Raw genomic sequence first — 72,089 nt, forward strand, 5'->3', positions numbered from 1 at the left:
AGCTATGTGTGATAGTCTGAAGATGTTGCCTGCAGACCAAGGTGGGGTGCAGAGAGGAATGGGGTGACCCTGAATTTCTGAGGTCCAGACCTCAACATGTGTTCTTTACCCTTAAACATGGCTACTGCTTACTGTGGTCTCATCAGCCCTGGCCCCACTGCTCAATGTCTGGTGGCCTTGGTCAGACCCAAAGGAGGAGAAGCAGATTTCCTGTTTGCTATGCAACCAGAAAATGACTCAAATTCAGAGGGCAAGTGCTGGGGGTCTTGAATGAGACGAGCCACTTCTCTTCTGGGCTGAGGGTTCTGGCTCCAGACAAAAATGAGGGAATCCCAGTAGAAAGCTGTGCCCTACAGAGTTAGTTGGTATGTGGGGGGAAAGGGTAGATATCATTCCCAGGTTTCTGCTTTTAAAATAGTTGAATAAACTGAGAAAATTGATTCACTTGTGAAAAGTACTTGAAATCATTATGTAAACTGTGATATGATAAAATTCTTTAAGCAACTGCAATTCATTCACCAACAAGATAACAAATCCTATCAAATAGCAGTGACATGTCCTTCACCCTGTCTAACTGCTGGGTTTGGCATTCCTGCACAAAGGTCTTTCCACACAGACCCATCCCTTCCCTCACCAGCACTCTTCCCAATTTCTCTTCCTTCCTATATTAACTTCTTTTCTTCTGAAATTAACAAAGACTTTGTATAAAAAATTCAATCAAGAAAAAAAAATGGAGAGAGGCAAGATGGTGACAGATTAAGTACACCTACATCATCTCTCCTAAGTAAAACAACTGAGTTCAGCAAAATCCTTCCTGACTGAGCTGTTTTGGGAACCCAAAAAGCAGGAGGCTTAAGGGCATCCATCTGCAGAGAGCATAACAAAAAGCGTGATTGTGCAAGGTCAAACCATGAGTTTCTGATGCTTCAGGCAGGAGCTATTGGACAGCTGAGCCCCTCCCTCAGGGCAGGAGCCACAGCATTCCCTGACCCTTGCCAGTCAGTCAGCTAGAAGAGACAAATTCTGAGAGTGGGAGGGTTCTGGTGAAAGGTGGAGAGGGATCCCCTGAGTGTGGGTTCTATGGTCTGGACCCCCCTTTTTTTAGCTTTGAGAAGCATACCACCTGGCCTCTGGAGAAACCAGGAAGAAGGGAGAGGTAAATCTGCTGAGGCAGTCTGATTTACCTAGCCTCCCTGGGATAGGGAAAATTGGTCTGGGAGAAGGTGGAGCCAGGCAATTAACTAGTCCTGTGCAACTCCTCTAAGGGAGGGGGACAGTAGGAAGTGCTTAATAAGCTTCCAAGAGCATATTTAGGGTTCCCAGCAAGGTGTGGGTGCTCTCTTTCAAAGAGACTGAGAGTCATTTCGATGCTGCCAGCTTGTTTCTTGATTGCTGTCATTCCACTTTCTTGATTTTCTCATTTCTATGTGTACTTATTTTGGCAATCAATGCTGTCTCATTTCCCTCCTGCATCTGTCTAACTTCCCCCTTCTGTTGTTGTCCTTACTTTCCAATTACCTTTGTTTAGTCCCCAATTTTCCTGACTTTTTAATTCTAACCGTTCTGTTTTCTATCCTTTATTACCTTTCTATTTTTATCCTTTCTTTTCTCTTTCCCTCTCTCTTCATCACACTGACCTGTTAATTCACACTATATTCTTTTTGATATTCAGTTTCCCATTTCCTTGTAGGTGCACCACTTTTTTATTCCTGTATTTCTACACAGTTACATTAGTTTAATATTCAATCTCTTAGGTCTTATATGATTCTTCTGCTAACATTTACTATCAATATTACTATTAAATCTTTTTTTTAACTTCTTTTGCTTCCCCTGGATGTAAACTTTTTCATTCAAGGGAACTTAGACAACAACAAGGAAATAGAATAAGAAGAACAAAGTGTAAAATAGAAAACTTAATACACCCACAAAAACAGCAACTAAATAAAACCTGAGACTACATGGAGGACATAACCAACTGAAGAAACCCATCAAGATAAAATGATGAGCAGAGAGCCACAAAAAATTACAAAACATACCAATAATCAGGAAGACATGGCCCACACCAATGAAAAAAACTTAAAACCAGAAAGAGAAGCAGAACTTTGAACAACTAAACAAAGATGTCCAAGCTAATATCATGGCTCATTATAATGAAGTGAAAGAAGAGATTAAGGATATTAAGAAAACACTTGCAGAGCCTACTAAAGAAATTGTAAACATATGGAAAAAGATAACAGAATTGTTGGTAATGAATGGCACAATTCAAGAAATAAAAAATAAATTAAAAAAAACACTCTAAGCAAATAACACCAGAATTGAATAGGCAGAGGAAAGAATCATTGAGGTGTAAAACATTAAATCTGAAATCAAAGAAAGAGTAGAATTATTAGATAAGAATTTAGAAGAAATCTAATAGAGACTTAGGGATCTGAATGACAACACAAAATGCACAAATATCCCAGAAGGAGAAGATAAGGCAAAGGGGACAGAAGGTTTTTTGGAGGAAATAATGGCTGAGAAATTCCCAAACTTACTGAGGGAGATGGATGGTACATGCCCAGGAATCACAGCACAACCCAAACAGTATAAATCCCAAAGACATAATACAAAACATATCTGCAAAATTATCTGATGCTCAAGACAAAGAGAAAATATTGAAAGCAGCAAGAGAAAAGAGAACCATCGAACACAAGGGAGGCTCAATAAGATTAAGTGCTGATTTCTCATCTGAAACCATAGATGCAAGAAGACAGTAGTATGACATAGTCAAGATACTAAAAGAAAAAATTTTCCAGCCAAGAATACTCTATTGAGTAGAACTGGCATTCAAAATTGATGGAGAGCTCAAAATATTCACAGATAAACAGAAACTAACAGAGTATGCCAATAATGAATGTGCTCTTCAAGAAATACTAAGGGGAATTCTGTAGCTTGAAAGAAAAAAACTGAAGTCGGAGTTGGAGGACAGTTTAAGACGAACATAAAAGACAAAAAAGAAATAAAAACAACATATGACACACACAACTTCAAAGAAAATATGGCTAATGTAAGTAATTTCTTGTGAGTAATAACACTGAATGTTAATGGATTAAACTCACCTGTCAAGAGACACAGATTGGCAGAATGGATAAGGAAATGTGACCCATCTATATGCTGTCTATATGAAATTCACCATAGACCCAGTGATTCAAGAAGGTTGAAAGTGAATAGCTGAAAAATAATATTACAAGCAACTAATAACCAAAAAAGGCAAAAGTAACTATACTAATACCAGAGAAAACAGACTTTAAAAACAAAACTATTGTGAGAGACAAAAATTGGCACTACATATTAGTAAAAGTGGTAATCTATCAAGAAAGAACAATCATAAATATTTATGCACCTAATCAGAGTGCCTCAAAATACATGAGGCAAACACTGGATAAACTAAATGGAGGAATAGATGACTCCACAATCATTGTGGGAGACTTTAATATACCATTATCCTCACTAGACAGAACATTTGACAGAGAATCAATAAAGAAACAAATATTTGAATAATTTATTAGAGGATCTGAACCTAATAGACATATGCAGAACACTACAACAAAATACAGCATAAATACATTCTTCTCAAGTGCATATGGATCATTCTCCCAGATAGACCACAGGCTAGGCCACAGAGAAAGTCTCAATGAATTCAGAAAGATTGGAATCATACAAAATAATTTCTCTGACCACAGTGGGATGAAACTGAAAGTCAGCAAGGGCTGGAGAACCAGATTAGGCACAAGGATATGGAAGTAAAGCAACACACTCTTAGACAAACAGTGGGCCCAGGAGGAAATCTCAAAAGAAATCAGCAACTACTTTGAAATAAGGGAAAATGATAACACAACATATTAAAACTTATGGGATGCAGCAAAAGCTGTACTGAGAGGGAAATTCCTAGCCATAAATTCATATATCATAAGAGAAAAAATAGCTAAAATCAAACAAATAACTGCACATTTAGAGGAATTGTTGAAAGAATAAATAACTCCAAAGGAAGAAGAAAGAAAGAAATAACAAAGATCAGAGCAGAACTAAATGAAAAAGAAAATAAGAAAGCACTAGAAAAAATAAACAAAACAAAGAGTTAGTTCTTTGAAAAAAACAATAAAATTGACAAACCCTTAGCTTTTTCCTGTGTTTTTTTTTAACACAGAAAAAAGAGCAAAGATGTGAATAGACAAAATAAGAAATGAGAAAGGGGATATTACCACTGAATCTACAGATATAAAAAGAATCATAGGAGAATATTTTGAAAAACTATATACCAACAAGAACACATAAGCAGTTGACATTCACAAAGGAAGAAACTGATGATCTCAACAAACCAATCACAAGTAAAGAGAAAAAACCTGTCATTAAATCCACCCAAATATGGAGAGCCCTGGGTCAGACAGCCTCGCAGGTGACTTCCACCAAACATCTGGAAGGAACTACCTCCAATTCTGCTTAAACTCTTACAAAAAATTGAAATAAAAGAAATATTGTGTAACTCATTCTAGGATGTCAACATTACCATAATACCAAAGGCAAACAAAGACACCACAAGAAAGGAAATTAACAGACCAAACTCTCAAATGAACCTAGATACTAAAATCCTTAACAAAATACTTGCTAATTGTATTCAGCAACACATCAAATGAATTATCCACCATGACAAAGTGGATTTCATCCCTAGTATGCAATGAAATCTAAACATAAGAAAATTAATCAGAGTAATACACCATATAATCAGGTCAAATAAAAATCACATGATCATATCTATAGATGTAGAAAAAAGCATTTGACAAACTACCCACCCTTTCCCAATAAAAATAATGCAAAAGATAAGAATAGAAGGAAACTTTCTGAACAGGATAAAGGATATATATGAAAAACACACATCTAACATCATCTCTGCAGTTTCTAGATGTCAGCAGAACCAGGATATAAGGCCCTAGGTTCCCCACCCCCTGTAAAAGGAGCCCCTGGGCCTTTGGAGCCTGCGGTGAGCCTCAGACTGGAGAAAAGTGCCCAAAGCCAGGAGAATTGATGCTGGGGATGTCGTTCTTCCTGTAGAAGTCAGCCCTCACGTGGTTGGCACAGCCATGGTGGTGGTTCAGTGGCTTGATGGGCTGGTGGATGTGCTTCCCATAGGTGGAAGACATCAGCACCTCAATGGGCCATTCATGCTCCTGTAGGGGATCATTGAGATGCTCCCATTAGCAGGGGTCTGCTGCTGTAGCTGCCTGAATCATGCAAAGGGGCAGAAGGTAGGAGCTTGGGTTCATAGAAGTCAAAATGAGATGTCATTGGTTAAAAAAGCATGAGAGCATAATTCTAACAACTTCACTTTCTAGTGTCACTTAAAAATACATCACACTTCTGGAATGAATGAATTAGTGCTGTATGTTCATGATTATTTTCATTACATGTACCAAAATTCAAGCATAACTGATTGGGATGTTTTCATTTCAGGTGAAGAATCATATCTGGACAGACTGAGTCTAGCACAACTGACACAACTTTACTTATTCTCAGTCATAGAATATCCTTTCTATAAGGTAAAAACAAAAGGTGTATGGCATTATTTCAAGGAGGGCAAACAGGTTTCTTGTGCCCCTTCTGAAAACTAAGTCTTTTCTCTTTTGACCTGTCTCCATAACTTTATTAAAAGGGAAAACTTTCATTTACTTGGAGCTAGGTGCAACAGCTGGCCTTTTCTTTGATAAATTGACCCCATTTCTGTCTTGTCCTTTAGGACCAATTCCTGCTGTGTTAGATTTCTAGATGCTTTCAAGTGTTGAAGGCATACAAATCTTAATATTCCTTGATTCATTTCAAGGGTTTTAAAGGGCTTAGCATGCACAATAGCCATTTGATTAAAAAGTCTGAATCTCTGAACTCTACAAATCCTAATTATTTCTGAGTGTATTTTTTAACCAAGTCAGAAATTTCACTCTTCTCTGGTAGACTTTATTTTAGGTGGTATCTGTGCTATAAAGATTCACTCTCATAAACTTCACAGCACATCTTTTTTGTGTGATTGGAAATAGTCCCAACAGACTTCATCACCTTCTGCTTTGTCCTTCAAACTTGACTCAGGATCATATTCTGGTAAAAGGTAAAGAAGTGGAAAGTCGTTACTCTTTTCTTTTAAAACATTTTTAACAATGTCAAGGCATATAAACACTAAAATTAGTTAACCCCAAACACCTCCCTTCCCTGAAATAACAAATTTGTAACTGTGCCTTCTATGCCCAACATACACAAATATATAAACCAATTTTCTTTTCTCTTTATGTCCAGTATATCATATAATTTACCATTATGTACAGTATACATAGACCTTCCTCAAGGCCAATGTGTGTGGAACAAATACGTTCTTCCTCAAAGTGGTGCAGTATTTTATGGGAATTACTCACCAGTTTCCCAGCTTATGATCTTTCAGGTTCTTTCCAACTTTGGTCTCTATCAGCAGTGCTGTAGTAAACACCCTTGTGTGTCATTCTACTGCAGCCCATGTTCCTTTAAGCTGCAGACTAGAATGTTAAGAGTGGGCCACTGGTGTAATGTCAGTAGTGACTCTGAATGGTAGATGTCACACCTCCCCAGCAGTGAGTGAAGGTGGCTGTGTTTTTTTAGTCCTGTTAGCTTTTGCCACTCAGTTCAGTGGAAAAGGGTGTCTTCTCATGTATTTAAATAGCATTTGAGTGAGCAGTAATGAAGTTGAGCATTTTGTCAAATGTTTTTGGCCATTTGTATTTCCTAGGAATTGCCTTCCTGCTCCCTAATTCATCTTTCTATTGCTTTGTGTTTTTAAGATTTGTGTGACCAAATCTACCTGTCTTTTAATGGTCCCTGACTTTTCCATCATGCATAAGATTATTTCACCAAATATGTGTTAGTGCAATATTTACTAATTTTTCCCCATTGGATCTTTAATCCACCTGTGATTTATTATATAGGTATACCTCAGACATTTGGCTGGTCGAGTTTCAGGCCACCATAATAAAGTGAGTTACATGCATGTTTTGGTTTCCCAGTGCACGTGTACTATAGCCTTTTAAATATGCAAAAGCATTATTTTTATTTTTAAATGTATATACCTCAATTAAAATGTGTCACAGATGAAGAAAGCACACATTGTTGGAAAACTGGAACTGATAGACTTGCTTGACCCAGGATTGCCACAAACCCTCAGTCTATTTAAAAAAACAAACAAACACAATATCTGCAAATTGCAATAAAGCAAAACTCAGTAAAAGGAGATATGCTCATAGTCTGATGTTTGGTAGGAGTTTAACTCTTCTTTACTTGACAGATAACTAATTTTCCAGCACTAGTTGTTCCATTGCAATCCTTTATTTATTGAATTGAGATGTCAGTTTTATCATTTCTTCTTGAATTAAAAATTTTAACTGAGTGTCCTCCTTAACGCAATTCTGAGAGTTTCAGAGACGTTTCTTGAATTTGACAGCATTGTCATGATGTTTATTGTTCTTTTTTCAGTGACTACTTTTAAAACACATTTTAAGAATATGTTGAGCTATTAGACTTTAACTGTAACAAGAATATTTTTCATTGCTGTGTTAAGAAAGATATCAGTCCTAAGTCCTAGAAAAATATCATTCATTAAAGGAATTTTGTATCAAACTTTTATACATAGGTAACTCACTACCTTCACTTTATTCTCTGGTTTTGTATCTTATTTTTCTCTCATGTTTGAATATATGATTTTTAGGATCCCAAACTCCTTCCTAAATATCAAATGAAATCATTTTTTACTCCATACCATTCCCTGGAGACCCCTGTGGATTTTCACTTACATAAATCTCTGGTAATTGAATTGATCGACCTTTTAGGAGCAAGATCCTACTTTGCTTCCAAAATGTTAATAACCTATTGGTATACAGTAGGTAAGTAACAGGGGATTTATTTACAGAACCTTAGTGGTTGTTATCTCTTTGGGAGACAGGTGGAGCTTAGTAGACACAGAATGCAAAATGGAATCTTCCCTGCCCCACATGAGGCTCTAGAGTGTAGATGGTAGAATATAGTATATAGACTGTATTTGAATCCAGCTTGCCACAGAGTAGCAGAATGTCTTTGCACAGTGTACTTACCCTTTTTAACCTTTTTCTGTTTGCTTCCTCATCTGTAAAATGTGATTAAGAAGAATATTGACCTCAAACACTTATTGTAAGAAGGAATAAATGAGGGAATAACACAGTAAGTGCTCATGTCTGTTTAGCCGCTCTTATAGTCTAGGCCTGCACTGTCCTGTATAGTAGCCACTAGTGCAGATGGCTACTTAAATTTACATTAAACATAAGTAAAGTTTATAATTCATTTCCCTAATCATATATCACATTTCAAGTGCTCCAGAGCCTCCCATAGCTGGTGGCTACCACGTTATCACAGATATAAGCACACAAATCCTCCCAGAAATAGCTGCTGAACTATGCTGACTTTGAGTCAAAGTCCTTCCTTTCATCAATTAAAAATCATCTCAAAGAGAACCATCTCTGATAGGCTTCAAATGGTCACATGTTCCACCTCTCCTGCTCTCATGGTCATTTCTACAGAAGGAATGGCATATACCAGAGGACTGGGAAGGGAACTCCAGCCACTCCCCTTGGTCACATGTTGCAGTTGTGGGGTGCCACGGTCATGGGCTGCATTAGCTGTCAGGAGGCACTGGAAGAGAGGGATGTGTTGAGCTGCTTAGTTGTCTAATTTTGCTGAACTTAGAACATTTTCTTCACTGTCTGAATTGAAAGTGTGCTCCCATTTGTAAGGAGAAGGAGGAAGTGTGTGGTTCCTACTGCTCCCCTGTTAATTTGAGGACCTACTCCTTTCTTTTGCCCAGGAAGCCTCCTTAATTTCAGGCTGACAGGCTTGTTCTTGAAGCTGAGTGAGTGAACATCCTCATTTGGTTGTGGTCATTACTTTGCAGCCTTCTGTCCTATTGGTAAATACAGTTTGGAAGAAATCAAAACAGAACAAAGAAGTAAAGGAATATAGTGTTTGTGAGGGTATCACATGAAGAATTTTTTCCTTCTCTCACTAGATATTGAAATTAAATTAGATAAAGAAGGATTTGTATTACCTTTTACAGTTGATGAAGATGTACACAAAAGATAAAGAAATTGTTCTAGTTTTTATATTAAAAGGCCTGTTGAGGTGAATAGGAACGGATCATTTTCTTAAAAAGGTGAGAAAAATAGATGATTCCAGAAATTAAAACTACATTTCAGGATATGTTTTCTGGAAATTCCTTGTAATATTTTATAAACAGCATCGTTAATTAAGCCAAGTACTTTTTCAGTAGACTAAAGAGTAACACATTCATGATTGATGTGAGAGTACTGGCCATTAGGAAAAGCCACATTTTGAGTAAATTTTGGCCATAAAAATATTGTTTTGGATTGTTATAAAAACTAAGTTTATTTCTCTTTGATTTTTTTTTCAGAGGAGCACTATGCATTAATGGCCCCAAAAGAGTTTGTTTTAACAGCAAAAATTTATTAGGAAAAGAGGCTATTAAACAACGGCAACTCCATTTACTTAGTTATCAAGTTGTCCAGGTATGGGTCCATTCCCTCCACCCCCCAAAGTAATCCCTCATTCATTCTTGCTTTTTCCAGGGTCCTAAGTAGTCTGCTAGGACAGGGCTGAGAATCTTATATCTCTAATTGAGGTACCCACTTTGTTAATTAGGCTTTTCAGTGTACTTGATATTTTTTATAAATGTTTGGCTTATGTTTTGAAATACAGATTTTTCTTTTTTTTTTAAGATTTATCTATTTTATTTATTTCTCTCCCCTCCCAACCCCCACCCCGGTTGTCTGTTCTCTGTGTCTATTTGCTGCATCTTCTTTGTCTGCTTCTGTTGTTGTCAGTGGCATGGGAATCTGTGCCTCTTTTGGTTGCGTCATCCTGTTGTGTCAGCTCTCCGTGTGTGCAGCACCATTCCTGGGCAGGCTGCACTTTCTTTTATGCTGGGTTGCTCTCCTTATGGGGTGCACTCCTTGCATGTGGGGCTCCCCTATGCGGGGAACACCCCTGCATGGCACAGCACTCCTTGCGTGCATCAGCACTGTGCATGGGCCAGCTCCACACGGGTCAAGGAGGCCCGGGGTTTGAACCGTGGACTTCCCATGTGGTAGACAGATGCACTAACCACTGGGCCAAGTCTGCTTCCCTTGAAATACAGAATTTTCTGATCTTCAGTTTTCCAAAAGCAGAATATGCCTATATTCTTCATAAGCTATGCTCAACTCTGCTTTTAGAGTTATTAAATTATTGGAATATCTGTTTTAATTTCCCCCTGATGTAAGTGTAAGAATGGACAGGATGACTCACTAAAACCAGTATCTTCATCACTACCTAATGTCTAAGACCTTATTGTTTCCTTTGTAAGTTACTTAATAAGGCATTATGATGATGAGTGACTAGAATGTAGATGAATTTCCCAAGTTCTCTAAGGTATTGGTGCTAGTCTGCTCCCTGGTTTCCTCTCTGGCTTACTCTTGTCCAGTTCATCTTGCACACCCCAGACTAATCTTCTGAAAACCCTCAGCATGCCAGCCTGTGATCAGAAACCTTGTTTCTTTCCTACTCACGGGATACAGTAGAACCTCCTCTGCTCTGACTTTTGGGATCCCCTGAGGCTGCACCTTGTTACCTGTCTTCAAGCTGGCGGTCTCTTCCTTCCCACCTAACACACTCCATTCTCTCTCCCCTTGCTCCTTTGACCAGGTGCCCCCTCTCCCTCCAGACAGCATCTCCTCATGACTAAATTCTGTCCATTCAGCAACACCCCACTCAGGTCTCTTCTTTCCCCACAACCTAAAACCCTGACCTCCTCTGAGGGCTGGAATGTTGATTTTCTTCACACACTCTGCATTGGCTTGTTGCATACTTCTAGTATTGATTGTGTATCCAAGGACAGGAATCATCTTTGATCCTTTAAATATCCCTCTTATTTAAGCAACTAATATTTATTGAGCTCTTATTATGTACTAAGCATTGCTCTGGGCTCTGGGAGTACACAAGTAAGATAGCTGTGACTTTGCCCTCGAGGAGCTTCCATTCTTATGTGTGTGCAAGTATTTGTGGGCAGGTTGTTAGAGACAAACAAGTTCAACACGGTAATTTCAATTGTGAAGGATTATACTAGCCAGTTCCTTTTTTTTTTATTCTTCCCATAACAGATCCATTTTCATGAGGCTGAGATGCTAAAATCAAGGCTTGAATTTGTCAAATCTTTATCAAGAAAATTGTTTTCTCAGAACCCTGGGGTTCAGTGCTGACAAGAAGGAATAGTGACTTCAGAACTCAGATCATGAAAGAAGTTGTGTTTTTATGGGTCTCAGCATAAAAAGAGCCTTATTTATGAATTAGCCATTTTGCAGAATTATGGACTATTTGGTGATCTGAAAAGGATCTGTCTAGATCTTACAGAGACATGGAAGGAGCCTTTATTTTCCCTATACCGTGAATACCAAGTGTCAGTGATTGATTTAAAATTAAAGTTCAATTTAATATTAGTATCATAGATACTTGATTTTATATGTCAAACAGAATCGATCAAGTACAATAAATGAATACAATGAATGACTATTTTTAAATCTGCCATCTTGTAACAGTTATCTGCTAAATGAAAAGAGTATGCTTTTTAGAGACCTTCATTTCCTCCTCCTACAAATATAAGAAATGTTTTTTTCCCATTTCCTGATGTACTTTGTTAGCAGATATAATGTATGGTGAGGAGGAGCAATGGGAAAACAGATGACAGCACTTTGGATTACTATAACATTTATAATTGTAGAATTATACAGAAATAATCCTTTAATAAAATATAGGGAAGTGGATGTGTCTTAAGCAGCTGGACTCGTACCCACACTGTGGTAGATCCCAGGTTCAGTTCCCAGTGCCTCGTAAAGATGATGAGCCAAATAGCAAGCTGACAGGACTAGCTGACTTGGTGAGCTGATGCAACCAGATGACACAGTTAGCTGATGCAACAAGATGATGCAGTAAGAGACACAGTGAAGAAACACAATGAGACATATCAAATGGAGCAGAGGTGGTTTGAGTAATTAGGTGCCTCCCTCCCACATTGGAGGCCCCAGGTTCGGTTCCCAGTGCCTCCTAAAAAGAAGATGAGCAGAGAGCAAGTGCAAACAACCGGGGAGAGGGGTAAATTAAAATAAAATCTTTAAGTATATATATATATTCAGGAGTATTCTCTTTTTAAATATACGATGAAGTAAAGTAAATTTAGGTAGGGTTGTAAGGGGGCAGGTTTGATTGGGGGAAAATCTAAAATGTAAATCATGCGTGAATTACATTGTATTTAGTGAAGTACAGATGCTTCACTCTCCAATTACGGTCAGGTTAAAGCTTGAGGGGAGAGTGAGACAAGGCAGGCAGATGTGGAAAGGGCCGCAGAGTTTGGAGACTGGGTTTCGACCTCTGGCTAGTTCCGGGGCCTTGGACAGGGAAAGGTGCTTCCATTTACTTCTCACCCACTCTGTGCTGAGCTCTATGCTAAGCACTTGAACACAGGCTTGTATGATTTCCAGGGGCCTTGGACTTGGGCAGTGTTTCCTCACCAAAGCTCACAGATTGTCAATGCCTGCCTTGGATACAGAACCACGGGTGAAGATGAGACTTGAACCTGGTCTGAGCAGCGATACAGCAGAGGACTGAGAATCTGTGTTCATGAGTCAGGCACGTGGGGTTGATTTCAACCTCTCTTGCAAATTGTATGACCTTGGGCCTCATTTCCAAATGGCTAATCAGAAAATAAGGATGAAGTGAGTTAATACACATAAAAACATTTAGAAAAAGGCCCACCACAAAGTAATCACAGGACATATTAGCTAGTAACGTCTGCATTTCTACCAGTATTAGGATTCTCTGAAGAAACAGCCAACAGGATATGGGTCCATACGTAAATAGGGAGGGATTTGTTAATAGAATTGGCTCAGTGACCCTGGGGATAGGCAAGTTCAGATTTCCTAGGGCAGGCCATGCATTGGAGACAGCACACGGGATGACTTTCCTTGGGAGAAGCTGGAGAAGGAGAGAAAGGATTTGCCACTGCTGAGGGCCTTGGTGTTGCTTTAAGACCTCCAGCTGCTGGGGTGATGGGACTCCCGTCCTTGCTGAAGGTAGTCGGCCTTGTTTGTGGATGTCATCAGCCATAGCTGCAACTGCCTAATGGTCTAAAGCCACCTACAGAATGCCCTCACACTGGCAGGCCAGGGCTTGCATCATCCAATGACTCGGCACCAACTGGATGGTGATTAACCATCGCATGACCCCATCATGCTCTAACATTTTAGATCTCTTTATCTTTACTTTTTAAGGCTTTTTAAGCTTTAGCATAGGTTATTGAAACTCTATGAGTTCTAGAGCTCTAAGTTCACTTTTAAATTTTATGCTTCTTTGCAGAAAAGGAATGAGACAAATAGAAGCAAATGAAAGATTGACCAGGAGAGAGCTGCAATCGATTCAGATGTGTTCATATACCCAAGTGAATTCCGCTCACCTGGGGGCCAGGCCAAAAGGATTCTCACATCTCTGGGAAACCTGTGAAGTGGTCTCACTTACAGTTCTTAGAGCATTTCATGGCTTTGGGCCTGAGCACTATTCTGGATCATACTATGCCTCAGAAACCCTTCCACAGTCCCTCTTTGCTACCCAGACCAAGCCCAGTGTCACTTCTGCCTTCTCTGAGCTCTCTTGTCCCTCCCTGTCACACCCTATACCCCCCACCCCCCTCACCCTACTCCAACCCCCATAACAATAATCTCTTCCATCATCATGAGACATTCATTGCATTTGGTGAATACAACTCTGAGTACCGCTGCACCTCATGGTCAATCGTCCACACCATAGCCCACACTCTCCCACAGTCCACCCAGTGCGCCATGGGAGGACATACAATACCCAGTAACTGTCCCTGCAGCAACACCCAGGACAACTCCAAATCCCGAGAATGCCCCCACATTTACATTTCTTCCTCCCACTCCCACCACCAGCAGCCAACATGGCCACTTTCTCCACACCAATGCCACATTTTCTTCAATTACTAATCACAATAGTTCATGAATAGAAATATCAGTAAGTCCACTCCAATCCATACTCTATTCCTCCATCCTGTGGACCTTAGAATGGTTGTGTCCATGTGTAAGGAGGTGTAGGAGGAGCACAGACTGGCTTGCTGGGTCATACTTCTAGGGGTGCCATAATTCTAGGGTTCCCTACTGCTAGGTGTGCTGTACTTCTAGGGGTGCCATATTTCTAGGGTGCTCTACTTCTAGGGGTGCCACTGTAAGTGTGTGGTTATTGCTTTTGTTAATTAGCATCAAGGACATGGTACTGAAAAATCTCTGAAACCTCTGCCTGAATCAAGGACATACAGGCAAGAAGCCTCCTGAGAGGGGTGCTCCTTGGTCTGGGCCTGAGACCGCCCCCTCCCGTGCCTGCCTGTCCACCTGCACTCCCTACTGCCTTCCCCTTCTGAAAGCTGCACCGCCCTTGTCCTCCCTTTCTGCCACCCGCACATCAATGGGCTCGGCCTCAGGGCCACCACAGATGCTCTTCCCTCTGCCTGGAATGACCGACTGTTCCCCAGATTCCACAAGTCTTGCCCCTCATTATCATTTATGTTTCAAGCCAGTCTTCCTAGAGCCGCCCTGGTTAAAGTATTCCCAAGGCCTGTTTCGTTCTCCTTTTCCTTTCTACTGATACACAGACATCCCAGGCTTTAGAGTTAAGCGAATTTTCGACAGAAGGAACACACCTCTTGAACCAGTACTTGACTCAAGAAACAGCAGAGCGCTGCGGAACAGCTCAGTTTTGCCAGATACCACTTGAATGGATTCGATTTGTGCCGCTGCACAACAGCACCTGCCAGTACCGTGAGCGGTGCCCGCTCGTGGTGACCGAGGCGCTGAAAACCGACTCGTTGCACGTTGACACGATGCTGCTGCGGACACACTGAGTTAATATACCATGGCAGTGAATTCCACCTGAGTCTTCCGCTACTGTTCCGCGGCTCCTGGAGGGTTTCAGATGCCGCGCTGCCATGGCCTGCTCTTCTTCCGGACAGCCCGCTTGGAACCCTCCGGGAGCGCAAGGGCAAGGGCAAGCAGGCGGAGGCCCCCAGTCCAGCAGACGCGGCTCCTTGCGTCCCAAGTGGGCCCTCCAGGGACCCGCAAGGAGACGGGAGGGCACGGTCCCATCCCCAGCCCAGCTTCGCCCTCCACACTGCGCCCCTGGCCCTGCGCCCCAGCCCTGCGCCCGCCGCCCAGCTTTGTGACGCGAGGCCGCTGTTCCCCGGCAACTGCTGAACGCGGGCGCCTAGCAGCCAGGGGGCGGACTCGGGCGGGGCCCCCGGCCGGGTGCGACCTACATGGCCTGGGCGGAGAAGCTGGAAGCGGGCGGCCTGGCGGATGAGGAGGAGGTCACCGCCGCCACGCTGCGGGACACGCCAGGGCCGCCGCCCATCTCCGCGCAGTCCGCCTTCAGCTACGTCCCGCCTCGGCGCCTGGACCGCAAGGAGCGCAGCTACTTCTCCCGCCAGACCCGGGTGAGGCGGGAGGGGCGGCACCGCGCGGTGGGGGTGAGACGGTGCTGGGGGCAGGGTTCCCCTGCCAGGGAGGGGCTGGGGCAGGGCTGTGCAACCAGGAGCGGGGCTGGACACCCAGCGGCACCGCGTGGAAGGGATCTGGGGGCCAAGCAAGGGCGTGGGGGCGGGACCCCGGCAGGGTGGGCGATGCTTCTGTGGGGGTGGGAGCAGGACATCATAGTGGGAAAGGGCTACCTGGAAGGTCAACTGGGGGGCGAGCAAGGAGGGAGTGCTCACCAGGGAGGAAGACTCGATGGGGCGCCCGGGGGTGGAGAGGACAGGGGCTGCTCCGCAGGGTCGGTGAGATGGGCGCCTGGACCCGAAAGAGCAGAGCTTTTAGTACTGCGAGACACAGAGGCACCCCTCCCCCGGGCTGGAGGGGCCTTGTAGCAATCCTGGGGTGCGCGGACAGTCTAGAAAGGGAGCCCCGAGGCTATCCAGTGTGCAGGATGCGGCCCCCTGAGCAGTATGTGCGGTGGTTCCCGCGGCCGTGAATAAGCAACCAGGCTGATGGACGGTCCTGGGCCACCGGAACCCTCGGGCCGCCTTCCCACCGACAAGGAGAACCAGGAATAGGTCTGCACCGTCTGGCCCGGCCCCTCTGGGAAGGTGTGCGTGGTGGGAAGACTTCGGGGGTCTAAGCAGCCGAAGCCCCCAAGAGAGGGCGGAAGGAAGGAAGAGAAGGGTGTTCAGAGTTGTCCAGGTCACCCATTCCTTTCTTTTCAACATTGTTTCTGTCCGTCCCCAGGGTGTTACTCAGGGCATCTGATTAGATAAAAGCCTTGATTGGGGACCCTCAGCCCGACAGACAGCTGGGCACCTGGGCTGTCCCTCAGGCCTCCTGGAGGGATGGGACTGCCAGAAGAGGGACACCTCACTTTTCTCAGGCTGCTGTCACAAGTGCCATGAACTGGGTGGCTGAAAACACCAGAAACGGCTCTCTCAGCCCGGCAGGCTGAAGCCGCAAGTGCGTGGGCCGTGCTGGTGTGTCAGTCCTGGCCGCTGGGGCGCCTGTCCCTTGGCCAGCAAGCCTTGGGTTTTCAGTGCCTCCTCAGTCACCCTATGGCCTGCTCTGTCTCTATTCCCATGGTGCTCCCGGCCCCCACTTTTGTCTGTGTCCACACCCCCCTCTAAAGACACCAGCCATCCTGGACTAAGGGTCCACCCACTGCAGTCAGCCTCATTCAATTTAAATGATTCTGCTTGCAATAACGCTTTTGCAAAAAGTTCGTGTTCCCAGGTACCCAGGATTAGGACTTCAAGGTATCTTTTTGGGGTACACAGCTCAACCCATAACGTGGAACACAGATTCCATTGGAAAGGAAGTTAATGGTGTATAAAATAATCCTACAAAATGCCTCCTTCCTCTTCTCCTAGCCACCCACAATCAGTGGTGCCCAGGTGAGTCCCCAGTTCAGGTCAACTCTCGCTCGAGTACTGATGGGAGGCCCCTTGAGTCTCATGAGCTTCACTTCACACACAGAAGCGTAGTTTCCGGTTGAAGCAACCATGGCCCTCAGCCTGCCCCCCGGGATGTCTCTTGAATCTGAGGTACCCCTCTGCCTGGCTTCTAGCGTGTGGAAGAACAATATGGAGGAAGGGGACTTCTGGGGCTGTCTGACAAGGTACCTGTCTCTGCTGGCCATTAAAACAGGAGAGGGGTCTATCGGAAGGGTTCCTGACCAGTAAACACACACCTCATCTGTTTTCTTCCTGTGAGCAATAGCTTTTGAACAACTGTAAATAGTTTCACTACTAAGTGGGGTTTACATTTTGAGTCTACGGTACCTATGATACTGCCAGTGAGTTGATGGCCATCATGAGATAATAGTCAAAAAGCCAAGACTCTTGGTGTATGAAGTTGTTCAAATCTTCTTTATCTAGAGAATATAAAATTCATCTGGATTTTCCGAATAACAGACAGTTCACACTACACCGTTTTGTTTGTACCTTTGAGGAGTCCCTTTCCATAAGGTGGACTATAGACTGCTCCTCGATGGGATGTCACTGATGGAAGTTACCGCTGAATACTGCACAGTGGGGCTTGTGGATTCTGAAGCTTAAATGTGGTAGAAATGCAGAGCAGAGCCCCTGCCCCCTGCGGGCCAGGCCCAAGAGGGAGAAGGGCAGAGTGAGCCTGAAGACTCAGTGTCTCCTTCCAGAATTTGGTGGTCTGATAAATGGCCCCGCCTTCCAGGGCTAACTGAACAAGGGCCAGAGAGGGGCCCCGAGGTAAGAAGTGACCAGGGCTCTATCTCTTGGTGGGACATCAGGAATGAGCCATAAGCACACTTTTCTATATGACAGGGTCGGCAAACTAAGGCCTGCAGGCCAAATCTGGCCGCCTGCCTGTTTTGATAAAGTTTTATTAGAACACACCCACACCCATTCATTTCTCTAACGTTCCTGTGCAGGATATTGGGGTTGAGTGATAACGGCAGAGCCCACAGGGCCAGAAGAGTTCCCCCCTGGCCCTCCAGAAAGAAAGTCTCTGACTGCTGCTCGAATGCCTTATTGCCTCCTGGAAAATGGGAAATGTCTTTATTTATTTATTTTTTTGTCTTTACTTTTTTAATATTACATTAAAAAAATATGAGGTCCCCATATATCCCCCCCTCCCCTCACCCCTCTCCTTCCCCCATAGCAAAAATCTCCTCCATCATCATGAGACATTCATTGCATTTGGTGAATACATCTCTGAGCACCGCTGCACCTCATGGTCAATGGTCCCCATTATAGCCCACACTCTCCCACAGTCCACCCAGTGGGCCATGGGAGGACATACAATGTCTGGTAACTGTCTTTAGAACGCATGCATTCAAATGGGATTTTATGTGTTTAAAGCATTTCAGGGCAGTTTTGGTTAGCTGAGGTTACAGGCAAATTCAAGTCCTGGGGCTTTGTGCATGCCAAAAGGAAATTATGCAACTGAAATAAATATTAATTAAAATCTAAAGAAAAGAGCCTTAAAAGCAACAAGAACAGCAAAAGGCATTTCAAAGTCTATTTGAACCAATGTTCACATCATGGTATTGGGATTATGGGCACTGGTATCTGATCAGCTACAGGGCTCCAGGAGCAGTTTCTCTGACCTTGGGATCATTGGTCATAAAGAGGGCAAATTCTGTACTACAGCTGATCAAACTCTGTACTAAAGCTGATCAAATTCTTCCTAAATCAATTTCCTTGGAGCACAGTTAACAGTAGTCAGTGTGTTGGTTAGCAGCCCAGGCTGAGGAGCCCCAAGTGGAAGTATCAGCTCTGTGGTGACTAGCTGTGGAGCCTTCACAAGTCACAGCCTCTCTGTCTCACTTTGCCATTCTAGGACAGATCAAACAGAACTGACCTCATGGACCACTTAAGAGAATGAATGTGCTTAGTGCGCATACAGTGGCTCACAGTAAGCCCTGGGTCGGTGGAGCTCTAATTACTGTTTTGTTTTTATTTTTTTATTTTTTAATTATCTTTTTTCAAAGTTAATACATCACACAAAATGTTACATTAGAAATCATAAGAGGTTCCCATATACCCCACTCCCCACCCCCACCCCTATCAATTTTTTCGTTGTATTTTTTGAAGATACATAGATCACAAAAAATGTTACATTCAAAAAATATAAGAGGTTCCCTTATACCCCCAACCGCCTCACTCCACTCCTCCCACATCAACAACCTCTTTCATTAGTGTGGCACATTCATTGTATTTGGTGAATACATTTTGGAGCACTGCTGCACCCCATAGACTAATTGGCTTTGGCTAGTGATGGTCAGTGCCCTTTTGCTAAGGACTGGGTCCACTGGGCCAAGCCTTTCCTTCCTGATCTGACCACTGTCAGAGAGGCACATGATAGAACCTTCAACCTGGGGGCTTAAATAAGCAGTTCTGGGGCATTGTCAGACTAGCCCTGGCAAACTGAGACAGCAGCTAAAAGTAAAGATAGACTTCCCATACCAAAAGGTGTGTGTGTGTGTGTGTGAGTGTGTTTGTGTGTGTGTTTGTGTATGTGGCAGGGAGGCTCTGCCCAGTCCAGTCTCAGGAACCCAGGTGGAGGGCGGGTCACCAGTCAGGCTGTTGTCCTTTCAGTGTGAAGTCTTTGGAGCTCCTGGCCATGGGTGCTTACATGCTTCTGCCTGAAGAGTCACACATGGCTCCTTGGTCACATGCAAGCACCTAGCAGAGGAGCAGGGACGGTTACTCCTGTGGGTGGCCGGGAGTGCAGTAGAATTGGCTATTGGTGCCATCTAACACAGCTGATCCTGAACAATGCTCTGAGGTTGTGTCTCTGGCTCCACTTCCCACTGTTGGAAAGCCCTTGCTTCTCCTACCAAGTGCCCTTTCTCAGCCAGCAGCTCTACCTGCAGTAGCAAGGTCTCCTCCACTGTCACGTCTGTTTCCTACCCCCAGCACCAACAACCTCAGCAACCCTCCTTCTGTGTCACCCTGCACTTTGTTCACACCTCAGCTATTTTCTGAGGGAAAACTGATGGTAGACAGCAAGGGCCAAACCAGTATCAGGAAACACTGAATTTCAATAATACTCAAAACACAAAGGGCCAAATGGACGTCAAGAGAGAAAAGTAAATGGGGTTCTTTTTGCTTTGTGTTTTAAAAGCAACATCCTCTGTGAAACAAGAAATCCCTTGAGAAATGGTAATAATGAAATACCAATAAACCCAGAAGCTCCGTTTTGTGGTAGCATGTAAATCTGGGTCGGTTTTATTAATGACATTCTGCTTCAATCCATAAAGTAGTGAAAGAAAAAAAGAGGAAAGAAGAAAAATTGGTGAAACAAATCAAGGAAAAGCAGATTTTTGTTTGATTAGTTTTTGGAAATGGATAGTCATGTTACTAACTGAGGCTGGCTGGTGATGAATATTTTTTTCTTTATTTTTCTGTGATAGAAAATTTCATTTTGTTCTGCAAAAGTTCTGAATATGCGAAATCCCCACAAAGAAGAGCTGTCTAAGATTGTGATAGCTTCCACCAGCATTGCTAAGGGAAGTTATTCTGAGCTATGATAGGCTCCTGGTTACTAATCCAGGGCTTGACGGACAGGCATTGCTGCTTACTCATCATTCTTACTTTAAAGAGAGTTTTAGAACTCATTAGGAAAAGAAATGGGCGTTTTTCAATAATGTTGCATATCATACTCTATTATGCTGATTTTCTCCAGTTTAGGGAACAAAATAAAGTGCCATTAGCTCTTACATTCAGTGTAGGGTAATTGCATGTTCTGTTCTTGAGTCCATCCTTCCCCTTTAGGATCTTTCTCTCAGAATAAGAACCCTAGGGGTTAACTCAGCTCAGAAGGGTCAGAGGAAGCACAAGCCCAGCCTTTTCCATGAGGATCTTCTGTTTCCTTGTTCCCCTGCTGTTAGCACTGCCCCCTGCTGGCTGCCCTGCTGCCCTGTCCCCTTTGGCACCAGGCTTTCAGGTGTGAGAGAGGAAGGTGCCTCCCACCTCTCCACCACGTGTCTGAAGACCTGGTCTATGTGTTGGACCCTGTGGCTCTTCTCCAGCCACACATGTGTTCCACTGGTGGGCTGGCCAGGAAGGACTTAAGCCACAGAATGACCAGGAGCCCAGCTTCTTTCTAAGTCCTTAATTTACTAGGCATATGGAGGTGATGTGAGTGATGGGGACCATGTTATATTTTTTTTCTTTCCAGATGGCCTCAAGTGGGCTGGGCAGTAACTCTCAACCTCAGAGGGGAGGGTCTGGATTCCAGAACTTTCCCTGACAGGAGACCAAGTTCCTCCTCTGGAGAATTGACCTTGTATCATCCCAGAAGAGTGGGTGGGGTGCTTGGGCTTCCTTGGGTTCCCGAAGGGCCTTCTGATGTGGGGGTTTACCTACAAAGTTTCCTTCAAGAGGACATAACACTGCCAGCAAGAGGTGACTCTCGGCCAATCAACATCCTACGTTATGTATGTTAAAGATAATGTGATCTCTCCACGGTGTATTACATTTCTTAAAATGTTGGATTTTATTTGATTTAATTCAAATGTCTTTAATTTTTATATAGTATAGCCATTTGATACTGTTTATGAATTCCAAACATAGATATTGGATTATGTTTGTAAACTGGTCTCTTCCTATGGGCATAATAGATTGTATTAACTTCAGAGGTTTCACTTTTACTTTGTTAAATTATGATCAGGGGTTGAAATGGCTCATGTCAGTAGGACATTGAGTCTTCACCCCCTTGGTGGGCAGGGACTCACTAAGAAAAAGACATGGCAAAGGAAGTAGTTGGAGTTTTGATGCTGGATCCCAGGGAAGTAAACACACAGGAGAAGAACACAGAGGAACAGAGATGGCTCTATAGACATGGCAGAGGCCTGGAAAGAGAGAGAACCTGATGGTCTACTGTTGACCTTGTGGCAACACCAGAGCCGGCAAGCCGATAAAGTAACAAGTGCCAGACAGAGAGACAAGCCTTATGCCAGCCTACAGCTGAGACCAGAAGAAGCTGGGACCATGGAGTCTGAAGAAGAAGGCTGAATCCTCACAGAGACCAGCAGCCATCTTGCTCCAACATGTGGCAACAGACTTTGGTGAGGGAAATAACTTACACTTTATGGCCTTGTGACTGTAAGCTTCTACCCAAAATAACCCCCTTTGTCAATGCCAACAGATTTCTGGTACTTTGCATCAGTACCCCTTTTGTTGACTAAGGCATATAGTCAAAGTGTTTGATATTTTCTTTTTGATTTCTCCCCATTGCTTTGATGATTAAAAGGCCCTTAGAGCTGTTTTTTCACTTACCTTTTAAAATCCATCCAGAATTTTCTTTTGTCTGCAATGAAGTGGGAAAATACAAGTTTATTTTTAACCCAAAGAGCTATCCAGTTTTCACAGTACCAAACACTGAAAACTTTATCACTGGCCATGGTTTGGGCTTCTTGTTAACCTAGGTGTGTAGGAGCCATACTGGAGGTGATGCTTTCCACAGAAGTGAAGGCCACAGTGGACCAGGGCACCCTGTGACCATGCCAGAAGTGGACAGGCACAGTGGACCAGGGCACCCTGTGACCATGCCAGAAGTGGACAAGCTTGAAGGCCACAGTGGGAGGAAGCTCAGGTGTGGTGGGCTTGACCTGGCCAGTGGTGGTGTGTGAGCAGGAGCCCTGAGCCCATACTGGGAGGTTTTCTGTCTTCCCCATCCTGTAAAGTGACTTGGAGCACATGCACACCAGATTTTCCAGCAGCTGTGAGACAAGTTCTTTTAGCATGGCACCCCTGGAGTTCTTAAGAACTTTAAGACAATACTAAGGATTGCCTTGCTGGCCTTAGCAGGGTGGCTGTGGACAACAACCAGGCTGACTTATCTTCACACCTTTCTCAGAATGACCAGGTGTCTTGCACAGGATGGAAGGTGTGTGAAGGGTCTGTAGAGACTCAGTTGAAGCTGCTTTCACCCAGTCTGAGTTCCTGGAGTCAATGAGCTTGGGGGTTACTGGGTTTTCCAACATACTCTGCATATGTGCTGCATTCTCTTAACTGTACTTTCTACCTTGTGCCTTGTAGTTGGTAGAAATGCTTCCTTTTGTTACCCACCCAGAGGAAAAAAGCAAGGCAAAAACAAACTTAGGCAACCTGGCATTAGGTTCGAGACCTGATCCTGCCCAAATCCAGCAAGACCACGTGTCTGAGTTCACTGTCGGGAGGATATAAGCAGCCAAAGTGATATACATGGCTAACCAGGGGAGGATTAAAGAACAGCTAGCAAGTGCATTTCTTCATCTTTTTTTGATAATGAGGCAGACATACTTTCCCTTTAAGGACAAGCTGGGATGAACAAATGGAGATATTAAAAGATGATAGCTTAAGTCTTTCATGCTAATGTGCTGGAGGTGCAGTTAACGTTGGGGTTTAAGATATATTTAGGGGATTTGAATCTCTGGACCGACAATGTGATAGCCAGGTCCTGAGCCTCAACAGACTCCAGCACCTACAATCTGATTTATTGGACTTACCACACTCAGCTAAGATGGAGTTGAAGAAGGACAATCACCACACCATGGAGCCTAGAGTGATTACAACTGAAAGTGGGAGGATTGCATCCAGCATCCATGTGGAATCTGAGCCTCCTCTTGACATAGAGGTGCAATGGACACAACCATCCAATGTCCACATAGAAGAGGTGGCATTGGATTGGGAAAAGTGGACATGGTGGACGATGGGTATGGGGAAGGGCAGGAGGAGATGAGAGGTGGAGGCATCTTTGGGACATGGAGCTGCCCTGGATGGTGCCTCACAGGTAATCACCGGACATTGTAAATCCTCATAGCGCCCACTGGATGGAATGGAGGAGAGTGGGGGCCATGATGTGGACCGTTGTCTATGAGGTGCAGAGGTGCACAAAGATGTACTTACCAAATCCAATGGATGTGTCATGATGATGGGAACGAGTGTTGTTGGGGGTGTAGAGGGGGGGTGGGGGGGTGGGGATGAATGGGACCTCACATATATATTTTTAATGTAATATTATTACAAAGTCAATAAAAAAAAAAAGATGGTAGCTGATGGGTGGGGCAAGATGGCACCTGAGTGAATGCACTTCATAATTGTTCCTGCAGAAGGCCGGCTGAGTACAGTTGGAATCTTGCTGCAGTGGGCTGTTTCGGGGACTTGCAAGGCAGGAAGTGTTTGGACATTGATTTGGAGAGACGGGAACAGAAGTCGTGCTTGCTAAGGGTAGAATTGTGGGTTTCTAACACTGAGGTCAGAAGTTGTGGAGAGGTGGGACTCTTCCCCCTAGGGCATTCCCTGAACTGTTAGTAGTGTGGCAACATTCCCAAGCCCTGTGTTCCCCAGAAGAATGGTCCCCAGGTCCATGACTGCTAAGCCACCGCAGCCCACTTTCCACAGACCCACAGGCCCCAAGCGGACAATATCCCAGACTTCCCACTCCCAAATCCAGCGCTCTGCCAAATCCAGTGCTCCCTGCGGTAAGGAAATACACTAGCCGTTCAGTTTTGGAGTGACTCTGTGAGTTGGAGGGTTTTGGTGGGAGGTGCAGAGGGGCCAAATGAGATGGGGGTTCAATTTTCAGGTCCTGACACCCCCCCTCTTTTTTTTTTTTTTTTTTTGAGCTAAGGAGTATTCCAGCTGGCTTGGGGAAAACTGGGGAAGAAAGGAAAGGCAAATCTGACGAGAAAGCCCAATTTACCTAAAAGTGCTGGGATCGGAAACTTGGTCTGGGAGAAGGTGGAGTCAGAAAATCAACTAGGCAGCAGACTTGGCCCAGTTGTTATAGTGTCTGCCTACTACAAAGGAGGTCTCCGGTTCAAACCCCCGGGCCTCATTGACCTGTGTGGAGCTGGCCCATGCGCAGTGCTGATGCACGCAAAGAGTACCCTGCTAAGCAGGAGGGTCCCCCACATAGGGGAGCCCCATGTGCAAGGAGTGTGCCCTGTAAGGAGAGCCACCCAGCATGAAAGAAAGTGCAGTCTGCCCAGGATTGATGCCGCACATACGGAGAGCTGACACAACAAGATGATGCAACAAAAAGAAACACAGATTCCCGTGCCCCTGACAACAGAAGCGAACAAAGAAGACACAGGAAATAGACACAGAAAACTGGGGGGGAGGGAGGGGAGAGAAATAAATAAATAAATGTTTAAAAAAAATTCAACTAGCCCTCCTGTAGTACAATTAAGGGAGATGGACTGTAAAATGTGTTTTGAGGGGACCGGGAGAGAGTGAGGTTTCAGCAGTGAGCCCCTGATACTAATGACTATGCTTGTGAGCTGATAAGCCTAAAATAAGAACAAGGCCTAGAGCTACATTGTGCCTGGGAATTTCCTCCTGTCAGCCTTCATGTTACTCAAATGTGGCCAGTCTCAAAGCCAAACTCAGCATGTAAATGCAATGCCTTCCCCCCAGCGTAGGACATGACACCCGGGGATGAGCCTCCCTAGCACCGAGGGACCACTATCAACTGCCAACTGATGATGCAACTGGAAAATGACCTTATATGGAAGGTTCAATGCGGATCAGCAGAATATCCCTGTCTACATAAAATAACATGACTTTAAAATGCTCTTTGACCTAAAGTAAGGGGGAAATGGAAAGGAGAAATGAGTTTATATGGCTACGAGTTTCTAAAAAAGAGTCTGGAGGCTGGCAGAAGGATTGCCCTCATGCACAACTGAGCAGAGTCAGAGAGACAGATAAAGCAGATACAACCCCCAGATATTAGTTCCTTTGAGGGCTAAAGAGACCCATGGGAGTTATGGTCATGGCCGATGGGCTTAACTACCAGGTCAGATGGCCCCTCTTTGGACATGGTGTTTATGTGTGATGAATCTGGACTCAGATTGGATCTTCCTTCATAAGACTTTCATGCTAATGTGCTGGAGGTGCAGTTAATGTTGGGGTTTAAGATATATTCAGGGGATTTGAATCTCTGGACTAACAATGTGATAGCCAGGTCCTGAGCCTCAACAGACTCAAGCACCTACAATCTGATTTATTGGACTTACCACACTCAGCGAAGATGGAGTTGAAGAAGGACAACCACCACACCATGGAGCCTAGAGTGATTACAACTGAAAGTGGGAGGATTGCATCCAGCATCCATGTAGAATCTGAGCCTCCTCTTGACATAGAGGTGCAATGGACACAACCAATCCAATTTCCACATAGAAGAGGTGGCATTGGATTGGGAAAAGTGGACATGGTGGCTGATGGGTATGGGGAAAGGCAGGAAGAGATGAGAGGTGGAGGAGTCTTTGGGAAAAGGAGTTGCCCTGGATGGTGCTTCAGAGGCAATCACCAGACATTGTAAATCCTCACAGGGCCCACTGGATGGAATGGAGGAGAGTATGGGCCATGATGTGGACCATTGACTATGAGGAGCAGAGGTGCCCAAAGATGTACTTACCAAATCCAATGGATGTGTCATGATGATGGGAACGAGTGTTGCTGGGGGGGGGAGAGGTGGGGTGGGGGGGTGGGGTTGAATGGGACCTCACATATATATTTTTAATGTAATATTATTACAGAGTCAATAAAAAAATCAAAAAAAAATGTGTTTTGAAAACTTCCATTAGCATATTTGGTGTTCCTGGTGATGTGTGGGCACGCTCTCTTTGGAAATTAAGAGACATTGTTTTCTCTGGTGATTTGGTTCACCAAGGACCCACTTGATTTTCGTACTGGACACCTCACACAGCTTTCCTGCTGCCCTGGGAGAGAGAGAAGGGAAAAAGGGAGAAAGGGGGAAGGTCAGACTCCTAAGCATTTTATTTAAATGCAAAGAGGATTCCTTGCTTGAAATGTTGGTCTTTTTTATTGGCTTATTTTTTTGTTTTTCCTTCCTCTTTATAACCCCACAGCCCTTTCCTCCTCCCCCTCCTCCTTCTCCTCCTACTCCTCTTCTTCTTCTTCATCCCCCTTTTCTTGCTTGAATTTCCACCCCCACTTTTCCCCCTTTTTTCCCTTTCTCTTCTTTTTTATATTTTTTATATTAGGTGTGGCAGGGAGTGATTCACATTTCCTGTGTTTCCTCATCCTCTATTTCCTCTTTTCTGTGTGTACTGATTTTGGCTACCAATACTTACCCCTTTCCTCTACATCTTTCTATCCTCCATCATTTACTGTTTCTCTTACATTCCACTACTCTTAATTTAGCCCCCAATTTTTATTTCTAATACCTTTGTACTGTTTTCTGTCTTTTATTCACTCTCTATATTATTTTCCTTTCCTTTCTCTTCACACTTTCCTGACCACACTGGTCTTTTAATTAATACTATATTCCTCACCATATTCAGGTTACTGTCTCATTATAGATACTCCATTTTTCTTACTGTTATAACTCTACACAGCTTACATGAGTCTAATACCCATTCTTCTAGATCTCACATGGTTCTTCTGCTAATATTTACTAACAATACTCCTATTATACTTTTTTCTTTTCTTACTCTTTTTGCTTTCACTTACCCTAATATTTTCCTTCAAGTGAACTTAGCCAACAGGACAGAAATAGAATAAGAAGAACAAAATGGCAAAGAGAAGACTTAACACACATGAAAAGCAGCAACTAATTAAACCCTGACACTAGACAAAGAAGCTAACCAACCCACCAAGATAAAATGATGACCAGACAGCAACAAAAAACTACAAACCAAACCAATAATCAGGAAAACATGACCCAATCCAATGAACAAACTAAAAAGTAGGAAGAAGAGCAGAACATCAAACAAGTAATTAAAGCTCTCAAAACATTTAATAGGGGCCAATTTAATGAGGTGAAGGAAGAGATAAGACTATGAAGAAAACACTTGGAGAGCATACAGAAGAAATTGCAATCATGCAAAAAAAAAAAAGATAATGGATATGATGGGGAGTAACAGCACAATCCAAGAAATCAAAAATACACTCTCAGCAAATAACAGCAGATTTGAAGAGGGAGAGGAAAGAACTAGTGATGTACTGTCTTCCACTATGGAAGATAGTACATCCTAAATCAAACAGACAGTAGAATTCATAGATAAAAAGAGAGAAAAAATTTAACAGGGACTTTGGGACCTGAATGACAAAGCAAAATGTGAAAACATATGCATTATAGGCATCCCAGAGTAAGAAGAGAAGGGAAAGGGAACAGAAGGGGTGTTGGAGGAAATAATGGGTGAAAACCTCCCAAACCTATTGAGGGAGATGAATGTCCACATCCAGGAAGCACAATGCACCCTAAATAGCATAAATCCCAACAGGCCTACCCAAAGACATATACTTGTCAAATTATCCAATGCTCAAGACAAAGAGAAAATACTAAAAGCAGCAGGAGAAAAGAGAAACATCACATACAAAGGAGGCTTCATAAAACTAAGTGCTGATTTCTCATCTCAAACCAAGGAGGCAAGAAGGCAGTGGTATGATATAGTCAAAGTACTAAAAGAAATAATTTCCAAAAAAGAATACTCTGTCCACCTAAACTGACATTCAATATGATAGAGAGTTCAAATATTCACAGACAAACAGAAATTAATAGATTATACCAACAAGAATACTGCCCTTCAAGAAATACTAAAGGAAGTTCTATAGGGGGAAAGATAAAAAACAGGAGAGACAGAGTTGGAGGAGAGTGTAAGAACAATAAAAAGACAAAAAAAAGTAAAAAACCAAACAAAATATAACAAACACAAATCCAAAGAAAATATGGCTAACATAAATAATTCCTTGAAAGTGATAACACAGAATGTCAATGGATTAAACTCACCTGTCAAGGGACTCAGACTGGAAGATTGGATAAGAAAGTATGATCCATCTATATGTTGTCTACATGAAAAACATCTTAGACCTAGGGATTCAAGGAGGTTGAAAGTGAATAGCTGGAAATCATCTTACAGGCAAATAATAACCAAAAATGGGCAGGAGTAACTATGTTAATATCAGACAAAATAGACTTTAAATGCAAAATAATTGTGAGAGACAAATATGGACACTACATATTAGTGAAAGGGATAATCATTCAAAAAGGAAAGAACAGGTATAAACATTTATGCTCCTGGGTAGCAGACTTGACTCAGTGATTAGGGCATCTGTCTACCACATGGGAGGTCCACGGTTCAAACCCTGGACCTGCTTGGGGCCTCCTTGACCCATGTGGAGCTGTCCCATGCACAGTGCTGATGCGCACACGGATTGTTGTGCCATGCAGGGGTGTCCCCGTGTAGGGGAGCCCCAAGCGTAAGGAGTGCACCCTGTAAGGAGAGCTGCTCAGTGTGAAAGAAAGTGCAGCCTACTCAGGAATGGCACTGCACACACAGAGAGCTGACACAGCAAGATGATGCAACAAAAAGAAACACAGATTCCAATGCCACTGACAACAGAAGCAGACAAAGAAGATGCAGCAAAAAGACAGAGAACAGACAACTAGTGTGTGGGGGAGGGGAGAGAAATAAATAAATACATCTTTAACAACAAAAACAAAAACAAACAAAAACATTACACTCCTAACAAGGGTGCCTACAAATATGTAAGACAAACACTGGAGAATCTAAGGGAAGGAATTGATGCCTCTACAGTTATAGTGGGGGACTTTAATACACCACTATATCCTTTGGACAGAACATTTCAAAAGAAAATGAATAAAGAAGAAAAGACTTTGAACAATATATTAGAGGAACTGGACCTAATAGACATATACAGAACATTATATCCAAATAAAGCAGGATAAACATTCTTCTCAAGTGCACATGTATCATTCTCCAAGATAGACAACAGGATAGGTTGCTGAGAAAGTCTCAGTGAATTCAGAAAGTTTGAAATCATACAAAATAATTTCTCTGACTACAATGGAATGAAGCTGGAAATCTGCAAAGGTCAGAGACCTGGATTTGGCAACAAGATATGAAAGTTAAATAACACACTCTTAGAAAAACAGTGGGTCAAGGAGGAACTCTCAAAAGAAATCAATAACTACCTTGAAACAAATGAAAATGATAATGCACATATCAAAACTTATGGGATGCAGCAAAAGTGGTACTGAGAGGGCAATTTATAGCCATAAATTCACACGTGATAAAAGAAGAGTTAAAATTGAAAAACTAACTTCACAGTTGGAGGATTTAGTAAAAAAAAAAAACAATGACAAACTAAACACAAAGGAAAAGGAAAGAAATAACAAAGATCAGAGCAGAACTAAATGAAAAAATAAGAAAGCACTTGAAAAAATAAACAAAATCAAGAGTCAGTTCTTTGACAAGATCTATAAAATTGACAAACCCTTAGCTAGACTAACAAGAAAAAAAAAAGATGCAAATACAGAAAATAAGAAATGAGAAAGGGGATATCACCACTGACCCCACAGAAAAAATGACTATCATAAGAAGATACTTTGAAAAACTATATTCCAACAAAAATGAAAATTCATAGAAAATGGACAAATTCCTGGAAACACATAAGCAACCTATATTAATGAAAGAGGAAACTGACAATCTCAATAAATCAACCACAAGTAAAGATATAAAATCAGTCATTAAACACCTCCCAACTAATAAGAGTTCTGGGCCAGATGGCTTCAGAGGTGAATTCTACCAAACTTTCCATAAAGAACTAATGCCAATCTTGCTGAAACTCTTCCAAAAAATTGAAACAGAAGAACATTGCTTAACTTATACTATGATGCCAATATTGCCCTAATATCAAAGCTGAACAAAGACACCACAGGAAAGGAAAATTACAGACCAATCTATCTAATGAACATAGATGTGGAAATCTTCAACAAAATACTTACTAATCATATTCAGCAGCACATTAAACGAATTATACACCATGACCAGGAGGAATTCATTCCTCGTATGCAAGGATGGTTCAACATAAGAAAATACACTAATGTAAACACCACATAAACAGATTGAGGGAAAAAAATCACATGATCATATCAGCAGATGCAGAAAAAGCATTTGACAAAATACAGCACTATTTCTTAATAAAAACTCTGCAAAAGATTGGAGTAGATGGAAACTTTCTGAACATGATAAAAGATATATATGGAAAACCCCCAGTTAACATCATTTACAATTTTGAAAACTGAAAATCTTTCCCTCTAAGATCAAGAACAAGACAACGATGTCCATTATTACCCCTTCTATTTAATATTGTGTTAGAAGTACTTGCCTGAGCATTGAGGCAAGAACCAGACATAAAAGGCATTCAAATTTGAAAAGAAGAAGTCAAAATTCCACTATTTGCAGATGATATGACCCTATACATAGAAAACCCTGAGAAATCTACAACAAAGCTTCTAGAATTTATAAATGAGTTCAGTAATGTCACAGGTTATGAGATCAATGCACAAAAATCAGTAGCATGTCTGTACAACACTAATGAAAAACCTGAGGAGGAAATCAAGAAAAAATACCATTTGCAATAGTAAATTAAAAAATCAAATACCTAGAAATAAATTTAACTAAAGATGTACAAAATTTATACACAGAAAACTACACAAAACTGTTCAAGGAAATCAAAGAAGACTTAAATAAATGGAAGAATACTCCCTGTTCATGGATAAGAAGGCTAAATATTATTAAGATGTCTATCCTACCAAAACTGATCTACACATTCAATGTAATCCCAATGAAAATCAACACAACATTCTTTAGTGAAATAGAAAAACTCACTAAGAAATTTATTTGGAAAGGAAAGAGGCCCCGAATAGCCAAAGACATATTGAAAAAGATAAAACAAAATTGGAGGAATTACACTACCTGACCTCAAAACATAGTACAGTAGTGAAAACAGCATGGTACTGGCACAAGGAGAGACACACTGACCAATGGAACCAATTTGAAAATTCTGATATAGCTCCTCATAGATACAGTCATATGATATTTACAAGACCACCAAACCCACTGAAAGAGGATTACCAACTCACACCTTATAAAAAAATCAACTCAAGATGGATCAAAGACCTGAATATAAGAGCCAAGACCATAAGACCATAAGGACCTTAGAATGCAATGTAGGGAAACACCTACAGGACCTTGTAATAGGAAATGGCTTCATGTACTTCACACCAGAAGCACGAGTAGAAGAACAAATAGATACATGAGACTTCTTCAAAATTAAAGCCTTTTGCACCTCAGAGGACTTTGTCAAGAAAATGAAAAGAGAGCCTACCCCATGGGTAAAAAATATTTGGTAACCATATATCTGATAGGAGACCAATATCCTTCAAATATAAAGAATTCCTATATCTCAAAAATAAAAAGACAACCCACCCATTTTAAAAAGTGGCAAGACTTAAATAGAAACTTCTCCAAATAAGAAATGCAAATGACTAAAAAGCACATGAAAAATGCTCAAAATCACTAGATATTAGGGAAATGCAAATCAAAACTACAATGAGATACCATCTTCTCCCACAAGACTGGCAGCTATCAAAAACACAGAAGATTACAAGTACTGGAGAGGATGTGGAGGAATGCTAGTGGAAATGCAGAAGGATACAGCCATTCTGGAGAACAGTTTGGTGGTTTGTCAAAAAAAAAACTAGCTATGGATTTGCCATATGGCCCAGCGATTCCACTGGTGGGTATTTACCCATTAGAACTGAAAACAAGGATACAAACTGATATATGCACACCAATGTTCATAGCAGCATTATTTACTATTGCCAAAAGTTGGAATCAATGCAAATGCCCATCAATAGATGAATGGATAAATAAAATGTGGCATATACATACAATGGACTACTACTCAGCTATAAGATGGAATACAGTACAAACACATGTGATAACATGGATGAATCTTGAGAACCTTACGTTGAGTGAAGCAACCCAGGCATTGAAGCACAAATATTACATGATAAGTTGTCTCAGAGAGCTACAGACTGGTTGATAGGCTTAAAGAAAGTTTGGAAGAGAGCTAACACCTACATGGGTGAAATCTATGATAAGCTGTATGTAAGTATTTGTAGAGGGAAGGGATAAAATGGGGGCATAGGGATGACTTGGGTGGAGCTTTGATGGCTTGAGGGGGGCTAGGGATGGGAGGAAGTGTCAGATGGCCCTAGAAATTGGGGGGAGGGTAGGGAAATATTTGGACATAGTAGATTGTCAGGTATGTGGTTGAAACTGTAATGTTGAGAAAACTTTTTAGAAAATATAATAAGGAAGTTTACCTGTTTAAGATGCTTAAGCAGGGACATCTTACACAGGTCAGGCTTCCAGGGAGTGTGTGAATGCTCATTTTGTCATAGTGGGTTATATCACTCGGTGGAGATCCATACAATTAGTGTGAAGTTATACCCACATCCTGAGGACTGATGTTCTCAAACAGGGAAATGTGTCTCTCAAGAATACTGGTGGCTCTAAATGGGTTAGGACAGTCGAGTATGTCAAGCCATCAACACTGTTGCAAGTATCTCTGAATATGGTCCTTCAAGTAATGAAGACTGATTGTCACAGTGGGTGCTCTGGGGAGGGAGAGAGGGGTATTGAATAGATGGAATCAGGGTAACTGTAGGGTAATGGAAGTGTTCCAAAAGATCATGCAATGATGGATATAGGACATGTTAAATTACACCAAAATTGTATAAAAGTCTATAGGTTAAAATGTAAACTATAATGTAAAACATAAGATAACTAAAAATTTAGAAAAGTGTATAGTCTAAAATATAGATCATAATGTAAGCCAACATGGAACCTTGGTTGAAATTTATGTTTCAATATCTGTACATCAAGTGCAGCAAACACAATATGAACATATAAAAATATCATTGCTAGGGAAGGGACAAAATGTTTGATATTGGATATGTGGGAATACCCTATATTATATATGTGAATTACTGTGATCTAAACATTTTGTGAAGACAAAACAAATAATTAGAAAAAAAGAAAGGATGTAGACACTGAGGAAGAAATGAAATTGCCTTGCCACTGTACATACGGGGCAACACCTATTGCATTAGTGAAAGACAAAACATCAAAAATGAAGCATTTTCATTTTTTGATACCCCAATTTATTTTTACTTTAGTTTTTCTAAATTACTATGTCTTCTATATCTAACCTTTAAATCCATCACTATCTTCCACTTTATTATTTGTGGAACTTGGCAATATATTAGGCTTCATTTTTTAAGAAGTTTTTTTTTTGTGTGTGTTGAACAAAATTTTAATATTCTAAATTTAATCAACATCCAGCAGGTTATTTTGACTATATATTGTACATTGGAAGGAAGAATCAATTATTTTCAAAATCACATTTAGATTTCAAAGAGTAAGTATTAAAATAGTCTCAGTGTGAACAGAGAGGTTCAACTCTGGCAGGGGAGGAACACTGTGTGGGATGTTATTGATGGGAGCCACATGGCTGGGAGGGAGTTCTCCAGGCATGTATATAGGGTACATAAAAATGTTTGGATATTTTCATAGTGGTTACAATTAAAAACTTCAAATAAGGGAATGTTGAGTTCCTAAACTAGGGAGCTCTATCACATTCCCCAATGGAACAGCATCAATCCCCAAATGCAATGACAAAGACTAATAAGGATGGTCCAACAATGAGCCCTTTATACTGATGACTATGCTTATGAGCCTGTGTGCCTAAAATATGAACTAGGCCTAGAGGTGCAGTTTGCCTGAGTTACCTCCTGAGATCCTCCATGTTGGTCAAATGTGGCCACTCTCTAAGCCAAACTCAGCATGAAAATGCATTACTTTCCCCCAGCATGGGACATGACTCCCAGGGATGAGCTTCTCTGGTGCTGAGGGATTATTACCAAGCACCAGCTGATGATGTAACTAGAAGAAGACTTTGAAAAAAAGGGTCAACTCAGACCAGCAGAATATCTCAAACTTCACGTAATAACGTAATAACAGTTGTTAAATACTGTTTTTTGATTGAATAAAAGGGGGAAATGAAAAGGAGAAATGAGTTTATATGGCTATGAGTTTCCAAAAAAGAGTCAGGGGGTCATCAGAAGGGTCGTGCTTATGCATGCATCAGCAGGGTCCCAGAGACAGCCAAAGTAGATAGAAGCCCAGGTACTAGTTCTCCTGAAGGCTGCAGAGACCCACGGGTTCTGTGGTCATGGCAGCTGGCTCTGGAGTTCAGCGCCATATCAGTGGGCCCTACTTTGGAGTTTGTATTCCTGAGTATGATGGAATTTTACTCAGATGTGACCTTTCTGCACATCCCTCATTCATTTTTAATTTTAGTCATTCAACAACCATTTAGTCATCAAACACATCATGGAAGTTACTAAATAATATTTTGTGAATAAAGAGATAAGTAAAATATTCTTCCACATCTTATAGAGATTATGTCCAAGCAAAAATAGTAGTGACTACATGAAATACCCTGAGATGGCACTGACATCCTGGTGAAGTGGATCTAAAAGTTTATGCTCATTCTGCGGAGACAAGTGAAGGCTTCACAAGGGAGATGACTGCACTGACACTGAAAGTAGAGATTGGGGTAACTTCAAGAGGAGAAAGGTGTAGAAGCACACCAAGAAGAAACAAGAGGGAAACAATCCAATCAAGATAACCATATGGTGTGGTGAGGTTTTAAAATTAGTTCTTGCTATCTGATGAACAATGAAGGGGTAGGATGTGAAAAGGGCATAAGCAGCCTGACCAGTTTGGCAGTAGCCATAGTATAGAGAGCCTGGTGTTTTGTGCAAACATGGATATTTATGTTTTAAATTATTGAGAGTCAGGGCAGGTTTATAGAAGTTGATGGTCGTGAAATTACTTGCCATGATGAAAGCTTACTCTCAGTCAACATGACGATCGCTGTTGCCAAAACCCTACAGAGAGGATGAGGGATGGAAATAGCACAATTGTAGTGGGAAGTGAATCTGTGTGGGCTTGGACTACAAAGAAAAATATTCATTTTTATCCTAAGCACAATGCCAGGCATTTTGTATTCATTATTTCATTTAATTCAATTATTCCATGAAATTGTTTTTCACTATTCTGATTTAATGGAAGAATAATGTGAGGCAGCAATGCTATATTCTTATCCAAGGTATGTAAATGTAATTGTCATGGATTGAACCTTGGAGTTCAAAGTTTCTAGAATTTTACACTTAACTAATAATTTATTTATTAATAAAATTAATATTTTAAAACTGTGTTAGATTTACAGAAAAGGTGCAAGGATAGTAGAGAGGATTTTCAAGAACTTCTCACATACTTTTCCAATATCTTAACACCTCCAAGCCAGAATAGCAAATTATATTTATTTTCAAAAATTCTTAAGCCATTCAGGCAGTGACTACGTCTCAGATTTTCTCCTCATGTTTTATGACTTGTATACTTTTGAGGAGTGTAGGTCGGGTATTTTGTAAAGTGCCCCTCACTCTGAATTTGCCTGATATTCTTCTCATGTTTAGACAGGGTTAATGGGATTTTGGAGGAAGATCCCAGGATAATGTGTTATTTTCATTGCATCATATCTAGGGTGCATCCTATCAACATGACTTATCACTCTTGATGTTGACCTTGATCAACAGTGTTTGGAGCTTTCCTAGCTTCCCCAATACTCATCAATTCTCTGCATTTCCATATATGGCTTTTGGAATGAAATTAATACATGAAGCCCACATTCAGGAGTGTGATGTTTGTGCCACTGCCTTGAGAGAAAAATATCTCCATATATTATGGAATTCATCTTCACAATAAATATGTATCTTTTAAAAATCAATTATTTATATTAGGATTGCCTCATGACATTTATTTCTTACTTTGTGTTGTGATACAGTACTACTTTATTTTGTTTTTCAGTTTATTCCAGTTTTGATCTTTGGAACCCTTTTGGCTATGTCCTGTGTCTATTTGAAATTATCCCCAACATTACCAGTTTTATTTTAACACATACTAACTTTTTGGTACTAAGAGATACTCCAGACTCTTTTTGTATATTTTTTGACCTAGTCCTGCAGGCAGCTATTTCTCCAAGAAAATTCTTATTGCAAAAAATGCTTTTAATATCTAAAGTCTGGACGATATATGTGCCTTGCTACTGGGCTATCTCCATGGATATTACAAAAACACACATGTGTGTACACAATCCTATGTATATATACATATCTGCAAATATTTCTACAAGCAACCCTGTGTAACTATATTTACCTCCACACGAATTCACACTGATGTGTCTGTCTCTAAATCATTAACAGAACAATCTAACATCCTCCCCTTGCTTATCTGAGTCCTTCCACACCATGTTGGGAAGCATATTTCCCATATTCCATTCATTTACTTCATTGCTTAATTCCAGTGTACATGTATAAAAGTAAAATTTGTTAACCCATACCCTGATGGGACACAATATCAAATAGAGTAGCATACCTGTGTACAGTGCCCATTGATTTCATATTACAGAAACTGTTCATATCCAATATTACTAATCCAGCATCTTTTCCTCCCATACCCCTCAGATAGGGCATTTGATGCATTTACAATACAGTTAGATTATTTTTGAACTTGGATGTTGTCAAGTTCAATGGGTTTTGAAAAATGCATAATGTCATATGCCTGCAATCCCAGTATAATAGAGAATAATTTCACTGTTCTGAAAATTTCTGAGCTTCACCTACTCAATGTACCTCCCTCTGCCTAAGGCCTGGGCAAACAGTGATCACTCTAATATCTCGCTGTTTTGTCTTATCCTATTAGACTGGTTTCTTTTTTAAAAAATATTTTTTAAAAATTATTTTATAGGTACTTAGATTACATAAATGTTACATAAAAAGTGTAGGAATTTCCATATGCCCTGCTCCTCGTAGCTCCCACATTCTCCCACAAAAACAACATCTTTCATTAGGGACATACATTCATTGCAATTGATAAACACATTTCAGGATATTGCTACTGAGCATTGATTATAGTTTATATTGTAGTTGACACTCTCTCCTACATAATTTTGTAGGTTATGGGAAGACATATAATGGCCTTTATCTTTCATTGCAAAGCCATTCAGAACAACTCCAAGTCCCCAAAATGCCCCCGTGTTACAACTGTTTTTCCCTCTCCTTGCCCTCAGATCCTCCAGCGGTCACTGCCTCCACACCAATGTTATAATTTCTTCCATTGCTAGAATTACAATAAGTAACAATAAGTATAGACAATAAGGCTATAGAAGAATACCAGTAAGTCCACTCTAGTCCATAGTTCTTTCCCATTCTTAAGGAATCTGGGATGGTGATGCCCAATCCACCTCTAATTGAGAGGGGAGTTTGATCCCATATATGGATGGGATGCTCTTGCTGGCAGTTGTAGGCTTTCTTATTTCCTTGGTATAGTGGTTGCCCATCCTCACCTCTTTGTTAATTACCCTGGGTAGGTCCAATGAACTGGAGAGTAGGTGTTGCAACTCCACTGAGGCTCAGGGCACAGCTGGCACATGGGCAGTCCAAAGACTTAAGTTTCTTGGGTGTACATCTACTAACATCATGACCAAGTACAAGTTCAAATAGAAGGGACAGATGAGCTATGTGTAGGGAAGTCATAACTGAGTCCCAACTCTGTCACAATGGGGAGCACAAACCCCAAGGTAGGCCCACTGGGAAGGCACCAAATTCCTGACCTATCTATCATGACCATAGGACCTAGGTGTCTCCAGAGCTCTCAGGAGACTATTTGGGGTAGTATCTATTTTGGCAGTCTATGAGTTCCTGCTGAGATGTGCATAAGTGCTACCTCTGAAATGACCTCCCAATTCACTTTGAAGTCTCTCGGCCTTCTGAACTCATTTGTTTTTACATCCCCCCCCCCTTTTCTTTTACATCTTTTTCCAGTTACCCTGCTATTTGATTGGTGATGGTAATCCCTCAATGTACAGAAGGCTCATCCCTAGGAGTCATGTCCTACTCTGGGGGGAAGACAACGCATTTGTATGCTGAATTTGTCTTAGAAAGAGGCTACATTTGAGCAACAAGGAGGATCTCAGAAGGTAACTTTTAGGCACCCCAAACACAAGGCTATGTTTCAATTTCAAGAGCAAAGGCTCATAAGCATAGTCATCAATATCAAGGGTCCATCAATGGGCCATTTTTCTTCACTAGTCATTGCCCCTGTACTTGGGGGATTGCTGCTGTTCCATTAGAGAATGTAGCAGAGCTCTCCAGGATTAGAATTCAATATTCTCTCAGTTATTGTGTGTCTCTCCACCCACTGTGGCAATGCCACATGAATATGTGAAAACATTTATATACCTTACGTGTATTTCCAGGAGAAATTCCTCCCATGTATCCCTCATTACTGACACTCCACACTAATGATTCTCCCCTTCTCCAATTGTAACTCTTCTGTGATCCAAAGCTTCTTCAAAAATGAAGCCAATAAAATAGCCAAATACAATTATTAGGAAAATCAAATAATAATGATAGGTTAAATATTAAAAATAAAATACAAAAAAAATTAAAATAAAATTTAAAATTTGGGATATTACAAAATAATGAAAACTATTATTTTCTTAAAAACTTTTTTCTTTCATCAGTTTAATATATATTGTACTGTGTGTATACTGACATTTCCTTCCATTTACTCCATTTTGTTTATTCCATTAAACAAAAGTATAAAATTTTGTTTTCAAAGAAGTTTTAGGTCACAGAAAAGTCACACACAGCATATAGGGGACCCGATATACCCAACATCCTCCCCCCTTTTCCCCTTCCCATGTTAATACCGTTTTACATGTGGATGGTACATTTGTTTCAACTGTTATACAAGCAGTAAATCATAGCTACTAACCACGGTCAATGGTTTATATTATGGTTTACATTTTACAGCACATTAATTTATAAATTATTTAATAGATTATTTATTTATTTTTAAAAATTACATTCAAAAAATATGAAGTCCCATTCAACCCCACCACCCCCACCCCCCACTCCCCCCACAGCAACACTCTCTCCCATCATCGTGACTCATCCATTGCACCTGGTAAGTACATCTCTGAGTATCACTGCACCCCTAGTCAGTGGTCCACATCATAGCCCACACTCTCCCACGTTCCATCCAGTGGGCCCTGGGGGGATCTACAATGTCCCGTAATTGTCCATGAAGCACCACCCAGGACTTTTCCTCGTCCCGAAAACGCCTCCACATCTCATCTCTTCCTCCCATTCCCCAAACCCAGCAGCCACCATGGCTACCCTTCCCACACCCATTCCACATTTTTTCTGTGGACATTGGATTGGTTGTGTCCATTGCACATCTATGTCAAGTGGGGGCTTAAATTCCAGATGGAGACTGGATGCACTCCTCCTGCTTTCAGTTGTAGACACTCTAGGCTCCATGGTGTGGTCATTTATAAATTTTGATGACATTTAACATGACCAGTGTCCATCATTGTAAGATCATGTAGAACACTTCCATTGCCCAATAAATAACCCTCTTTCATATACTCTGTGTGCTCCCTCTGCCTCACCTTGGGGCCAATATTGATCATCTGGTTTCACTACTTGGATAAGATTCTAGTTACTTGCAACACTGAAGTTCTGACATTCTGGTTTGTCCTCCCCTCTTAGGAATCACCTATGCCCTCAAATGACTCCTGTCCAATTGTTTGAGAAGATATAGGTTCTCCCCAGGATGGGAGTTCAACAGCTTCCACTCATTATGTGGGTTTCCACACACCGACACAAAACATTATGACAAAATGATCACGCACACTCTCCCTAGAAGCCTGCCCCAGGTGCACCCTGTGCTGAATGCTCCCCATCCAACACCATAAACCAGTAACCCTCCCTTGTCATATTGCCATAGGAGTGTTCTCAAGTTTTTACATTCAACCACATACCTGACAATACCCAGTGTTCACATGGTCCATTGCCCAACCCTCCCCCAGTTCCATGAGCCGTCCAACGTACCCTCACTACCCCACCCCTGTCAAACCAGCAATGCCTAACCCAATAGTATCACCAATGTTTTGTCATAGTCCTTCACTACCCAATGACACACTTTCACCTTATCATAGATTTGGTCCATATGGGCATTGGCTCACAAACTTCTCCCTTTATATTTCCTCTAAATATCTCTTACAGACAATAGCTCTCTGAGTCTGCTTGATTTCCTTAATTTATATCAAAAGTCATGTAATATTTGTCCTTCAATGTCTGACTTGCCTCATTCAACATAAGGACCTCAAGGTTCATCCATGTTATTCCATGAGCTAGTTCCGTATTCTTTCTTTTTACTTATTAAATTGTATGTTTCTTAAAGATACATAGATCACAAAATAAAGTTGTATTAAAAATGTAAAAGGTTCTTCCATTTCCGACACACCACCCTCCCACTCCTCCCACATCAAAAACCTTGTTTATCATTGTGGCATATTATTTGCATTTGGTGACTACATTTTGGAGCGTTGCCAGACCGCATGGATTATAATTTACATTGTAGTTTACACTCTCCCCAGTACATTCAGTGGGTTATGGCAGGATATATAATGTCCAGCATCTGTCCCTGCAATATCATTTAGGACAACTCCAAGTAGCAAAAATGTCCCACATCTCAACTCTTCCTTCTCCCTTCCCTCAGCAACTACCATAGCCACTTTCTCCAGATCAATGTTACAGCTGCTTCCCTTACTATTCAAAATAATTTTACAGAAGAATACCAATAAGTTCACACTATTCCATAATTTATTCCTCCATCCTGTAGACCCTGGTTTGGTGATGTCCATTCCACCTCTATATTGAGAGGGGACTTATATCCAACATGGTTGGTGGATATGATTCTCTTACTTAAAGTTGTAGGCAATCTCAGTTCCCTGGTGTGGTGGTTAGCCATTTTCACTTTCCTGTTAGCTGGCCTGTGCAAGTTCAGCAAACCAGAGAATAGGAGTTCAAATCTGCTGAGGCTTAGAGCCCAGCTGCCACATGGCCAGTCCATAGCTTCAAATCTTCTTAGGATACACCAACCCCAGTGACAAACTACAAGTTCAATAAAAGTGACAAAAGAGGCATGTGTAGAAAGGTCACATCTGAGTCCAATTCCATCACACTCAGGAGCACAATTTCCATAGTAAGGCCCACTCCAGAGCCATCTGCCATGACCGTAGAATCTGTGTAGCACCAATACCTGGAGGTGTATCTACTTTGTCTTTCTCTTCTCCCCATTTTTAAAAGGGTTGTTTGTCTTTTGTTTTTAGATATGTTTTCTTTATATATGCTGTATGTTAGGCTCCTATCAGATATATAATTACCAAATATTTTCTTCCATCACACCTTTGAGGTGTAAAAGTTTTAATTTTGAGGAGTTCCCATTTATCTATTTTTTTCTTTCACTGCTTGGGATTTGGATGTGAAGTTCAAGCCAAACTCAGAATGTAAATGCATTACCTTCCCCCCATCATGGGACACAACTCCCAGGGATGAACCTCCCTAGTGCTGAGGAATTACTACCAAGCACCAGCTGGTGATGTAACTAGAAAAAGACTTTGAATAAAAGGGTCAACTCAGAAGAGCAGACTACCTCAGCCTACATGTAATATTAGGCATTAAAAACTGCTTTATGATCTTGAATAAAAGGGGGAAATGAAAAGAACAAATGAGTTTATATGGCTATGAGTCTCTAAAAGAGAGTCAGGAGGTCATCAGAGAGGTTGTGCTTACACACACCTCAGCAAGGTCCCAGAGACAGCCAAAGTAGATACAACCTCAGGTACTGGTTCTCCTGAGGGCTATAGAGACCCACAGGTTCTATGGTCATGGCAGATGGCTCTGGAGTTCAGTGCCATGTCAGTGGGCCCTACTCTGGAGTTTGTGTTCCTGAGTATGATGGAGTTGGATTCACATATGACCTTTCTACACATGCTTCTTCTGTCACTTTTACTGGACCTGTGGTTAGCGCTGGGGTTGGTGTATATTCAGGAGACCTGAATCTCTGGACTGTCCAAGTGATAGTCAGGCCCTAAGCCTCAGCAGACTTGCAACTTATACTGTCTGGTTTATTGGACTTACCCTCGCCACCTAACAGAGAGGTGAAGAAGGTCAACCACCACACCACAGAGCCAAGAGTGCCTACACCTGCAAGCAGGAAAATTGCATCCTTCATCCATGTGGAACCTAAGCTCCTGCAATATAGAGGTGGAGTGGACATAAACATCCCAGGGTCCACAGGCTGGAGGATTAGAATATGGATTAGAGTAAACTTACTGATATATTCAACTATGGAACTATTGTGATTAGTAATGGAAGAATTTGTAGCATTGATGTGGAGAAAGTGGCCACAGTACCTGCTGACGTTAGGGAGAGGGAAGAAGAGATATGATGTGGGGGCATTTTCAGGACTTGGAGTTGTCCTCGGTGGTACTGCAAGGAAAGACACTGTGCAATGTATGTCCTGCCATGGCTCACTAGGTGGACTGGGAGAGAGTGTAAACTACAATGTAAACCACTATCCATGTGGTGAAGCAGTGCTCCAAATTATATTCACCAAATGCAATGAATATCCCACAATGATGAAAGAAGTTGTTGATGTGGGAGGAGTGGGGTGAGGGGGGTGGGGGGTATATGGAGGCCTCATATTTTTTTAATGTAACATTAAAAACAATAAAAAGATGAAAAAATATTACCTATTACAAGGTCCTGTAAATGCTCCACTAGATTATCTTTCAAGGTCTTTATGCTGTTTGCTCTTACATTTAGATCTTTGATCAATCCTGAGTTGATTTTTGTATATGGTGTGAGATGGTGTTTCTCTCACATTCTTTTGGATATGGATTCCAGTTTTCCAAGCACAATTTGTTGGAGATGGCATTCTCTCCCAGTTGAATGTGTTTGGTGGCCTTTTTGAATATCTGATTCTATATCAGAACTCTCAATTTGGCTCAATTTGTTGGTATGTTTATCCTTGTGTCAATACCATGAAGTTTTGACCACTGTAGCTTTATAGAATGTTTTAAAGTCAAAAAGTGTGATTCCTCCAATTTCATTTTTCTTTTTCAATATATCTTTTGCTATTTGGGGACACTTGCCCTTGCATTTAAATTTCATATTTAGTTTTTCCAATTCAATAAAAAGGATGTGTTGATTTCTATTGAGATTGTTTTAAATGTGTAGATCATTTTCAGTAGGATGGACATCTTAATGAAGTTTGGTCTTCCCATCCATGAAAATGGAATATTCTTCATTTTTTAAAAAGTCTTCTTTGATTTACTTTAACAGGGCTGTGTAGTTTTCTGTGTAGAAATCCTTTACATTTTCAATAAGTTTATTCCTAGGTATTGGATTCTTTTATTTGATCTTGTACATTGGATTTTTGTCATGATTTCCTTCACAGATTGCTCATTACTAGTGTACAGAAATGCTACTGACTTTAGTGCATTAATATTATAACCTATGACATTACTGAAATAATTTATAAGTTCTACAAGTTTTGGTGTAGATTTCTCAGGGCCTTTCATACATTGGATCATGATATCTGCAAATAGTGAAATTTTGACTTCTTCCTTTCAATTTGGATGCATTTTATATCTTTTTCTTGCCTAAGTGCTTGAGTAAGTACTTCTAACACAATGTTAAATAGAAGCAGTGGCAGTGGAGATCCTTGTCTTGTTCTTGATCTTAGTGGGAAAGGTTTTAGGATTTCACCATTGTACATGTTGTTAGCTGTGGCTTTTTCATATATACTCTTGTTCAAAAATTTTCCTCCTATTACTATCTCTTTTGCAGGATTTTTATCAGGAAAAGGGTGATGTATTTTGGTGAATGCTTTTCTGCATCTGTAGATATGATCATGTGATTTTTTATTTCAATCTGTTTATGTGGTGTTTTACATTGATTGATTTTCTTTTGTTGGATAATCCTTATATACCTGGGATGAAACTCACTTGGTTATGGTATATAATTCATTTGATGTGTTTTTGAATATGATTAGCAAGTATTTTTTGAGGATTTTAGCATCTAAGGACATTGCAGAAATTGGTCTGTATTTTTCCTTTCTTGTGGTGTCTTTGTTTGGCTTTGTTTTTAGGGTAATGTTGGCATCATAGAATGAGCTAGGCAACGGTCCTTCTACTTCTGTTTTTTTTGGAAGAGTTTAAGCAGGATTGGTGTTAGTTCTCTGTGGAATGTTTGGTAGAATTCACCTGTGAAGCTGTCTGATCCTGCACTCTTCTTATTTGGGAGGTTCTGATTCCATATTTACTTGTGATTGGTCTGTTGAGTTCATCAAATTCTTTTGTCAATGTAAGCTGCTTGTGTGTTTCTAAGAAATATTTCATTTCCTTTAAATTATCCTTCTTGTTGGCATATAATTTCTCAAAGTATCCTCTTCTGGTACTCTATTTCTATGGAGTTAATGGTGATATCCCCTTCTTCATTTATTATTTTGTGTATTTACATCTTATCTCCTTTTTTCTTTGCTGGTATAGCTAAGAGTTTTTCAATTTTAATGATCTTCTCAAAGAGCCAGGTTTTAGTTTTCTAATAATTTTGTATTAAATCCCCCCACTATACTTGTATAAGCATTTATTTCTCCACTTAATTTTCCCAGTGTTTGCCTCATGTATTTTGAGCCTCGTGCTTAGGTGCATAAAAGTTTATTTTCGTTCTTTCTTCTTGAAAGTTTACCCCTTTTACTAATATGTGGAACCATCTTTGGCTTTTAAAATCATTTTGTGAGACGAGAACCTCTGCTCTTGTGTCCTGGACAGTTCTCTCATGTATGTCTGATGGGAAGAAAAGAGGCAGAAGAAGCTATAGGAAAAAGAAATCGGCTCGGTGGTGGAAAGTCAGAGGCAAAACTACCACCACTAGGGGTCACTGTTGGATAAGAATTGTTCCTCCCTCACACTTGCTGGAGGGCAGGGGGCTGAATTCAAAGGCAGGGGGAGAGGGACGGGGCAAGATGGTGGTTGAGTGAGTGCACCTGAGTGTCTCTCCTGCATAGAAGCAACTGGGAGCATTGGAAATTCTTTGGGACCAGGCTGTTTCAGGATTTTGCAGGGCAGGAGGTGTCTGGACATTGATTTGGTGGGAAGGCAATAGAGAAAATTCATGTATAAGATAAAATTGAGTTTCTCTTACACAGTGGTGGGGGCTGTGTGTGGGACGTTCCCTGCTGGGGTGGGTGGAGCTGCAGGAAGCCTTCGCAGACTGATTTGGGGAGACAGATGGGAGTTTTGTGTGAGGTGGGGAAATTTTTTATTTCTGACATGAATGATAGTGCTTCCGGCTAGAGCCCCACCCCCAAGGCTGGCTGCCAATCTGTAGCAGCCTTAAATCACTCACAAAAAAAAGACATCACCAGGAGGTTGGTTCAGGGGCCTGCAGGGTGGGAGATGTCTGGAAGCCGATTAGGGGAATCTTTTGCAAGGCATGGGAATTTCGGGTTAGGACACTGATATCTGCGCTTCCGGCTGGAGCCACGCCGGCTGGGCCTGGCTCTTGATCTGCAGCGTCATTAAATTGGCTGCAGTGTAGAGGGACCCAGAGGTGGCTGTTTCGGGTGATTGCAGGGTGGGAGCTGTCCTGAAGTCGAATTAGTGATACAGCCACAGAGGAGACACTACTGAGAGGGTGAATTGTGGGGTTCTGAAGCATAGGTCAGAGTTTGTGGATGTGATCTCCCCCATACGTCTGGCACTGAGCTGTGGGGATCCCTGAAGGCTGTGTTGCACTGCGGTGCTCCTAGGCTCCCTGTTAACCAGATTTGAGGTTGCCAGGGCTGTGTCCCCTAAACCCTGGTGACCTACACCCCAAGAATCACACCTCTTGAGTCTGCAATATCACAGACTTTCCATCCCTGAATCCACCATACCCTGAGGTCCATCTGATGTCATTGAATGTCCTAGCCCTCAACATTTGTGTTTTTTCTTTTTTGTTTTTTTGTTTTGTTTTGTTTTGTTTTATTTTTTTTATTTTTTATTGTAGTGATTGCTAACATTGTATTATCTCCTAATCTTTTCTCCCATTGTATCCCACAAGGTCTTTTTTTTTTCTTCTTTCTCTCTTGTCACTCATTTTCTTCTTATTTTATTTTACTTATACAATAGGTGCTGGAGGGAACACCACACATTTGCTAGGTTTCCTCATCCTCCACTGCCTCATTTCTGTGTGAATTGATTTTGGCTACCTACACTATCCCCTTTCCCCCACATCTTGATATCCTCCATCATCTATTGTTTCTCCTATATTCCACCTCCCTTTCTTTGATCCCCAAAATTGTCTAACTGTCAATTACTAATACCTTTGTTTTGTTTTCTGTCTTTTATCCACTCTTGAAACTATTGCCTTTCTTTTCTCTTTCCCTCTCTAACGAAAACACTAGCTTTTTAATTCACACCATATTCCTCCCATATTCAGTCAACTACCTCATTATAGGTACTCTACCTACTGCTATAACTCTACACAACATACATGAACCTAATATCCATTCTCCCAGAACTCATATTGTTGCTCTGGTAACATTTATTACCAATACTACTTTATGCATTTTCCTTTCTTACACAATTGCCTTTCCCTGGCCCTAATACTTTCCTCCAAAGTGAACTCATCCAGCAACAAGAAATTAGAATGAGAAGAACAAAGTGACAAAGAGAAGATATAACACTTACACAAAAACAACAGCTAATTAATCCCCAAGACTAGTCAAAGAAGCTAAGAAACTGATTAACCCATCAAGATAAAATGATGACCAGACAGCAACAAAAAACTACAAAACGAACCAGTAATCAGGAAAACATGGCTGAATCCAATGAACGAACTAAAAATCAGGAAGGGGAGCAGAACTTCGCACAAGTAATTAAAGATCTCAGAACATATATCACAGACAAATTTAATGATGTAAAGGAAGAGGTTAACAATATGAAGTCAACATTTGGAGGGGAAATTGCAGACATATGCAAAAAGATAACAGATATGATGGGAATGAACACCACGGTTCAAGAAATCAAAAATACACCTGCAGCAAATAGCAGCAGATTAGAAGAGGCAGAGCAGAGAATTAGTGATGTGGAAGACAGTACACCGGAAATCAAAGAGATAGAAAAATTGATTGATAAAAAGATAGAAAATATCCAGCTAGGACTTAGAGACATGAATGACAATGCAAAATGCACAAACATACGTATTATAGGCATCCCAGAAGGAGAAGAGAAGAGAAAGGAGTCAGAAGGAGTGTTGCAGGAAATAATGGCCGAAAACTTCCCAAATCTACTGAAAGAGACAGATGTACATATCCAAGAAGCACAGTGAACCCCAAACATCAAAAACCCCAACAGGCCTACCCCAAGACACATACTTGTCAAATTATCCAACGCTCAAGACAAAGAGAAAATTCTAAAAGCAGCAAGAGAAAAGAAAACTGTCACATACAAGGGAAGCTCCAAAAAATTAAGTGCTGATTTCTCATCTGAAACCATGGAGGCAAGGCAGTGGTATGATATAGTCAAAGTACTAAAGCAAAAAAATTTCTGACCAAGAATACTCTATCCAGATAAACCAGCATTCAAAAATAATGGAGATTTCAAAATAATCACAGATAAACAGAAATTGAAAGAGTATGCCAACAAGAAACTTCCCCCTCAAGAAATTCTAAAGGGAGTTCTGCAGGAAGAAAGGACAAAACAGGACAGGCAGAGGTGAAGGAGAGTGTAAGAGCAACAGAAAAGACAAAAAGAGAAGAAGAAAAAAAACAAACAAAATATGACAAATAGAAGTCCAATCAAAATATGGCTAACATAAATAATATCTTGAAAGTAATAACACTGAATGTCAATGGATTAAAATCACCTATGAGAAGATTCAGACTGGAACATTGGATAAGAAAATATGACCCATCTATATGTTGTCTACAAGAGACACATCTTAGAGCCAGAGATTCATGGAGGCTGAAAATGAATGGTTGGAAAACAATCTTACAAGCAAACAATAACCAAAAAAAGGCAGGAGTAGCTATATTAATAGCAGACAAAGTAGACTTTAAATGCAAAACAATTGTGAGAGACAAAGAAGGATACTACATATTAGTGAAAGGGACAATCTGTCAAGAAGAATGAACAATCATAACTACTTATGCTCCTAACAAGAGCTCCTCTAAATACGTGAGGCAAATGCTGGAAAAACTAAGTGAAAGAATAGACACATCTACAATTATAGTGGGGGATTTTAATACACCACTATCAACTCTGGACAGAACTTCTCAAAAGAGAATCACCAAAGAAATGAAATATTTGAACAGTATATTAGAGGAGCTTGTCTAATAGACATATACAGATCATTACACCAAACACAGCAGGATATACATTTTTCTCAAGTGCACATGGATCATTCTCCAAGATAGACCTATGCTAGGCCACAAAGAAAGGCTTAATGAATTCAGAAAGATCGAAATCATACAAAATAATATCTCTGACCACAGTGTAGTGAAGCTGGAAATCTGCAAGGGCCAGAGGCCCAGATTTCACACCAAAATAATGAAATTAAACAGAACACTCTTAGAAAAACAGAGGGTCAAAGAAGAAATCTCAAAAGAAATCAATGACTACCTTGAAACAAATGATTATGATAACACAACATACCAAAATTTATGAGATGCAGCAAAAACAGTACTGGCAGTGAAATTTATAGCCATAAATTCATACATCAAAAAAGAAGAAAGAGCAAAAATTGAAGAACTAACTGCATATTTGGAGGAATTAGAAAAAAAACAACAAAGTAATCCCACAGGAAGAAGAAGGAAGGAAATAACAAAGATAAGAGCAGAACTAAATGAAATAGAAAATAAGAAAGCACTTGAAAAGATAAACAAGACCAAGAGCTGTTTTTTTGAGAACATGAATAAAATTGACAAACCTTTAGCAAGACTAACAAAGAAAAAAGAGAGAAGATGCAAATACACAAAATAAGAAACGAGAAAGGAGATATCACCACTGACCCAACAGAAATAAAGACTATCATAAAAGGATACTTTGAAAAGCTATATTCCAACAAAAATGACAATTCAGAGGAAATGGACAAATTCCTAGAAACACATAAGCAGCCTATATTGATGAAAGAAGAAATTGATGATCTCAACAAACCAATCACAAGTAAAGAGATAGAATCAGTCATTAAAAACTTTGCAGCTAAGAAGAGCCCAGGGTCAAACAGCTTCACAGGTGAATTCTACAAAACATTCCGGAAAAAATTAACACTAATCCTGGTGAAGCTCTTCCAAAAAAATCGAAACAGAAGGAACATTACCTAACTCCTTCTTTCTTGCCAACATTACCCTAGGACGAAAGCCAAACAAAGACACCACAAGAAAGGAAAATTACAGACCAATTTTTCTAATGAACTTAGACACAAAAATACTTAACAAAATACTTGCTAATCATATTCAACAACACATTAAATGAATTATACACCACAACCAAGTGGGATTCATTCCAGGTATGCAAGCATGGTTCAACATAAGAAAATCAATCAATGTAATACACCATATAAACAGACTGAAGGAAAAAAATCACATGATTATATCTATAGATACAGAAAAAGTGTTTGACAAAATGGAGCACGCTTTCTTGATAAAAACACTCCAAAAGATTGGAATACAAGGAAATTTTTTGACCATGATAAAGAGTATATATGAAAAACTTACAGTCAACATTATTTACAATGGAGAAATCCTAAAATCCTTCCCTCTAAACTCAGGAACAAGAAAAGGATGCCCACTGTCTCCCCTTCTATTAAACATTGTCTTAGAAGTACTTGATCGAGCACTGAGGCAAGAATTCAAAGGAATTCAAATTAGATATAAAAGGAATTCAAATTAGAAAGGAAGAAGTCAAAATTTCATTATTTGCAGATGACATGATCCTATACATAGAAAACCCTGAGAGGTCTACAACAAAGCTTCTAGAACTCATATATGAGTTTAGTAAAGTCACAGGTTACAAGACCAATGCGCAAAAATCAGTAGCATTTCTGTACACCAATAATGAGCAAGATCAGGAGGAAATCAAGAAACAAATACCATTCACTATAGTAAATTTAAAAATCAAGTATTTAGGAATAAATTTAACTAAAGAGGTAAAAAACTTATACACTGAGAACTACAGAAGACTGTTCAAGGAAATCAAAGAAGACCTAAATAAATGGAAGAATATTCCCTGCTCATGGATAGGAAGACTAAATATTATTAAGATGTCTATCCTACCAAAGCTGATCTACACATTCAATGCAATCCCAATAAAAATCAACACAGCCTTCTTTAAGGAACTAGAAAAACTAACTATGAAATTTATTTGGAAAGGAAAGCGGCCCCGAATAGCCAAAGACATATTGAAAAAGAAAAACAAAATTGGAGTAATCACACTACCTGACTTCAAAACATACTACAAAGCTACAGAAGTGAAAACAGCATGGAATGGGCATAAGGAGAGACACACAGACCAATGAAATTGAATTGAAAGTTCTGATATAGAACTTCATATATATAGCCATATAATATTCGATAAAGACACCAAACCCTCTCAACTGGGAGAGAATGGCCTATTCAACAAATGGTGCCTGGAGAACTGGATAGCCATATGTAGAAGAATGAAAGCGGATTACCATCTCACACCTTATACAAAGATCAACTCAAGAGGGATCAAAGACCTAAATATAAGAGCCAAAAACATAAAGACCTTGGAAAGCAGTGTTGGGAAACATCTACAAGACCTTGTAATAGGAAATGGGTTCATGAACATCACACCAAAAGCACGAGTAGCAAAAGAACAAATAGTTAAATGGGACTTCCTCAAAATTAAAGCCTTCTGCACCTCAAAGGAGTTTGTCAAGGAAGTAAAAAGGGAACCCACACAATGGGAGAAAATATTTGGCAACCATATATCTGATAAGAGATGAATAACTTGCATATATAAAGAACTCCTATATCTTGAAAATAAAAAGATAAACAACCCATTTAAAATATGGGAGAAAGGTTTAAACAGACACTTCTCCAAAGAAGAAATACAAATGGCTAAAAAGGACACGAAAAAATGCTCCAAATCTTTAGCTATCAGGGAAATGCAAATCAAAACTACAATGAGGTACCATCTTACTCCCTTAAGATTGGCAGCTATGAAAATAACAGATGAGTACAAATGCTGGAGAGGATGTGAAGAAATGGGAACACTCATCCACTGCTGGTGGGAATGCAGAAGGATCCAACAATTCTGGAGGACAGTTTGGTGGTTTCTCAAAAAATTAACCATAGATTTGCCATTTGACCCAGCAATACCACTGCGGGTATATACCCAGCAGAACTGAAAACAAGGACACAAACCGATATATGCCCACGAATGTTCATAGCAGCATTGTTCACTATTGCCAAAAGTTGAAATCAACCCAAATGTCCATTAACAGATGAGGGGATCAATAAAATGTGGTATATATATACAATGGAATACCACTCGGCTTTAAGAACAAATGCACTACAAACACACGTGATAACATGGATGAATCTTGAGAACCTTATATTGAGTGAAGCAACCCAGGCATTGAAGGACAAATACTACATAACCTCAATGATATGAAATAAGCAAGCTGTCTCAGAGAGCTAGAGACTGGAAGATAGGCTTACAGGAAATTAGGGGGTAGAGGAAGGATGTAAGCTGACGTCTGCAGGGGTGGAATCTATGATGATCTGGCGGTAAGTATGAGCACAAAGAAGAGATAAAATGGGGTCAAGGGGTTGCCTTTGGGTGGGGCTTTGCGGGTTTGAGGGGGCCTGGTGATGGGTGGAAGGGTAATATTGTGAAAAAAATTGGGGGAGGGAGGGGCAACATATGAACATATGAGAGTGTCAGGTGTTAGTTGAGAGTAAAATGCAGAGAAAACCGTATCAAAATATAATTAGGAGGGTTACCTGTTTAGGATGCTCGGAGGGAACGGTCTGATGCAGGACAGACTCCTGGGGAATGTCTGAATGCTCATTTTGCCAGGGTGGGTTGTACCATTGGGTAGAGACCCAACTAGTGACAGTGGGGGTGGACCCACATCCTGGGGAGGACTAATGCCATCAAACAGAGGGAACTGTATCAATCGAGAGAAAGGATGGCTCCCAGGGCATTAGGTCAGTTGAGCAAGTCAGGCCCTGAACACTGTTGCAAGTATATTTGGGCGTGGGTCCTTGGGAAATGGAGATTGGCTGTCGCTGTGGGACCCAAGGGGAGGGGAAAATGGATGTTGAATGGATGGAGCCATGTAAATGTGGGGGCAAGAGAGGAGTTTCGCGAGAGTACACAAGGATGAATATAAAACATGTAATATTACACCAAAAACATATAGGGGACGACAGACTAATAATGTAAACCATAATGTAAAACATAGGATAACTAAAAAATTTAGAAAACTGTATAGCCTAAAGTATGGACCACAATGTAAGCACAGATGTAACCTTGTTTGAAAGCTATTGTCTCAGATTCTGTACATCAGTTTCAGTAAATATGATATGAATAAGTTGAAAGATTATGGCTGTGGAAGGGAAAAGGTTTTATGGTGGATGTGTGGGAGTACTATAAATTGTATATATGAATTACTGTGATCTGGGGCTCCTCTGAAAAGAAGTTGTATAATTAGGAAAAAAGAAATGAAAAAGATAGGATGTAGAATTTTTCCAAATCAATATGCATTCTATATCTAACCTTTAAACTCATCGCTATATTCCATTTTACTAGTAAGGGAACCTGACATTATATTGGGCTTTACTCTTCAGGAAGTTTTGGATCACAGAGTGGTTCAACAATGGCAGTGGAGGAATACTGGTATGGGATGTTATTGACAGGCGATATATGATTGACAGGGAGTTATACAAGGCATACATCCAGAAGGTATGGAAATGTTTGGATATACTCATAGTGGAAAAAGTTAAATACAACCGCTGGGGGGGTACTGAGTTACTGGCCAGTGGGGCTCTGCCATTGTCTGGAGGGGAGCAGCGGTAGTCCCCCAGGTGCAACGGTAAGGATCAGGAAGGAATGAGGGTCCAACAGTGTGCCCCTGATACTAATGACTATGCTTGTGAGCCTATACACCTGAAATAAGAACAAGGCCTAGAGCAGCACTGTGCCTAGGAGTTCCCTCCTGACAGCCTCAGTGTTACTCAAATGTGGCCAGTCTCGAAGCCAAACTCAGCATGTAAATGCAATGCTTTCCCACCAGCGTGGGACATGACATCCGGGGATGAGCCTTCCTGGCACCGAGGGGTCACTTCCAAGTACCAGCTGATGATGTAACTAGAAAATGACCTTGAATTAAAGGTTCAATGCGGACCAGCAGTATATCCCTATCTACATATAATAACAGGAGTTAAAAATGCTGTTTAACCTAAATTAAGGCGGAAATGGAAAGGACAAATGAGTTTATATGGCTATGAGTCTCTAAAAAAGAGTCTGGAGGTTGTCAGAAGGATTGCCCATATGCACACCTGAGCAGAGTCTTAGAGACAGATAAAGTAAATACACCCCCAGGTATTGGTCCTTTTGAGGGCTAAAGAGACCCACAGTTTCTATGGTCATGGCAGATGGGGTTCACTGCCATGTCAGATGGCCCTTCTTTGGAACTAGTGCTTCTGCGTGATGAAGCTGGACTCAGATGGTATCTCTTTTCACAAGCCTTTCATGCTACTTTACTGGAATTGTAGTTGGTGCTGGGGCTTAAGATATATCTTGGGGGTTTGAATTTCTGGACTGACAATATGATAGGCAGGCCCTGCCCTCAACAGACTTCAGCTCCTACACTCTGATTTATTGGACTTACTCCACTCAGCTAACATGGAGTTGAAGAATGTCAACCACCACAACATGGAACCTAGAGTGCCTACAACTGAAAGCAGGAGGATTGCATCCAATATCCATGTGGAATCTAAACCCCCTCTTGACATAGATGTAGAATGGACACAACCAAGCCAAGGTCAACAGGAAGGAGGAATACAGTAAGGATCAGAGTGGACTTAATGATATTCTATTCATGAGCTATTGTGGTTAATAATCGAGAAAATGTGGCATTGATGAGGAAAAAGTGGCCATGGTGGCTGCTGGGTGCAGGGAAGGGGAGGAAGAGAAGATATGTTGAGGCATTCTCAGGACTTGGAGTTGTCCTGGGTGGTGCCCCAGGGACAATTGCCGGATGTTGTTTGTCCTCCCATGGCCCACCCGATGGAAGGTGGGAAAGTGTGGGCTATGGTGTGGAATACGGGACATGGGGTACAGCGATGCCTGGAGATGTACTCGCCAGATGCAATGGATGTGACATGATGATGGGGGAGAGTGTTACTGTGGGGGGAGTGGTGGGGTGGTGCTGGTGGGGGTGAATGGGGACCTCATATTTTTTTAATGTAATATCTTTTAAAAAAATGAATAAATTGAGTAGAATTTGAAAAAAAAAGCAACTGCTTTAAAATCATCAAAAGTTGATGATCATCAGTACGATTGATGAGCAGGTCTGTTTTATGACCAACTCTGGGAGCTCACCAAGCCCCTCACAGACTTAGTGATGGGGGCTGACTCATATCCTCCAAGACAAATTCAAATCCTGGTCCCTAGTGCTGTGGGTGGGAGTTATTTGGAAGAATCTCAAAGATCCTTTTAAGATGAAACCAAATTGAGCCAGGAGGGCCTTCATCCTACAGGACCGGAGACCTCACAAGGAGGGGATCTACACAGATGTACCCCTCTGCAGAAGTGGAGACCACAGGATTCAGATGGCCATGTGATGAGCAGAGGCTGAGCCAACATCAGGATGCCCCCCTGCAGGACTGTGTAGTTGCTAATCCCTTGATCTGATGTCTAGCCTCCAAACCCTGAGACACTGAATTCCTGCTGCCCGTGGTATGTGTCAAAGTTTACCAGTCAGACTCAGACACAGACAAGGTTAGCATTCCCCACTGTAAAGATGAGGGAATGTAGGCTCAGAGAGATGATATGACTTACACTAGACCTCAGAGCTAGAAAATGGAGGAGCCAGAATTCTACCCAACGCTGGTGAATGCCAAGCCCCATGCTTTCCTCATGACCTCAGCTGCTTCTCACTTACAGAGTGACAACAGAAAATGCTGGCCACCAGGGCCATCCATCCTTCCTAGGGATTTTGGTCCTCGAGTGAACAAAATTCCATTATTTGCATTTCAGACCACTGGGGAGAAATTGCACTGCAGTATATCTAGAGTTCAGTTGTGCTAAAATGTAACTTTCCTGATATTTCCTCTTGAAGAAAGTAAATTGCAAGCATTGTTTTAGGTACACTAGAGATAATATCAGGCAGTAGTGGCTTCTGTGGCTATTAGGAAAATATCTGCACACCCCTCTCAGAATACAAATGCAGAAAGCCCATGAACACAAATCCCAGTCACTTAAGGTGGGGGGGATATTTTTAATGTTGTGAAGGTGCCTGCAGTGAATGAGCCACCAGCATCACTTAATCTGAAATAGCCTCATGTATAAATCCATCTGCTGGATGTGCCTACATTCTAAAGGTGTCTGCCAGGTTCTTGACCAGGGCCCCTTAGGGAAGCTGCTTGTCGTTCATTGTCCCCACCATAAGGCCAAATGGGGGAATCTCTGCAATTTTGAGATGTCAGCACAATGAGGATTTAAGGCCCCAGGTGTCCCTCCTCCCCCGTGAAAGGAGATCCTGGGCCTTTGGGGCCTGAGGTGACCCTCAGGCTGGAAAAAAGTACCTAAAGCCGGGAGCCTTGATGCTGGGGATGTTGTTCTTCCTTAGAAGTCAGCCCTCACTGGTTGGCGCTGCCATGGTGGTGGTTCAGTGGCTTGATGGGCTGGTGGATGTGCTTCCTATAGGTGGAAGCCATCAGCACCTCAACGGGCCATTCATGCTCCTGTGGGGGATCATCAAGATGCTCCCATTAGCAGGGGTCTGCTGCTATAACTGCCTGAATCCCAACAAGGGGCAGAAGTTAGGAGCTTGGGTTTGTAGAAGTCAAAATGAGATGTCACTGGTTAAGCAAGCATGAGGGCATAGTTCTAACAAGTTCATTTTCTAGTGTCACTTAAAAATCCATCACAATTCTGGAATGAATGAATTAGTGCTGGATGTTCATGATTTTTTTCATTACATGTAGGAAAATTGAAACGTAACTGATTGGGATGCTTTTCATTTCAGGTGAAGAATCATGTCTGGACAGACTGAGTCTAGCACAACTGACACAACTGTACTTATCCTCAGTCCTAGAATATCCTTTCTATAAGGTAAAAACAAAAAGTGTATGGCATTATTTCACTGAGGGCAAACAGTTTTCTTGTGCTCCTTCTGAAAACTAAGTCGCTTCTCTTTTGACCTTTCTCCATAACTTTATTAAAAGGGAAAACTTTCATTTACTTGGAGCTATGTGCAATAGCTGGCCTTTTCTTTGGTAAATTGACCCCATTTCTGTCTTGTCCTATAAGACCAGTTCCTGCTGTATGAGATTTCTAGATGGTTTCAAGTGTTGAAGGTGTATGAGTCTTAGTATTCCTTGATTCAATTCAAGGGTTTTAAAGGGTTTAGCACACACAATAGCCATTTGATTAAAAAGTCTGAATCTCTGAACTCTATAAATCCTAATTATTTCTGAGTGCATTTTTAAACCAAGTCAGATATTTCACTCTTCTCTGGGAGACTTTAGTTTAGGTGGTATCTGAGCTATGAAGATTCACTCTCATAAATTTCACAGCACACCTTTTTTGTGTGATTGGAAATAGTCTCAACAGACTTCAACACCTTTTGCTTTGTCCTTCAAACTTGACTCAGGATCATATTCTGGTAAAAGCTAAATACATGAAAAGTCATTACTCTTTTCTTTTAAAAATTTTTTAACAATGCCAAGGCCTATAAAGATAAACACTAAAATTAGTTAACCCCAACCACCTCAATTCCCTGAAATAACAAATTTGTAACTGTGCTTTCTATGCCAAACATACACAAATATGGAAACCAATTTTCTTTTCTCTTTGTTATGTCCAGTGTATCACACAATTTACCATTATGTCCAGTTTACGTAGACCTTCCTCAAGACCAATGTGTGTGGATCAAATATGTTCTTTTTCAAGTGGTGTATTTTATGGGACTTACTCACCAGTTCCCCAGCTTATAATCTTTCAGGTTCTTTCCATCTTTGGTCTCTATCCACAATGCTGTAGTAAACATCCTTGCATGTCATTCTACTGGGGCCCATGTTCCTTCAAGCGGCAGACTAGAATGTTAACAGTGGGACTACTAGTGTAATGTCAGTAGATAGTGATTCTGAATGGTAGATGTCATACCTCCCCAGCAGAGAGTGAAGGTGGCTTTGTCACCCCCACCTCCACTGTACAGTTTTTTTGTCCTGTTAGCTTTTGCCACTCAATTCAGTGGAAAGGGGTGTCTTGTCATGTATTTAAATTGCATTTGAGTGAGCAATAATGAAGTTGAGCATTTTGTCAAATGTTTATTGGCCATTTCTATTTTCTAGGAATTGCCTTCCTGCTCCCTAACTCATCTTTCTATTGCGTTGTGTTTTTAAGATTTGTGTGACCAAATCTACATGTCATTTAATGGTTCCTGACTTTCCCATCATGTACAAGATTACTTCACTAAATATGTGTTAGTGCAATTATTTTACTAATTTTTCCCCATTGGATCTTTAATCCACCTGGGATTTATTATATAGTTATACCTCAGAGATTTGGCAGGTTCAGTTCCAGACCACCAAAATAAAGTGAGTTACATGCATGTTTTGGTTTCCCAGTGCACATATACTATAGTCTTTTAAGTATGCTATAACATTATTTTGTATTTTTAAATACATATACTTCAATTAAAATGTGACACAGATGAAGCGAGCACATGTTGTTGGAAAACGGGCAAAATAAAATGTGACACTGATGAAGCAAGCACACGTTATTGGAAAACTGGCACTGATAGACTTGCTTGACACAGGATTGCCACAAACCCTCAGTCTATTTTAAAAAACAAACAAACACAATATCTGCAAAGTGCAATAAAGCAAAACTCAGTAAAAGGAGATATGCCCATAGTCTGATGTTTGGTAGGAGTTTACCTGTTCTTTTCTAGACAGATAACCAATTTTCCATCACTATTTGTTCCATTGCAATCCTTTATTTATTGAATTGAGATGTCAGTTTTATCATTTCTTCTTGGATTAAAAAATTTAACTGAGTGTCCTTCAGGTCCTTAAAGCAATTCTGAGATTTTCAGAGATGTTTCTTGAACTTGACAGCATTGTCATTATGTTTATTGTTCTTTTTCCAGTGACTACTTTTAAAACACATTTTAAAGATATTTTGAGCTATTAGACTTGAACTATAACAAGGATATTTTTCATTGCTGTGTTAAGAAAGGTATCAGTCCTAAGTCCTAGAAAAGCATCATTTATTAAAGGAATTTTGTATCAAACTTTTATACATAGGTAACTCACTACCTACACTTTATTCTCTGGTTTTCTATCTTGTTTATCTCTCTCATGTTTGTATATATAATTTTTAGGGTCCCAAACTTCTTCCTAAATATCAAGTGAAATCATTTCTTATTCCATACCATTCCCTGGAGACCCCTGTGGATTTTCACTTTCATAAATCTTTAGTGATTGGATTGGTTGACCTTTTAGGAACAAGATCCTACTTTGCTTCCAAAATGTAACACCCTATTGGTATACAAAAGGTAAGTATCAGGGGGTTTGTTTACAGAACCTTAGTGGTTGTTATCTCTTTGGGAGACAGATGGAGCTTAGTAGCCACAGAATACAAAATGGAATCTTCCCTGCTCCACATGAGGTTCTAGAGTGTAGATGGTAGAATATAGTATATAGATTGTATTTGAATCCAGCTTGCCACAGATCAGCAGAATGTCTTTGCACAGTGTATTTACCCTTCTTAACCTTTTTCTCTTTACTTCCTCATCTGTAAAATGTGAGTAAGAAGAATATTGACCTCAAACACATATGGCAAGAGGGTATAAATGAGGGAATAACACAAGAAGTGCTCATGTCTGTTTAGCTGTTCCTATAGTTTAGGCCTGTGCTGTTCAGTATAGTAGCCACTAGTGCAGATGGCTACTTAAATTTAAATTAAACATAAGTAAAATTTAAAATTCATTTCCCTAGTCATAAATCACATTTCAAGTGCTCCAAGGCCTCCCATTGCTGGTGGCTACCACGTTAGCACAGATGTAAGCACATGAATCATCCCGGAAATAGCTACTGGACTATGGTGACTTCAAGTCCAAATCCTTCCTTTCGTCAATTAAAAAGTCATCTCAAAGAGGACCATCTCTGATAGGCTTCATGTCACATGTTCCACCTCTGCTGCTCTCATGGTCCTTTCTACAGAAGGAATGGCATATACCAGAGGGCTTGGAAGGGAACTCCAGCCACTCCCCTTGGCCACATGTTGCAGTCGTGGGGTGCCGCGGTCATGGGCTGCCTTAGCTGTCAGGAGACATGGAAGAGATGGATGTGTTGAGCTGCTTAGGTATCTAACTTTGCTGAGCTTAGATTTTCTTCACTGTCTGAATTGAGAGTGTGCCACCATTTGTAAGAAGAAGGAGAAAGTGTGTGGTTCCTACTGCTCCCCTGTTAATTTGAGGACCTACTCCTTGCTTTAGCCCAGGAAGCCTCCTTAATTTCAGGCTGACAGGCTTGTTCTTGAAGCTGAGTGAGTGAACATCCTCATTTGGTTGTGGTCATTTCTTTGCAGCCTTCTGTCGTATTGGTAAATACAGTTTGGAAGAAATCAAAACAGAACAAAGAAGTAAAGGAAGATAGTGTTTGTGAGGGTATCACATGAAGAATTTTTTCCTTCTCTCACTAGATATTGAAATTAAATTAGATAAAGAAGGATTTGTATTACCTTTTACAGTTGATGAAGATGTACACAAAAGGTAAAGAAACTGTTGTGGTTTTTATGTTACAAGGCCTGTTGAAGTGAATAGGCAAGGATTATTTTCTTAAAAGGGTGAGAAAAATAGATGATTTCAGAAATTAAAACTACTTTTCAGGATATATTTTCTTTTTAAATTCCTTATAATATTTTATAAATAGCATCATTAATAAAGCCAAGTACTTTTTCAGTAGACTAAAGAGTAACAGATTTGTGATTGATGTGAAAGTATTGGCCATTAGGAAACGCCAAATCTTGAGTAAACTTTGGCCAAAAAATATTAAAAATGTTTTGGATTGTTATAAAAAATATGTTTATTTTTCTATTTTTTTTCAGAGTAGCACTACTCATTAATGGCCACAAAAGATTTTAACAGCAAACATTTACTAGGAAAAGAGGCTATTAAACAATGGCACTTCCAGTTACTTGATTATCAAGTTGTCCAGGTATGGTTCCATTTCCCCCACCCCCAAAGTAATCCCTAATTCAAACTTGCTTTTTCCAGGGTCCTAAGTAGTCTGCTAGCCCAGTGAACTAAGAATCTCATATCTCTAATTTAATACCCACTTTGTTAATTAGGCTTTTCTGGGTACTGGATATTTTTTATAAATCTTTGGCTTCTGTTTTGAAATATGGAATTATCTTACCTTCAGTTTTCCAAAAGCAGAACATGCCTATATTCTTCATAAGCTATGCTCAACTCTGTTTTTAGAGTTATTAAATTATTGGAATATCTGTTTTAATTTCCCCCTGGTATAAGGGAAAGAATGGACAAGATGACTCACTAAAACCAATATCTTCATCACTCCCTAATGCCTAAGACTTTATTGTTTCCTTTGTAAGTTACTTAATAAGGCATTATGATGATGAGTGACTAGAATGTAGATGAGTTTCCCAAGTTCTCTAAGGTATTGGTGCTAGTCTGCTCCCCGGTTTCCTCTCTAGCTTACTCTTGTCCAGTTCATCTTGCACAGCCCAGACTAATCTTCTGAAAACCCTCAGCATGCCAGCCTGTGATCAAAAATCTTGTCTCTTTCCTACTCACAGGATACAGTAGAACCTCCTCTGCTGACTTTTGTGACCCCTGCAGGCTGCACCTTGCAGGACGAGCTGACTTGGTGAGCAGATGCAACAAGGTGACACAGTGAGCTGATGCAACCAGATGGTGCAGTGAGTGATGTAACTAAGAGACACAGTGAAGAAACACAATGAGACATATCAAATGAAGCAGAGGTGGTTTGAGTAATTAAGTGCCTCCCTCCCACATGGGAGGCTCCAGGTTCTGTTCCCAGTGCCTCCTAAAAAGAAGATGAGCAGACAGCAAGTGCAAACAACTGGGGGCGGGGGTCAATTAAAATAAAATCTTAAATATATATGTATTCAGGAGCTTTTCTTTTAAATGTACAATGAAGTAAAGTAAATTTAGGGAGGGTTGTGAGGGGGCAGGTTTGATTGTGGGGGAAATCTTCTAAAATGTAAATCATGAGTGAATTACATTGTATTTAGTGAAGTACAGATGCCCATTACGCTCAGGTTAAAGCTTAAGGGGAGAGTGAGACAAGGTAGGCAGGTGTGGAAAGGGCTGCAGAGTTAGGAGACTGGGTTTCTACCTCCGGCTATTTCTGGGACCTTGAACACGGGAAGTAACTGCCATTTACTTTTCACCTGCTCTGTGCCGAGCTCCATGCTAAGCAGTTGAACACAGGCCTGTATGACTTCCAGGGGCCTTGGACTTGGGCAGTGTTCCCTCTCCAAAGCTCAGAGATGGTCAATGTGTGCCTTGGGTACAGAACCACGGGTGAAGATGAGACTTGAACCTGGTCTGAGCAGCGATGCAGCAGAGGACTGAGAATCTGTGTTCAGGAGTCAGGCACGTGGGGTTGATTTCAACCTCTCTTGCAAATTGTATAACCTTGGGCCTCATTTCCAAATGGCTAATCAGAAAATAAGGATGAAATGACTTAATACACATAAAAACATTTAGCAAAAGGCCCACCACAAAGTAATCACAGGACATATTAGCTAGTAATGTCTGCATTTCCACCAGTATTAGGGTTCTCTGAAGAAACAGCCAATAGGATATGGGGCCATATGTAAATAGGAAGGGATTTGTTAGTAGAATTGGCTTAGTGACCCTGGGGATAGGCAAGTTCAGATTTCCTAGGGCAGGCCATGCATTGGAAACAGCACAGGAGATGACTTCCTCGGGAGAAGTTGGAGAAGTAGAGAAAGGAGTTGTGAATGCTGAGAGACTTGGTTTTGCTTTAAGACCTCCAGCTGCTGGGGTGATGGGACTCCCCTCCTTGCTGAAGGCAGTCACCCTTGTTTGTGGATGTAACCAGCCTTAGATGCAACCAACTGCCTAATAATCTAAAGTTACCGACAGAATGTCCTCACAGTGGCAGGCCAGGGCTTGCATCATCCAATGACTCGGCACCAACTGGATGGTGATTAACCATCACATGTAACTTTTTAGATCTCTTTATCTTTACTTTTTAAAGTTTTTTTAATCTTTAGCATAGGTTATTGAAACTATGAGTTCTAGAGCTCTAAGTTCCCTTTAAAATTTTATGCTTCTTTGCAGAGAAGGAATGAGACATATAGAATCAAATTAATGATTGACCGGGAGAGAGATGCAATCGATTCGGATGTGTTCATATGCCCAAGTGAATTGCCACTCACCTGGGGGCCAGGCTGAAAGGACTCTCACATCTTGGAAACATGTGAAGTGGTCTCATTTACAGTTCTTAGTGGTACTTACTTACAGTTCATGCAGTTCATGGCTTTGGGCCTGAGCCCTGTTCTGGATCATTCTATGCCTCAGAAACCCTTCCACAGTCCCTCTTTGCTACCGAGACCAAGCCCAGTGTCACTTCTGTCTTCTGTGAGCTCTCTTGTCCTTCTCTGCCCCACCTTGCAGCCCTCCCCCACCAACCCACAACTCTAGTCCATCCTCCTTGTTTCTCAGCTCACCCTTGGTATGAAAGTAAACCCTGAGTTTAGAGTGTAAAGAGGGGAGACCTGACTACATTGCCATGCACATTGGTAATGTGGTTGTGAATACTGTGAAGAAAACGTGCAGCCTAGAACATTCCTCCACCCTCTCCACTCAGGTCCTCATCCATCATGGCCTTTTCCTGCATTGCTCTTTCAGTTCCCTCCTCCATGGAGCCCTTGCCTCATCTGGCCTCCCCCTGCCCACTTCACACATCTATCATATAAGGGATTCCCACTTGCAGGTGTTGTGCTAAGTGCTCCAGGGTAAAGGAGAAAAGACCCCCTGTGCTTGCCTTAGCAGTTGTGTGGGACAAAGAGATAAGTGAGCCCACATTCCAGTGATGTGCAGCCAGCATTCTGCAAACCTCTGCGGGAGTGCAGGAGACTTCAGGCCAACCCAGGGAGTGAGAGGCGGCCCTTGGGTGGGTTCCTGAGTTGCAGGCTGCCGTGGATGGGGAGCATCTGAGACATGGCGTCGGCTGCAGCACACTGTGCAAAGCATGAAGCAAAGTCAGGCCACGGGGCTGGCGCTCCCTCTGCAACTGCTTAAAATGTTTCATCCTGCAAGAATGCATGTGCTTGTTATGAAAAATTTAAGCTACTGAGTACATGACTGCTGCTTTCACTAACCATCCCACTACAAGAGGAGGGATTTGACAAGTTGTTAGATTTCAAAGTCCAGTCCTTACGACCCGAATCCTCATGTATATCTAATTCTAATATTTCTACAGACCCAAGCAAATGGCCGATAATGCTGCGGCCATCTGACTTCCTCATATACTCTGCCCACCAACTCTGTAGTGGTGTTAGACAAAGCAGGTGACATCTAGTAGCAAGTGAAACCAAGATTCAAACCATTTTAGTATTCACTGCGTAGCACTGGTCTCTGATGATGACCCTGAAGAATTTGAGGTGACATTCACATAAATGGTTAGAGATTAGCAAAACATTTCCCAGTGTCCCTGTTGGAAGTATTGGAGCCATGCATTTGAAGATAATTTTGAACACAGCATCTTCTTGCCATTAGTCTTCAAAATTAAAGCAGAGAAAGGAAAATGATTAAAAAGAGCTGTACTTGTGAGCATCACCTCTTAAGCAATGGAGGTATTCTCCGGTCAGTAGGGGGCAGCAAAACTTAGTAGATTTACTGGCCACCCTTGAAACTCTGGATGGTCCCTGGATCCTGTAATTGCCTGGGCAGAGCAGTAGCTGCAGAACGGTACAGTGACAGTTCCGGCTGAGCAAAAGGGGAGCAGTTTCTCTTGCACTGCTTACCTTCCTCCCAGTGAAGAAGCACTTTGCCTGAGCCAGGCCTGGAAGCAGAGGGATGGTGCTGCTGGGAGAGGTGCCTGTGGAGTGTGTGGTCCTAAAGTTGCTGCCTTCCAAGCCTTCGTAGGCTGGTGCATAGGGAACTTGGGGAATGCTTGTCAGATGGAAGGAAGACTAGGGAGGAGCAGAAAACAGTGTAGTTGAGATAGTCCTGGGGAAGAAGAGCAGTCAGTTCCCTCCAAAAATACTCCACACCACAAGGGCTTGGGCCACAAATCCAGAAGGGATTTTGGCTCATTGGTGAACTGAGCACCTCTGGAGGCTGAAATATCCCCAAAATTTCAAACAAGTGTAGTCTAAATATTGTAGCATAGTCAATGAAACATGCCATGGAATTGCTTAGGGCAGCACCTGGCAAACAATGAAGGGAATGCTTAGTCAATGGCAGGTGCTATCATCGCTTCTCATAGAGGTGCTAGGGTGCTTTCTTTTCCAGTCAAATTTTATTGACACAGCTTTTGGTGAGGGTACATGTAAGGAAGGGTAGGAGAAGCAGAGACTGGCTTGCTGGGTCATACTTCTAGGGGTGCCATAATTCTAGGGTTCCCTTCTGCTAGTGTGCTGTACTTCTAGGGGTACCATACTTCTAGGGTCCTCTACTTCTAGGGGTGCCACTGTGAATGTGTGGTTACTCTTTTTGTTAATTAGCATCAAGGACATGGTACTGAAAAATCTCTAAAACCTCTGCCTGAATCAAGGATCTGCACGCAAGAAGCCCCTTGAGAGGGGTGCTCGTTGGTCCCGGCCTGAGAGCTACCCCTCCCCTGCCTGCCTGTCCACCTGCACTCCCTGCTGCCTACCCCTTCTCCTCCCTTTCTGCCGCTCGGCCAAACCAGCATTTGACTCAAGAAACAGGACTTTGGCTTTGGCCCAGTGGTTAGGGCGTCCGTCTACCATATGGGAGGTCCGCGGTTCAAACCCCGGGCCTCCTTGACCCGTGTGGAGCTGGCCATGCGCAGCGCTGATGCGCGCAAGGAGTGCCCTGCCACGCAAGGGTGTCCCCCGCGTCGGGGAGCCCCACGCGCAAGGAGTGCACCCGTGAGGAAAGCCGCCCAGCGTGAAAAGAAAGAGCAGACTGCCCAGGAATGGCGCCGCCCACACTTCCCTAGCCTCTGACGACAACAGAAGCGTACAAAGAAACAAGACGCAGCAAATAGACACCAAGAACAGACAACCAGGGGAGGGGGGGAAATTAAATAAATAAATAAATCTTTAAAAAAAAAAAGAAAAGAAAAGAAACAGCAGAGCGCTGCGGAACAGCTCAGTTTTCCCAGATATTACTTGGCTGGATTCGATTCGTGCCGCACCTGCCAGTACCGTGAGCGGTGACCCCTCGTGGTGACCGAGGCGCTGAAAACTGATTCGTTGCACGTTGACACGATGCTGCTGCGGACACAGAGTTAATATACGATGGCAATGAATTCCACCTGTTTCTTCCACTACTGTTCCCCGGCTCCTGGAGGGTTTCAGATGCAGCGCGCGGGTGGCCTGCACTTCTTCCAGACAGCCGGCTTGGGACCCTCCCCGAGCTCAAGGGCAAGGGCAAGTGCAAGCCGGCGCAGGCCGCCAGTCCAGCAGACGCGGCTCCTCGCGTCCCAAGTGGGCGCTCCAGGGACCCTCAGGGAGACGGGAGGGCACGGTCCCATCCCCATCCCGGCTGCGCCCTCGGTCCTGCGCCCCAGGCCCTGCGCTCCCCGCCCAGCTTTGTGACGTGAGGCTGCGGTTTCCCGGCAACTGCCAAACGCGGGCGCGGGGCAGCCTGGCCGGCGGACTCGGACCGCGCCCCTGGCCGGGTGGGACCGACCTGGCAGGGGCGGAGAAGCTGGATCGGGGCGGCCTGGGGGACGAGGAGATCGCCGCCGCCACGCTGCGGGGCAAGCCCCGGCCGCCGCCCACCTCGGCGCTGTCGCCTTCAACTACTTCCCGCCGCGGCGCCTGGACCCCGAGGAGCACAGCTACTTCTCCCGCCAGGCCAGGGTGAGAGGGGAGGGGCGGCATCGAGCGGCGGGGGTGAGACGGGGCTGGGGGCAGGGGTCCCCTGCCAGGGAGGGGCTGGGGCGGGGCTGTGTCACCCGGAGCGGGGACTGGACACCCAGCGGCACTGCGTGGAAGGGGTCTGGGGACCAGGCAGGGTGTGGGGGCGGGGCCCGGGCAGGGTGGGGGATGCTTCTGTGGGGGTGGGAGCAGGACATCATAGTAGGAAAGGGGTACCGGGGAGGTCAAGTGACGGTGGGGGGATGGGGGGCAAGGAGGGAGTGCTCACCAGGAAGACTCCATGGGGCGCCCGGGGGTGGAGGGGGCAGGGGCTGCTTGGCGGGGTCGCTGGGATGGGCACCTGGACCCGAAAGAGCAGAGCTTCTAGTACTGAGAGACACAGAGGCACCCCTTCCCCCCAGAGCTGGAGGGGCCCCGCGGAAATCCGGGGGTGCTGGAAGAGTCTTAGAAAAGGGAGCATACAGGATGCGTCCCCCTGAGCAGTATGTGCGGTGGTTCCCGGGGCTGTGAATAAGCAGCCAGGCTAATGGACGGTCCTGTGCCACCACGGGAACCCTCGGGCCGCCTTCCCACCCACCGACAACCAGGAATAGGTCTGCACCGTCTGGCCTGGCCCCTCTGGGAAGGTGTGCATGGTGGGAAGAGCTCTGGGGTCTAAGCAGCCGAAGCACCCAAGAGAGGGTGGAAGGAAGGAAGAGAAGGGTGTTCAGAGTTGTCCAGGTCACCCATTCCTTTCTTTTCAACATTGTTTCTGTCTGTCCCCAGGGCGTTCCTCAGGGCATCTGATTAGATAAAAGCCTTGGTTGGAGACTCTCAGCCTGGAGGACAGCTGGGCACCTGGGCTATCCCTCAGGCCTCCTGGAGGAATGGGACTGCCAGAAGAGGGACACCTCACTTTTCTCAGGCTGCTGTCACAAGTGCCACGAACTAGGTGGCTAAAAACACCAGGAACCTTATGAAGGGAGATCCCATCTGAGTCCAGATTCATCACACATAAACACCATTTCCAAAGAGGGGCCATCTGCCCTGGTAGTTAACCCCATCGGTCATGACCATAACTCCCATGGGTCTCTTTAGCCCTCAAAGGAACCAATATCTGGGGGTTGTATCTGCTTTATCTGTCTCTCTGACTCTGCTCAGTTGTGCATGAGAGCCTCCTCTTGACATAAAGGTGCAATGGACACAACCAATCCAGTGTCCACATAGAAGAGGTGGCATTGGATTGGGAAAAGTGGACATAATGGACAAAGGGTATGGGGAAAGGCAGGAAGAGATGAGAGGTGGAGGCGTCTTCGGGACATGGAGCTGCCCTGGATGGTGCTTCAGAGGTAATCACCGGACATTGTAAATCCTCACAGGGCCTACATGATGGAATAGAGGAGAGTATGGGCCATGATGTGAACCAATGTATATGAGGTGCAGAGGTGCCCAAAGATGTACTTACCAAATCCAATGGATGTGTCATGATGATGGGAACGAGTGTTGTTGGGGGGGGGAGAGGGGGGGGTGGGGGGGTGGGGTTGAATGGGACCTCACATATATATTTTTAATGTAATATTATTACAAAGTCAATAAAAAATTAAAAAATTTAAAAAAAAAAAGAATATTGAAATGCAAAGCTAAAAAAAAGAACCAGGAACCGCTCTCTCAGCCCTGCAGACTGAAGCTTCAAGTGCATGGGCTGTGCTGGTGGGTCAGTCCTGGCCGCTGGGGCACCTGTCCCTTGGCCAGCAAGCCTTGGGTTTTCAGTGCCTCCTCATTCACCCTATGGCCTGCTCAGTCTCTCTTCCCATGGCGCCCTCCCCTTCTATCTGTGCCCACACCCCCCTTCTAAAGACACCAGCCATCCTGGACTAAAGGTCCACCCACTGCAGTCGGCCTCATTCAGTTTAAATGATTCTGCTTGCAATAATGCTTTTGCAAAAAGTTCATGTTCCCAGGTACCTGGGATTAGGACTTCAAGGTATCTTTTTGGGGTACACATCTCAACCCATAACGTGGAACACAGATTCCCTTGGAAAGGAAGTTAATGGTGTGTAAAATAATCCCAAAAAATGCCTCCTTCCTCTTCTCCTAGCCACCCAATATCAGTGGTGCCCAGATGAGTCCCCAGTTCTGGTCAACTCTTGATGGAGTACTAGTGGGAGGCCTCTTGAGTCTCATGAGCTTCACTTCACACATAGAAGCATAGTTTCCAGTTGAAGCAACCATGGCCCTCAGCCTGCTCCCCGGGATGTCTCTTGAATCCGAGGTACCCCTCTGCCTGGCTTCTAGCATGTGGAAGGACTGGATGGAGGAAGGAAGGAAGGGGACTTCTGGGAGCATCTGACAAGGTACCTGTCTCTGCTGGCCATTGAAACAGGAGAGGGGTGGAACGGAAGGGTTCCCGACCTTCTGCCAACACACACTTCGTTTATTTTCTTCCTGTAAGCAATAGGTTTTGAACAACTGTAAATAGTTTCACTTATTAAGTGGGGTTTACATTTTGAGTCCACGGTACCTATGATATTTTCAGTGAGTTGATGGCCATCATGTGATAATAGTGAAAAAGCCAGAACTCTTGGTGTCTGAAGTTGTTCAATGCTTCTTTATCGAGAGAATATAAAATTCATCTGGATTTTCAGAATAACAAAGAGAGTTCATGCTACACCGGTTTGTTTGTACCTTTGAGGAGTCCCTTTCCATAGCACCCTAAGGTGGATTGTAGATTACTCCTTGATAGGGTATCACTGATGGAAAGTACCGCTGAGGACTGCACAGTGGGGCTTGTAGCTTCTGAATCTCAAATGTGGTGAAGAGCAGAGCAGAACCCCTGCCCCCTGCGGGCCAGGCCCAAGACGGAGAAGGGCAGAGTGAGCCTGAAGACTCAGTATCTCCTTTTTGAATTTGCCGGTCTGATAAGCAGTCCCACCTTCCAGGGCTGACTGAACAAGGGCCGGAGAGGGGCCTGGAGGTAGGAAGTGACTGGGGCTCTGCCCCTTGGAGGGAAGTCAAGAATGAGCCATAAGCACGCCTTTCTATATGACACTGTTGGCACACTAAACCCGTGGGCCAAATCTGGCCCCCAGCCAGTTTTGATAAAGTTTTATTAGGACATAGCCACATCCATTCATTTCTCTATCCTCCCTGTGTAGGATGTTGGGGTTCAGTGATAGTGGCAGAGCCCCTGGGACAGGAAAGTTCCCACCTGGCCCTTCACAGAGAAAGTCGCTGACTCCTCCTCTAATGCTTTACTGAGACTGGAAAATGGGAATTGTCCTTAGAATACATTCATTCAAATGGGATTTTATGTGTTTAAAGCATTTCATGGCCATTTTGATTAGCTGGGGTTACAGGCAAATTCAAGTCCTGGGGCTTTGTGTATGCCAAAAGGAAATGATGCAACTGAAATAAATATTAATTAAAATTAAAAGAAAAGAACCTTAAAAACAACAAGAATAGCAAAAGGCATTTCAAAGTCCATTTGTACCAATGTTCACACCATGGTACTGGGATTATGTGCACTGGTATCTGATCAACTCCAGGGCTCCAGGAGCAGTTTCTCCGACCTTGGGATCATTGATCATAAAGAGGGTGAATTATGTACTACAGGTTTGCTGAAGGACCAAACTGCCCCAAAATTCATTGCAGGTACATTCAGCCCCTAGCAAAGCTGATCAAATTACTTCCTAAGTCAATTTTCTTGGAGCACAGTTAACAGTAGTCAGTGTGTTGGTTAGCATCCCAGGCTGAGGAGTCCCGGGTGGAAGCATCAGCGCTACGGTGACTAGCTGTGGAGCCTTCACAAGTCACAGCCTCTCTGACTCACTTTGCCATTCTAGGACAGAGCAAACAGAACTGACCTCATGGACCACTTATAAGAATGAATGTAATTAGCATGCATACAGTGGCTCACAGTAAGCCCTGGGTCAGTGGAGCTCTAATTACTGTTTGGTTTTTAATTTTTAATCTTTTAATTATCTTTTTTTAAAGTTAATAGATCACACAAAAAGTTACATTAAAAAACATAAGGGGTTCCCATATACTCCACTCCCCACTCCCATCAATTTTTTAGATGTATTTTTTAAAGATGCATAGATCACAAAAAATGTTACATTCAAAAAATATAAGAGGTTCCCATATACCCCATATACCCCCACCCCCCTCACTCCACTCCTCCCACATCATCAACCTCTTTCATTAGTGTGGCACATTCATTCGATTTGGTGAATACATTTTGGAACACTGCTACACCCCATAGATTAGTTGGCTTTGGCTAGTGATGGTCAGTGCCCTCTTGCTGAGGACTGGGTCGACAGGGCCAAGCCTTTCCTTCCTGATCTGGTCACTGTCAGAGAGGCACATGATAGAACCTTCAACCTGGGGGCTTAAATAAGCAGTTCTGGGGTATTGTCAGACTAGCCCTGCCAAACTGAGACAGTGGCTAAAAGTAAAGATAGACTTCCCATGCCAAGGGGTGTGTGTGTGTGTGTGTGTGTGTGTGTGTGTGTGTGTGTGTGTGGCAGGGAGGCTCTGCTCAGTCCAGTCTCAGGAACCCAGGTGGAGGGAGGGTCACCAGTCAGGCTGTTGTCCTTTCAGTGTGAAGTCTTTGGAGCTCCTGGCCATGGATGCTTACATGCTTCTGCCTGAAGAGTCACACATGGCTCCTTGATCACATGCAAGCACCTAGCAGAGGAGCAGGGACGGTTATTCCTGTGGGTGGCCGGGAGTGCAGGAGAATTGGCTATTGGTGCCATCTACCACTCAGCTGATCCTGAAGTGCCCTCCAGGGTTGGGTCTCTGGCTCCATTTCCCACTG

This window comes from Dasypus novemcinctus, unplaced genomic scaffold (genome assembly GCF_030445035.2).
Source record: "Dasypus novemcinctus isolate mDasNov1 unplaced genomic scaffold, mDasNov1.1.hap2 scaffold_98, whole genome shotgun sequence".
NCBI lineage: Eukaryota > Metazoa > Chordata > Mammalia > Cingulata > Dasypodidae > Dasypus > Dasypus novemcinctus.